The sequence below is a fragment of the Leguminivora glycinivorella genome, chromosome 5, assembly GCF_023078275.1.
Source record: "Leguminivora glycinivorella isolate SPB_JAAS2020 chromosome 5, LegGlyc_1.1, whole genome shotgun sequence".
NCBI classification, from domain to species: domain Eukaryota; kingdom Metazoa; phylum Arthropoda; class Insecta; order Lepidoptera; family Tortricidae; genus Leguminivora; species Leguminivora glycinivorella.
This window is the reverse complement of record NC_062975.1, coordinates 9445054-9501437: the sequence shown is the minus strand read 5'-3', so window position 1 is coordinate 9501437 and position 56384 is coordinate 9445054. Positions and strand designations below refer to the sequence as shown.

The following is a 56384-nucleotide window of genomic DNA, read 5'->3' as shown; positions in this document are numbered from 1 at the left end:
CGAAACATTATTCATTTTATTCGTTCCGCAATAAAAAGATCCCATCGTGAGAAGCCGCAGCGATGACCACACGCGAGCGTTCACAATGGGATTGTTATTAAGGATGATTAGTTGCAGGATTACGGGTAATTGCACAAAAAACCGCGGGTCATGTGTAATCCGACCGAGGAACTGGTTGTACAACGTTTTTCATGAAACTGCGAGGTCGATCGTGCGTGAAAAGCCTTTTATGGATGTCGCTATTTTTACGTGTAGGACATTGCACATACTTACACTTGAAAACTAATGCATAATTCTATTTATTTTGAAATGAGAGTGGGATAACTTGGACTCCTTTTTGAAAGACTGGCTAGTTGTAATGTAACTCGAGACTGAAAAGAACCAAAGATGAAGGGGACGAAATGACGGAAGGTTTTTTCCCAGCAGTACAAAAACAATATAAAAGTAGACTCATAATAAGTAACAGTATTAAAGGCGAGAGGATCGTCCTCTAGTGCCATCTTTGTTGGTCATTCCATCTGAAATATCGGTGAGCCTATAATAGAGATGGATTATCCCAAGCTCGGTGTACGTGAGCGCTGGGGTAAATCCGCGCAAGAACCGACGGGTGACGAGCTCATGAAATTTTTCCAAACTTCGTAAGCAGTAGTTTACTTACGTACCAGAATAATATAAGCAGGTATGTACTTAATACAAAAAGTAAGATTCAATTTATCATATAACACGATTGTGAATTGAATCGAGTAAATAATAATTCTAGCGATACACAACCAATGTAATTACCTAGACAATGAGACTAATTGAGTTGTATAATTATAATTTGTCTTGTTTTTCTTTTTCAGTACTCGTTGAAATCAAACCAATCAACTAACTTACCACTCAACTAAGTATACCACATCGATATACTACCTAATATGTGCGACCGATACCTCAGCAATGACAGGGTCAGTCGGTAAGGAATGCATAATGTTTAAAGCAGTGATAATTTACCCACATTACTAAGTAGTCGGATAAAATACAGTGAAATAGTCGTGCGAGACGACTAAAAAAAACTAATTAGTCCGTCAGTTAGATTATCAAAGAATTTTAGACAAGTATTTTTTTCTTTTTTCTCGTAAACGAAAAATGACGACGGTACAGTGAGTTGAAGTTTCGCGTGACGTCACGCCTAGGTACAATTTTTACTTAGAAGTGACGTCTAGGGATTGCAATCCGGTCCGGCGGATCCGGTAATCCGGCCGGATCCGGTGCTTTTTTCATGCCACCGGATCCGGTGAAATTTGCCGGATCCGGTAATGTAACACGATATGTTAAAATAGTGCAAAAAAAAATAATTTTACGGCAACATTTGAACGTCGCTCAACAGGTGATTGCAATCCGGTCTGATTTCCAATCAAAAAATATTTTAGTACTTATGTTCTTTGCATTAGAAGGCCGTTTGGAAGTCAAATAATGTGCTCAAGCAACGCGTTACACTTTCCGTTTTGGAATCCGTAGTTGAATCTGTGGGATTGTTTGTTGGGATGCATAATGTGGAGTGGTGGAGAGTGACAAATAACCATGGTCTGAGGTCGATCCTTCGCGTTTTCTGGCCAGACACTATCCAAAATCGAGACCTATGGAGTATATAGCAGCTAACCGCGACACAAAAAGGAACATGGATGGCACACTATTCAAAGAGGGGAACGAAATAACGCAACCATTGCTTTCGGCTGAAAACCGCAAAATGCAAGTCGTGGCTCCGAGCGCCCTGGAAACTCATGGAAACGGTCCGTTGAGGATGGACTACGAGCGACCGGGTCGAGCTGGAGCGAGACCACGAGGGTAGCTGAAGATAGGAAAGCGTGGCGCGAGCTCGTGATGGCCCTTTGCACCTCTGTGGTGACGTAGGACTTCAAGATCAACAACATGTTTTCAGCATAATATGAGAAGTATGAGAGCATATTGCTACGAGAATAATAAAATTCAAAGCTTAAAAATGAACATTTTTAAAAGGTAACCAGTAAGATTGTTGATTCAGCAATAGCAAATAATACTTACTAAGGTCAATTACTCTTGCTGGCTTTAATTTAGTTACTGTAGTTTTTCTTAACCGATACTGGATATTTTTATGCAGACTGAGAAAAGGTTAACGCTGACTTTTAATAGTTATGCTTACTTAATATGATTGTGATATTTTTTTTTGTTCTTCTTTTCATGTGAGTAAAGTTAACTGTAAAATAACACAATACAGGTTTTTTTTTAATACTGATCTCATAACACATGTACGTTTGTAGGTATGTTATAATGTCCGCTCTTTATCGTATCTTAAAAGCTCTATAGGTACCTATTACTGTAAAACGTTACACTAATAATAATTTTGTTATCCTATCAAAGTTTCAAAAGAACGAAATAATTTGATTTGCGACTGATTATTATAATAAAATTTACTTGTTAACTGGTAAACAAGTTCATTTCTAAGCCTTTAAACTGTTGGTTTATTAATCGTGATGCAAAATACCATCGTACTTGTCATATTATGGTGAAAACATGCAAAAAAGGCACTATTTGGGTACTTTTAGTCCTCAAGGCCAATCCGGCCGGATCCGCCGGATTGGGGTCGAAATCCGGCCGGATCCGGCCGGATTGGGAATCAGACCGGATTGCAATCCCTAGTTCAGTATTTTTGGACGATCTAACTGACGGACTAAACAGAATGCCATTTTTTTATGTAGTCGTCATCCCTATTCCACTCTTGGCAATTAAGGAGTAGAAAGAAAACGAAATACTGCAGAGACAAGTTGCCAGCCCATCGCCCATGCCACAATGAAAAGCATATCTGTGGAATATGCTTTTCATTTTGGCATGGGCGAAATAAACTTCTACACACCCACTCCAGGAAAGCCACATGGCAAAATATTAATTAAATAATTGTAGTAAAATATTTAGATACTAACTTCATGTGCATTCCAAATCTAAATTTATCTTTTAATTTGTGGGAAAATCAAACGTCTTTTATATCGGTTTTAACGAGCTTATTTAATTGTGATTAAAAAAAAATATAATTTACACTTATAGGCCAGCCATGCCGTTCAATTTTCCACATTTCTATCCATAGTAAGCTGATGGCGAACCTATTTTGTTACAGAAAATGTAGGCCAATTAAGAAAATGACAGCACAGCTTTTAATTACTCGTATTTAATATATATACTTAATAAAGTCGTATCATTCGACTGTCGCAGTAATTCTTAGAACCCCACTAAGTTAATTCTTCAAGGCCCTCGTCAAAATTTTCAGTATCTGATATTAAATTTCACCATTGCACAAAATTTCAAGGATTTGTTCATCACTTAATGGACGCCCTATAGAATATAAATATTGAATTACAAACCGAAATTTGTAATAAACCGCGAAAATATTTGATTATTTGTTCGAAATTCATTTTACGCCCAAAGGCCGAATACACATAAACGTGCAGATATTTATGGCAAACGGATTACGGGCTACGACCGAACCTACAAATTCGTGCACTTCTTTTTTACGATCTTATTAATAACACGAAATCACTTAATTTTAGTCTTAATTCATAATTAATAAAACCACTAGCTCTTTAACAGTAAAAATCATGCATTAAATAAAAGGTTTGTCACCAAAAATATACGAAATTATGAACTTACGTGGGTCACTACTCTCACCAAAATACCGCGCCATCTTCAAACATGTCCTGCGACCGACTGACCCGGCCAACCTAAGGTATTTACTATTATTACGTGTTGCTAGTGTCTGCAGATTCGATCGGTATAGGTTTGAGCCCGAAAATACAATTTACTTTCTGTCAAGATTTTTTTTTAATAATTTGCAGGATTATATCAAACCGGTCGGAAAGGGCTAACAATCCCTCTTGCATTCCTGGTTAAAAAAACATTGTCAATTTTATACTTAAAAATAATAATTTGTGACATTTTCGGTGTAAAGGTACCACATTGTCGCTTAAGCACAAGGACGCTCTAACAGGTAATTTGTATGTATAAAAATACGAGCAAACGCCACTTAGTATCGTATAAGGCTACATTATAATTATCTAATATTCTTTGATTAATTAGTAATTCGATTAGTTCAGATATGCCTTTGCAGGGAAATCCTAAATCTTCTAAGAAAAAGCTGTGAAAAGGCTAATGAGATATAAGATATTAAATTATTATTATGAATAATTGACATGAATATCTGCAAAGTTTAAATATAAGAGGATCCCATACATTAAAATGCGAACCTAAGCCTAAGAACGCGCATACACTACACCACACATAGATGGCGTCTTGTAGCTTTCGATTATACTTGTAGATGGCGTTACGTGTCACTTTTGACATAGATTTATGGCTCGAAAGTGACACTTAACGCCAATCTACAAATAATGTAAGTAGTGTATGCGCGTTCTTAGGCGGTCGCATTTTAATGTTTGGGATAGTTTGATCTTCTTATATTTAATCTATGATGTCTGCTAAATAATCATTTCAGTGTAAGTACGAGTATATCATATTATTCGTTTAAAAGTGAAAAATTGTGACATATATATTTTTGAGCTAGTTCTTTTCAGTACAGTTACACAACTATGCATTATACTTGTAGAGTGAAATGAATTGTATACAATTATACTAATTAATATAATTATACTTATTACTGCACGCTTAATACACGTGGTATTTAAACGACTTCTAGGATAAAAGAGTTACGGGCAAGGCTAGGAAAAACTTGTACCTACATATTATGTTAATTGTATCATAATTTTCTATAATGTGTTTTCTATGTGTGTGTTTTTCTATAATAACGCTAAGTTGCTCTACAAAATTTATGAAACGATTATAAGATGATTTTTACCTAATATGTATAAACACACATTTTTTTTTTCTTCTTGCGACCCTTTAATTGCTAAGAGGTTGCACTAAAACTTGAGCAAATTCAGGTGCTCTGCCAACCCCTTATGAAAAAATAGGCGTATATGTATACGTATGTAATAATTTGATTTAATGCCACTACATAGTAGATACATTAGAAACCATGTACACAGAAAAACATTGGACCCAATATGTTTACCCCTACTCAGCGTAGGTAATGCCGCAGCAATCCGTGGCAAATCTAAAATGAGTAGGCACACATCTTTATTATAATGAAACTTATTCTCGACTAGGTCACTAATTAAGTAATTACTAAACGGCGTGTTGTTAGCTCACTCATTGTTTTGGTTGTTTGATATTTAGAAACAAGAAACATTTATGCTGCAACGAACCTAATTACGAGGTAAAATGGCTTGATGTAGACTTATTAGCGGTAATTTCAGCGGAGAGTTACTGTTCTCGTCTCTGTTGCGACGTGCTTTTGTGTACACGTGCGGTGGTTGTATACCTACTAAGAAAATAATTATACTAGCCCCGATGCAGTGGAGTTCGTCTACTAATACAGAATGATTTTGTTCTTTCTAATAACTTTTACACATGTAGGTATATCACGATCCAGTTGTGAGAATATTAAATGTGCTATAATATAGTTTATTTAGATTGTAAAATAAATTTGCATGTGACTTATATTGTGAAAAAGAAGAACTTTAAAAAATGTCGTCTTAATCACGTTCTCCTCTCCCATAGCAGTTCTGCATGCATAGGCTTGAAGATTTGTTTTTAGTTTAATAGCAGAACTTAGTTACTTTCCTTGAGCCCTCTTACATCTGTCATGTATTTTAATACCAATCCATAAAAGATATAATAAAAAACATAATTTTCTTCTTTTCAGTATTAATGATATTTATTGTATTTAGATTTAGTTATTGTATAATACTACCATAAAAAAATAAACTATTTTGAACTAAGACATAATTTTTGTACAAACCGGAGAACCTCAAAAAATGGTCTAACTAGACAAAAAAATATGCATCGGGGCTAGTAGGGATAGAAAAGTGCCTTATGTTTTCATACCAGCTTTTTTTTTAAATCTGCTCGATTCGTTTGTGACACATTACTTACTTTTTGTGGCGCTATAACTCTTTGTGGGTCTTGAAAACCTATTCTAACTTGCCTACTATGAGGACGTAAATTACAAAGGATGTCTTTGCATATTATGGTGCATTTCGCTCATACCCCGTAGCTATATTGGCGCGGAAACTAACTAATTTAATGACATTTTTCGTATATTGTTCTGATGTAAGTTTGTCTGTCGCTCTAAGATTGAACTGAACTGTAAGTTTCCTCTACAGTACTTTTTCCACTTGTTCTGCTCCGTTACATCCGTCTAATCAGCTTCGATCTACAGGGCGTCTGAGAGCAGTCCCCCGTTGCATGGCACTTTCAAGAAAGAACCCTCGAGTCATCGGCCCTACTTACTACGAGCACTTACCTGCCGATCTGAGAAATGAGTCATGTGACGAAGCATTTAAGCGCAAATTGAGAAACCTTTTGTTAGATAACCCCCTATACTCTGTAAATGAGTACATGGATTTGAATTTTTAATGACTGATGACATTATGATATTTTTCTCTGTTTTATAATATTTTCTTGCTTTGTGATAATTTTTTGATATTGTAACTTAATTTTATTAATTTTATTTAGCTTGGCATGTGTATTTTCTTTCTTTGTAAATGACGATCCTTATTGGGAGACATAATTATTTTTATTTAGAATTTATTATGTATTTTTTGACGATCATGATGAGAATATAAACATAATTTTGACATGTAGCAAATTTATAGTGTAATTTTTATCATGAAATAAAGAAATCTAATCTAATCTAATTTTAGTAATTTGACACACGGTCTATCCAACATATTTTTGGCTCGCATCAGGAACTCTTTTTTTTCTTTTTCTTTTTTTCAATTTATTTAGGTAGGCAAACAAACAGTCACTACAAAACAGGCAACTCTTGTGTTCGGGTTTAGTTTTAGTATCCCGTGAATAGGATATTACTTATTTGTAAATGGCCCGTCCAACGCACAAGTACGTCACACATTTGTGACATATTAGGTATTCTAATATTGTAATAAAAATAACAATACAAATCCTTTGTGTACATTTCCAACTCACATATCCAGTTTTTTACATTTGACAGAAACTAGATATGATCACAGCCAGGCCTTCCGTATTTATACAGAGTTACACTTCTAATAAATATTTATTTCCTAACAAAAAGTCAGCGACCCAGTACTGGCACTATTATCATTGTATACTAAATACGAGTATGTATGTCTATTATAGCCGATTACCTCCTGCAATTATACTATTAGCTGGATTTCATTCTAGGTTAATAACTCATGACTGTACTGGCTACTTTTCAGAAGAAAAATTGTTGTTAAATTGTACGAAATATTTTTGATATGATCTACGAAAAACTTTTGAAAAACACTCTCCAATTATTGTATAATTATTTTAAGAGTAGTATCTCCGCTTTCCTAATATCGAAATTAAATGAAGTTATATTATTTGGGTGAATCAACTTTTTCTTGCCTGTTATTGCCATGGTTACGGTCCCCTGAGTCACGGCTGGTTTTATACAAAAAAAATGCTACTGAAATTATGCAAGCATGCATGTAGTCCATGTTTGTAGGTGGCAAATTAAGGAAAGGGCTTGATAACATCAGAAAAATGCATGTTTGCATAATTAGTTTAAGTAGCATAATTTTGCATAAAACCAGCGTGACTCAGGGCACCGTAACCATGGCAATAACGGGCAAGAAAAAGTTGATTCACCCATTTACACGTCTAAAAGAGTAACCATTCTGTCAGATCATCTTCTTATCCGTGGAGTAATGTTACTAGGAAATGCTTCGACAGCAGCCTTCTCGAGATGAAACTTGGTGTAATGAGCGTGTCCATCTCGTGGTACAAGACAGGAGAGATGTTTTCATAACTACATACAGTTTTAATGAGTTACGTAAACATTTTCCTGGTCTTGTCAGATTCATTTAACATTCTAAGTACGCGTAGTTCATGTTGACAATGTTTAATGTCATTTGCAAGAATGCTAGAGCCGTAAAAACAAATCAGAAAGTTGACAACTATTTTTCATCATACTCGCACAATAAGTATGAGACACAAGAGCACAAGACTTAGAACTTTTCAAGTACCAAAATCAATTTTCTTTATCGTTTTTCATATTTATTGTTGCATGTGTGATAATAATATTATTCTTAACTTGGGGTGTAAGAGCATTGTTAACTCGAGTCTTTAAATCGCTCGGGCAAGCCGTCGCGATTTAACTTACCTACTCTCGTTTGCAATATTTAACTACCGCCCATGTTGTATTGTATTGTATTTTTTTGCATGGAACCTAAGTCTTATTCATAAAAATAGTACATAAGGCCACTTTTAATTTACACGCAGTACCCAAGTGTTCATGGACGGAATTACATCCTACACAAAAACTACGACTGCTAAATTACTAAGTTTCTAACACAGTTCCTCTGACAGTGCCGTGTATTGAGTATTTATCTTAAAGATTATTTATCGCTTCGTTTTGAAATAGTAGCCGTAGTTCACTTAAAAGCAGAGACTATTCGTGAAAAGTTGGCTATGACAGACGGACAGAAAAAATTGCTTACGGGGTCATTGAGGTCATTCTCTTACAATGTCTGCGGTTAAATTTCCACAACTCTTTTTATGCGTATTGTATAAAAATAATAATAAGTAGTAGGATTCGCGACAATAGGCGGCAGACATATGTTTTTGTAAATTACCTTTTATTACATATTTTCGAGTGACATACAAAGTCTCTAATTTAAGTAATTTCAGAAATTTTCGCACCACGCACGCGACGCTGCAACTCGTTGAGATCAAGATGCTTGTCCGACTTGTGCCGCACATTATAAATGACATGCTTTGTTACGTTTGATGCCACGCTATTACGTACTTTACTTACCTTAAATATTTACTCATCTGGTTATACACCATGTTGTAAAACATCTGTTTTGACCCGAAAGTGTTATATATAACTAGCTTTTACCCTTTTTTTTTTGACGGAGTGGGAATGCTGTTACGCACGATGTGTGGGACTCGCCGTTTCTTTCCCCTCCCCTGTCGAGAGGGGGGAAACTTGGCCCTACCCACTAAACCCACTCCGGCGTTCCATCCTCTTTGCCGTTCGTGAGGGCGCGCTGGGATCGATGTTGTCACTCACCACGGCGCCCTCCGGCATTGCCCGGCCAAGGCACCCGCATAAAGAGGGGGATCAGAGACGCTTGATCCCCCTCGCTGGCATTCAATCAGGGGGTAAAACCCCTTACGGCTCGAGGCGAGCGTACGCTCTTCGCCTTCGACCCTGCCGCCTGCGTGGTAGCGGAAGAGCGTCTGCGGCTGCTTCTCGCTCCCTCTCTGCTTCTTCCTTCTGCGATATGATCACTTCGCAGAAGGAAACCACCAGAAGGAATTCCAGTTTTTCTCGCTACCCAGCATAGCTTCTACTACGCTGCGCAGCGAGAGGTCCGCCATCCCCGTCGCCGCCCTGAGGGTGGCTCTTTCAACAGCCCAGCGACCGCACTCTTCCAAAGTGTGCTGGGCCGTGTCGTCCGCTGCGCCGCATTCGTGGCAGTGAGGCCCCGGCTCTCTCCGTATTCTGTGCAGGTAATGTCCGAAACAGCCGTGTCCGGACACCACCTGCGTCATCCTGTATGTTAGGGCCCCCCTCCTGCGGCTGAGCCACTCGTCCATCACTGGGAGAATAGCACCTATGGTTCGGGTTCCATAGGCGCTATTCTCCAAGGCATCCCTCCATCTTTCTTTCAGGCGCTCCGCGGCAGCCCGCTCCCTTCTCTCGGCTTCCTCAGCGTCCGGGACCTCTCTTCGCTCCCTGGCTTCCACTTTAAGCCACGGCTTCGCTAACGTTAGAAAGAGACAAAAAATAGCCTATGTCACTTTCCATCCCTTCAACTACCTCCACTTAAAAAATCACGTCAATTCGTCGTTCCATTTTGCCGTGAAAGACGGACAAACAAACAGACACACACACTTTCCCATTTATAATATTAATATGGATTATTGTTCACATCAACATTGGCCACATAGTATCATGACAGATCGTACCTGCGATTTACTGAGAAACTGAGAAAAAGAGGCATGTGCGCCGTCTAAGATGTGTGGATTTTCACTGGTTTTTCTATATAAGATTTAATTTTAAAATAAGGTTTAGAAAAATAACTTTGTAATAAAATTTCTATATTTTTTTATTTATTGTACATATTTACAAGCGTTATAGTTACAGCTAGAAAAAAAACCATCAAAAACAATAAAATCGAACAAATACATAAGTAGGCAGGGTTACAACTTTCAAAGACGTTTTACACTATAGGTAAATCTAAGTAGGTATTGAATTATGTATACTTACATGCAATGAGAGAATGTCCGAAACCGTAATACAAAGAAAATTTGCTGAATATTTACGATACAATGAATCAATCGTATAGGTAGTTTTAAAAATGGGTATAGATAGACTTAGGACATAATTATGTACAGAGCATTGATTATAAAATCTGATAAAAAACTTTCCACTTAGTGTTTCTTTTACATTTTTGAGGTTTAATCTTTAAATATCTGACAATGAGCATCTTAACGCAATGAATGCTTCTACAAAATTATAAAAGATTTCAGACAAAGATACTCGTTTGTGTATCTTATAAAAACGTTTTTTTTTATTGTAGACTAATCGGCGATTGACCCTAGTCACACCTTATGGAAAGTGAAAACAGAGTCTAAGATGGAGCTCACCGATTCAGTAATAGCCTATTCACTCCTAAAAATGTCTAAAAAAATACAAAGAAAAACAATCACGAAAAAAGTCCATAAGTTCCGTCCACGAAGCGTAAGCGACACATACAAAGCGTGATATACGCCTGGGCGTAGCGCGCAATACGCCGGGCTACATCGTACGCCTGTACGTGGATTGTTCTATGAGCTGGGCTAGCACTATCTCGCATTATGTTTTCTTACTCGTTCTATAATAAAATATGATAATGAGTTGCAAATGTAAATGATAACTAACTGATATTGTTCAAATATTTCGTATTAATGTATTATTTGAACGATCAAATGAATCTAGTAGCAACAGTCACCGAAGACACTACATACAAAATAAATTACTCTAAGGAGTGTTCTTGTAAAATTACTTAAATAGAGGTATATCTATTCATACAAAATTGATTAAATTTTGTACACTAAATCAATTAATAACACTAAACAAAATAATCAAGGCATCGATTAAAATATTCTTAAAGATGTCATACGGCTGAAAAATTGAGGGTAAAATATTGTATATTACCTAATGAGAGATGAGAGAAAATGTAGCTTACGCTACGCTGATGATTCGCTTCGTGGACAGTACTCTCTGAACTACAAAATACCTTTGATGTACAGAGCTGCAATAGTGTATGGCGAATATATCAATGAATTCATTCAAAATTTTTCCATGTAATTTTGCAGCTCACTGTACCTACATCTTGTTGGTGCTTGTACCTCGTAAACAATTGGAAATCATTACGTATAAAATCAATAGAAATAATATCCTGAAAGCATCCAACATAAAAGCTACAACATTAATTTGAACCCAAGTCAGGCTACAATTTTATATAATTTGTCAACCTCAGGGTAAAAATTGAAGCACATTGTTATAAAATGCATCCATAATTCCGTACCTATACATTTTCATTGAATCAGTATTCCTATTGATACTGTACCCATTTTCAAAACTTCACAACTGAATAAATTTATACTGTTATGTTAAGATTTTTTAACAAAAGAATTTAAAGTAATGACAGTCAAATGAATACAAAAATTATATTATTCAACGTTGAAATAGTCGAGACAATTATGTCATCCGTCCTCCATACAGTACAAAGCGAATAAAGGCAGACGAATTTGTTACGCAGTTGAGCACACGAGAGGGACTTTTTGTAGCTTATGGAGCTCAAAGAGTCATTATCGTAATATAATTTCAGTCCATACATAATATATTTATTAATGACAGCGAGACTCGGGTTAACGGACCGGAGCAAATGTGAATGGAACTGTACTGGTTATATAACGGCTGGCTTTGAAAATTATAGCAATTAACATGTAAAAATACCATCTTTCATAAAGACAACTCTCAGATATTCATTCAAAGAGGTTAAATTAACCATTCAGTATTTTGTAAAAATTCAAACGACACCAAAAATGTGTATAAAATTTTCTACAACACTAACTTTAGTACATATTCAGTACTGACCATTTCGATACTCGTATGAATTATGAAATATCTCAATTAAACGATTCACTTCTTCGTATAATTACTCTTTACCAACTGTTAGCTATACCTTGTTGGTATATCAAATTGAACCCACGATAGTTCTCCTTGTCAATGAGATATTTATTGGCAACGACCATAACGCGTTAGCGTTATAAAAATACTTTATCTTCTGGCACTTTTATCTTACACTACGATACAATCTAATGACATCACAGTATTAAGTTCTCCACTTTGCGATACTGATTTCAGTGAAAAAATGTACTATGTGCTTAATAATTTAAATACGAAGCATTTTAGAGAATATAAAAAAAACATCTAGCACATAATTTACTATTATGCTTATAAGTTAGTTCCGAAAATAAACTTAAAATGGGCTGGGAAATCAAAATCGCAAAGTTTTCCTGATATTCTTTCAAATCAATAGAACTGCGATGATACTGTTAAAACTTATGCTAGGATTAGTTTATTACTGATGTCGAGACACGTGCACTGGGAACTGGTAGACGTAGGGAACTGCCGCCTGTTTCAACATAAGAAATAAAAAGTTCTTAGTAATCATGAAAACACATAACTTATTAAAAAAATAGGTTTAGAATGACTCATGCTAAGTACACTAGTCCTATTTTGACCTAAGGTCTCTCATTTTGACCCTTCGTTTTAAGTAGAAAGCATCACGGGATCACTGATCACCAGTCTGATCATTCAGATTGAGATTCAGACTGATCGCCGTTCATAAAAGAAATGAAGCTTCAGATGCATCTATCTGGACTCTGACCATTTTCCAAAAGTTACATACCTCATTCGTGTTTCTTGTATTCCTCTTAGTTAGATCCTTCTCGAACTGCCATTGTAGATCGTTAGACGAGTCTCTTCTATCGTTCACATTATTAGCATCTATCGCGTTTATTTTAGCGTCTTCTTGCTTGACTTGTTTCGGCTGGTCATCAGAATTGTACGTAGGAAGGAAGTATCTTAGGCCGAAGCCAGGTAGGCTTTGTGAGCTTAAGACTTGAGAAGGCGTGAAGTAGTCCTGAGGTTGGATCGGCTGGGCTTGTATGGGTTGGCGTACTGGTATGTAGGCACTGACGAATCGTTGCGCGTTGTTGAGCGGCTGCGGAGAGTAGACTACCTGAGTGTACCTCGGCTGTGGTACGAAGAGCTGAGGTCGCCTGTTGAATAGAAAAATAGTGTGTTGGTTAAGCCCAATTAAATGCCCTGCTTGTGGTTTTATTAGGCGAGACCTAAACGTACCTACGCCTTTTATAAAGCATATAATATAAAAAAAATATGAGGAGTATTTGGGTTATGTCAAAAACCGCAGACGAATTCAGGCGGCACGACTGCTCATTTGCTGATTATTATAAATATATAGGAATTCTAAAAATAAACTCGTATTGTTTTTTTTTGTAATTATAATTCTTATACAGGGTGTTTGGAAACCGGATGCAAAATAACACTTTAAGTTCTCGCGCTTTGTACACATATTTAAAGTAGGAAGATTAATTAACATTATTTTTACCTTTTTTCCCAACGTTTCGGCCAGGTTGCACTGGCCGTGGTCCGGAAGACTGACGTCCCAGCAAACGTTGGGAAAAAAGGTAAAAATAATGTTTAATCGCGTTCACCTACTTGTGACTTTTACCGGATGCAAAGCCGAAAGTAGGAGATAGTCTAGGCCATGTAGAACATTTTTAGCCATACTTGTCTTAGACAAATGTTATTAGTTTTTTTTAATTTAAATTTTAAGATTTGTCGGAGAGAACTGCAAAACTTCAGACTAAATCGATAATTAGTACTTTTTTTACTGCAGGTAGATTTTTTTTGTTTTATTTCGTATTGTGCAATGTCTATCAAACACTAGAAAAGTGATTTCAAACATCTTTGTCTAAAGAAAACAAGTTGACAGCGATTTAAAATTTTAGTTACATGAAAATGTAAATGATTTAAGTGATTTCAAAGTACGATAAAAAAAAATTAAAAATAACATTTGTCTAAGACAAGTATGGCTAAAAATGTTCTACATGACCTAGACTATCTCCTACTTTCGGATTTGCATCCGGTTACCAAAGACCCTGTAGATATATGGAATAAATGAATTGAATCGAATTATTATTCAGATTCGCGTAATTTTCTTGCTAACTTCAGTAAATACTATCCGACATACGAAATTATCCAACTTAATCTATTTAAAAATACATAACCCTAAATAACATTACATTAAATAGTTACTTAAAAACGAGTTGCGTTTAATTTAATTCTCAGTTAATAACAACGTGCAATATTTGGGTGTCTTGAACTTTGCTATTTGCGTAACTATAAAATTTGCATATTTAACGAAAACGTGGGAAACTACAAATAAATTAATTCTTAACAGTGATGGCACAACCTTGCAACAATAAAGAATAAATCACTATTGCCTTGCTATTTAAATTAGATTTATCTTTCTCGGGCTTTAAGTTATCTTATAATAATCTAATCTGCTTCATCAATCTGAATCTGACGAAAATCCTAGCGCTTGAAAAATATTGCACAAACCACAAACCACAGAACCATAATCTTATTCTGTGGTACAAACATAAAATGTTAGTTTGCTGCTCTTTGGGCGCGGCCACACAAGTAGAGGTATAAAGTTATCAAAGAGAGGCAATAACAAATATTTGCCGGTTCCATCGGGATATCGATGTGTGACAGCAGCTTTAGATTATTTCGAAATATGTTTTTCAAATGTCACAGACCTGATGCCTTAAAAAGGGCCATACTTTTTTACTTCTATTGTCTTTCTGTACAGTAAAGTGTTATGCTATTACTCAACATATATAGAAAATTGACAAGTAGGTAAATATAAATAGCGGTGACCCCATAACAGTAATGACAATTGACTTCAGAATATCAATTAACATGAATATCATTGGCAACTATTTAACATAAACTTGTCCTTGTATTTTATGGGCAAATGTGCTTTTAGGGAAAAAAATATGGTTCCCGGGTCATAACTATTGAGCATTGGGGTCGTTAGCCTCGTAGACCATTACATTGTCTTTAAGAACTGAGGTCATATCTATCATACAGGAATGATGATCAGATGTATATTTAATTTTGAGGTCGTGTCTGTCGTTGAGCATTAGTGTCAAGCGTGTTAGATTGTTTCCTCCTGACAACTGCTGAGAGTCAGATGATTATATATTTACATATTTTATATTCGTCTATTAGATAGAAAATGTAAATTAATCAAATATAACGTGTTACATATTTCTCTACATAGGACTAAAGGTAATTATAGGTTTAAATAATATTGGATCACTCGCAATCGTCTCTCATGTAGAAGTCATTAGTCTTACTAGTAATATACCAATCAAACCATTGAGCATTAGCGTCGGGTGTGTCGTTGGACTGTCCGTTCCAGTCCCACACCGGCTCCGGGGTGCGAAGCGGCTGTGCGGATTGCATCCAGTTACCCTCCATCATCGCCGATCATGGTTCACTGTAGGCTGTTAAACTCACCACACGATTGGGATGACCTGGGTTTGGCCATCACGACCAATCGCATATATAAACCATTAATAAACATTGAGCATTGTTCACTTATGGAAGCGGTCCGTCGAAAATGTTCTACGAGCGGTTGGTTTGAGCTGGAGCGAGGCCACGAGGGTCGCTGCAGATAGGAAGGCGTGGCGCAAGCTTGTGAAGGCCCCGTGCACCTCCGGGATGCGCCTTAGGACTACAACAACATACCATTGAGCGTTTGGGTCAGGCGTGTCACTGGACCGTTCGTCCCAGTCCCACACCGGCGCCGGGGCGCGGGACGGCTGCGCGGGCGGCAGCGGCCGCTCCGGCGGCGGCGGCTCGATGGGCCCTCCCTTCGTGCCGAACTTCACCATGATTGCTTGTGCGCATGACGCGTACAGCACCAGGCAAGTCAGCAACTGAAAAAGATTGGCTTTATGATATGACAATTTTTGAAAAAAATATTTGGGTTCTAATTGACACGAGTTGTTATTTGTTTATTTATAGAGTGCACAAAGACGACCGTAATCGGGGACAGTCGGGCGTAGTTTAAGAAAGAGAACCCGATCTACAGAAAACTGTCAACATAATTAGACATTTCTGTCACATGGAAAGTCATTCCTTTCAATGTCCATTTTTAGAGAATGGACCCTTTTCGCTAAACTAGAAAAAGGAAAAGAAAAAAAATGGACAAGAGAAAAAGGTGAATGATAAATACGAATGATCATGTGGTATTTACGCAGTCTTGGAAGACACGTATATTCGTATAACAGAAATCGGTGAAGGTAGTGACGAAAGGCAAGTATTGTAATAGGGGGTTGGACATATTAAATGACTAAATGTTAAACCGTTAAATGAAATTAAACGCTCTTAAATGAACAAATGTAAAACCCGTTGGTAATATTATCTGTCTAATTTGAAACCGTTTGAAATTGAAACATCTTAAGAAACTTAAGTTCATGAATTGCCCGTAGGGCCACTGGCCGCAGTTGAAAGACATTGCTATAGGGGACATACTTGCTCTTTTATTCCGAGAAATACATGGAACCTTGATGGTACTTGTTTAATTTATGTTAACACGCAATTTCAATAAATTAGATACTGCGGATGATCCTAAATAAACAGCATCTAGCGCGAATGTGAAGATATATGTACCTAGAGTGCGTAGCAAATATAGTAGGTAGGTAACTGTCTATTACAGGGCATAGCTTCTGTTTTGATTAGAAAAAAATATTATTAAAAAATGGACAAGAAAAAGTTAGCTTTTGTTTAAGTCAAGCCGATCTAAACGACCTGTTTTTTTTTATGTAAAATTTTCTTTCATGTCCTAATTTGAACACAAAAGAGATTATGATAATTATAATTGTTGTCAATTTTTGTACATCTACATTAAAAAAGCTAATATAAATAATTACTTTCGAGTAGGTACTTAAATAATTATTTAATTGCTCCAGAAATTTTTGCAAAACAAATCTAAACAGCTATTAAACATACCTAAAGAAAAACGTGTTAGTAACATGTCTACGCATATTGGCATTCAAGTTATCTATAATCGTTTTACATAAATCAAGCGAGTCCTAGAAACACATTGATGGATAAATACACCGATTTGTCGTTTAAAGCAATCCTACAGTCCTGGCCCCGTAGCCGAATGGCATTTCTCCGACGCCAAACGAAAGCGATACGCCGCTGGCTCTGTCGCGCCAATACGCAAGCGCGATAGAGATAGATATCTACTAGCGCTTCGTTTCGTGAGCGTTTCGTGAGCGATTGTGCCATTCGGCTAGTCACCCTGGGTGCATAGCCAACGTCACAATTGCTTACGCTAGCTCCCCCTATCGCTCTTCTGTAGTAGGTAACATGACAGAGCCAGACTGCGTTACGATCACAACGTATCTTCAACGAACGTGACTTCGGCCAGGCCGGCTAGGGTAATTCCATGCGCATTTCGCAGGAGAGCAATTTTAAATTCAAATGAACTGTTTATATACAGTCTTGCATACTAGTGACTAGACAGGCCAAAGAACTGACATCGATTGTTAATACTTGTTTGTAGCATTATGTGTTTAAAGAAGCTAGATTACGAGATAAGATCGAATAAGCCTCGGTGATCTGACAGCGGGTAAATTGTTCAGACCCCATCGGATAAGAGGGAAGGATACGACCTCATGGCACCGCTGCTTAATAGAATAAAAAAGTCTTAATAATGAGTACGAATAAAGAGTACAGACCTAAAGAGAGCCTCTGAGGCATTACCAAAGTTGTGCTGGGTCTGCCTGCACCTTAAGTGCGTTTTCACATTATCTGATCCGATATCGGATATCGGACCGATAATCCATACATTACAGGCGCCATCTTGGATTTTTTCTATTGAAATCCTTCCGACATCCGATATCGGATCGGATAATGTGAAAACGGTCTAACTGTGTGCATAGCCGAATGCACGAACACTCACGAAACGCTCACGATAATATCTCTTTCGTAGCTATCTATCTCTACCGCTCTTGCGTATTAACGCGACAGAGCCAGACTATATTTCTGCAGCGTTTCGATGGCATTTCGTTTTGCAGAAATGCCATTCGGCTACGCTGCCGTCCTATCACTAAAACCCATCTAACCCACAAATGATAGTTTTGAGATATGGGCAAAAAACATAAAAACCCATATCTCTAGGAAATGTGTCGATTTAGTCCAGATTTCTTTTATTCTTAAATTAAAACTAAATTCACGCTAACATTATTTAAAATCAATTTAATTAAATATTGTTTAATTTATTAGAAATTCGCCTTTTTGTGTTTAAGTTATGCAAATAATTCCTAAAATATGTATGATTTTACTGTTAAAACACGGTTAAGTATACTTTAGCCGTTTTTTAGGATTGAATAATACATAAAACATGGCTTAATAACGGCAAAGTAAATTTACGTGTTTATAGTAATCGTAACTGAGCATTGCATAATAATCTAAAAACATAGCTTAATAACCGCAAATACACTAAACAATTTTATACTATCGTATATGCTCTAAAAAAATGCTGTAACCGTTTTTAAGCTATGCAATGACTACTAACATCGAAATAATTTGTATGCATTCCTAATCTAAAAGCCCGCTATATGACAAACCAGCGACGATTACTAGGTTTTAGCATTGTCATTCTTTTTAAAAGGAGTTTATCATTTTAGCAATGTCCCGTTTACCCGCAGTACCTGCACTAAGTTTCAAGAGCAATTCAATTTGTTAAATGAATAAAAGACAACTGTATGATATTGTAACCATTTATTTGCATGCATAAAAAACCTCGTTATAAGTTATGTTACAAATCAACATATTTAAACTTAATATAATATTCTAACATTAGTGAAAACTAACATAACATTAATATGAAACAATAAAATTCGCTTTTTACATTGCAACAAATCAATTTGCTATACCGACACGGCGAAAGGTGTCGCTCTTGGATATCCAAAGTTATTCGTATTATTACTATAATACACTATTAAAATAATGTTTTTATTACCGAGTTATATAAGGTTAAAAACGGTTGACATTGGCAGTTCTTACAAAAAGAAACACGGATTTCATTTATTATTCGCCAAGCAAGTGAAAATAGCAATCTTTATTTATTTTATACTTCAAAATTTCAAAATACATTTAGGATTGTTTGTCATAATAATTTTCTCTCTTTCCGCTTGATTCCGTTCTTCTTAAAATGTATTTTTCTTTTTTTGTGCGTTTGGTTTTCGACAGTTGTATTATTAATATTAATATTACGAGTGTAGTGCTCTATATCGACGGTGGTTCTACATCGATAAATGGTTATATGTACTTATGTGTAGGTCAGTCCTCCTTTTCTGTATGTAAAACTTCTGGATTTGAAGGGTCTGAATGAATTGGTACAGCAGAATACTTATATATCATACATCTTTTTTTTTTTCTTTAAACTAGAATCAATATAGAGATCTTTGTTAACAATTTCTGGTAAAATCAGGTGCATCATTGCTTAAAATTGTATTAACTAGGTTAAATTTAAGTCTGTTTCTCTGTTGTTTGTATTAATTGGAGCGGATAAATCAAGATAAAGCATCATTTTGGATGATACATATGTTGTCATTTTACAATTTTTACATGCTAGGTATAGAGTTCTTCTTCTTTCGAGTCATCACTTGTAGTTTCAATGCGTCTGCGACGGAATAGTCAAAAACCTTCTTTCCTTATATCAAGATGAGAAGCATTTTACGAATGATTAAAGAAGTAAACGTTGTTCGATTTTGTTACAACGAAGGATAAACCCAAATTCGATGATCTTCAGCAACGGTTTTAGCTTGGACCAGTAAAAGGGAGTTTTAAAATTGATGTATTTTCGTCAGCATTGAAAATTAAAGCAGAAACGTTCGACGTGGCTAAGTTAGGCAAAGAATTCTGAGGTATCAATCTCAAAAATTCTTGAAACAATACACAACGATAGAATGTTCCTTGGTAAAGATCGAGTTGAGCAATCCCCTTCTGTTCTACATTTATTAAACTTACTGCTGGTGTGATGACTTGTGGTCGGTTTTTCGGTATTCATTTTATTCGCAGATCTCTGTTATCGTTTGTATCCTGAAGTTCGTAACAAGCCTAAAAGAAATAACATTAATTAATTTGATTTTTGACTGCATTATTAAATCAGCTTGACGGTAATATAATGTTGCGCAAGTAATCCATACCTACATAGGTACTAAAACATTGTAAGGTAAATAAATGCTTACAAAATGTATGTGGCTATGGCAATGCCTACATAGCAATAGGATGGTACAATGTAATTTCTTGACTTTTTTGTTTACGCTTTATTTGTACACAATAGTTTTAACTGGGCTCTTGATCGAATAACTTATGAGTTAGGTATTTACTTGTCGCGGCAAACGTGTGATAATACGTTAGCAAAACGCAAGTTGTGCTTGAAAAAACCTTAAAAAAAAGATATTTAACACTTACCTGGTCTTCGGTTTCTTAACATTTTAAGGAGAAAATGTTCATTCACCGGTCACTACAGCCTTCGCACAACCTTCTGCGCGCGAGCCGCTCGGCCGACTGTCGGACTGGCGCAATAACTTTGGAAGGTATACTTTTACAACTAGCGGGGTTTTAGCGTAGCTTTGCTGGTTTGTCCTGTTTCAGTGTGGCATTATGAATATTTTTTAGTAATAAATTCACCGTAAAGCGCAGTAACTAGGTTTTAGTGATGTATTTGTAACCGAAATTACAATGAAAGTCTTTAAATACACGGTTAAAGGACTTTAGCCGTGTTTAAGCGTAGTATTTTATTTAAAAAAGTGAATGTTATAAAATGTAATAACGCAATTAAACGGCTTTAATGGGAATTTATGAAGCTTATGTCAAGTAACGTTGTTATAGTTATGTATCGTGTGATAAAACTATGAAGATAAACAACTGCTAAGCGCTTTAATATAAGTTATAGAAGTCAAATGTGGGTTTGCGGTTTTATACTATTGAAAAGGGTTATAAAATAGTGCACTTAGCGAGGTATGTCGACTCTGTATCTCGGTAACTAAAAATGATAAAAATATGATTCCAAGACCAGTCGATGGGGAATTCTTTCCTATTTAAGAATATTTATCCAAATGAAAACTGGTAATATGCAGCTTAGAGGGGTTCTAGTGATAGGACGGCAGTACGGGGCCTGTTATCCCTCATTTCTTCAACTAACTGCTTAATGTGGTCCCAGGGGGCCGATTTTTGAGTCTCACTGTCACTAAAATACCGGTTGAAAACGGTGAATTGCCTACTATTTTCAGTGACAATTTTCTGAATTCGAACGCCGTGAGATTCAAAAATCGGCCCCCTGGTCGTATTCCTTATCTTATTTTATTTTTCACTTTAAAATAAATCCATATCACATCTAATATTCAACATCTTGCGTACACAAAGTTGCAAGTGCATAAGTTATCTCAATTTGACTCGTTGGCTCATTGCTTATTCGCTTCCATAGGCGGTTACCAATAGCTTCTATATTGCCAATAAAATTAATAATCCATATAAAGCTAACACTGTTTAAAATTACAAGATAATTTACTGTGCTTATTTTCCTAAACAGTCCATGCTTCCATAATTTTATGTAAAATTTAAAATATCTTTCTTTAGTAAGTTTTGAACGTTTTTATTTTTTGACTAAGTTGTTTAAGATTATTTAAATTCCTTATTTATTGTATTATTATTTTTGTATTTTTGACATGTGTTGTTTATGACATTAAAGGTTTTGAATTGAATTGAATTGAATTGAAAACAACAAACTACGTAAATATTTACGGTTGTAATAATAGACATATAATTTGCTCGTTTATTATATTGCAAAGAGATTTGTCTACTTTTAATATTTAAATATTATTTTATGGAGGAGCAGGCAAACAAGCAGACAGGTCGCCTGATGGTAAGCGATCACTGCCGCCCATGGACACCCGAAACACCAGAAGTGTCATTCACGTTGGCACTCAAACTCATCAAACCAAATCGAATATGACTAATATTTCAGTATATGACTAAAATGATCCACATAACGTAATTGTAATTACTTTTTATTAGATTAATAATATAATATTTTTTTGTAACTTGCTATATGTACAGCTATATAGGTACCTAAATAGATTACAATTATATTGTAAAGCATTCTAGCGTGTTACAAAAACATCCGCTAACCGAAGTGTAGGTCATTTCAGACTAATTTGTTCCAAACAAGATCATCCATCTAAGCCTTGACTACTTTACTAGTGTCTTCAGTTACTTTTCCCACGTGAATATCCAATCTAATTCTGCAACGAAGCATTGCTGCAAATATACATTATTTCAGCAAACTAACTTTATATCGCTGAATTACGTAGCACTGTCATTTCATTCGCCATTGTTTTGCCTTTTGTAACCTTCCATGATTTGCATCATTCAATTTGATGTAAAAGATAGTTCTGGTCGAGCCTTTTATGATTTAACAAGATATGGAAAACATGTTAATGGGTTTTAGATTAATTCCACGATACATACCTGTAACCTCGCCGAGAATCTCATGTTATTTTCTTCTCAGGTGGTCTACCTTTTCATCCGACTCGATACTGAAACAAATAACACTAAATAAAAAAACTGTTGTAGGTTGCCCAAGGTGAGGTTCATTACCAATAAAGTTTATTAAAATGCCAAATATTATTACCAACAAGTATTGCCAAAAGCCACATTTAGAATAATTTACATACTAAAAATATTAAGCCAGCAAATGGCTGCATTAATAGCAGTTAAATTTCGAAAGCCTTTGTCTAGTTTCTGAAAGTTTAATGTGCACAAATAAACACGCCATACCAAGTTTCGTCATAATTAAAATACCTACAGGGTATAAGCAAAAATTGCATTTTAATGAAGTTTGATAGTGTTTGTAAATGTGTCTTATGAAATAGAAGAAAGGTGAACAGGCCGAGCTAATCGTTCACACACAACAATGGCTAACTTAAATGGAGCTTGGCATTTAACTACTGACGCTACCGCGGTTGCTTGGGTTGTTATCGCGTGAGGTGATATAGATTTGAATAGGAGGTTGAGATGAGCTGTTCATAGACCAAACAAAAAATGTTTGGGCTATGGACTTTTTTGTTTACACTATGAACATTATAATGGTGAGAAAGGTAATGGCAGCTTATTCTAACTAGACTATCACTTGTGTAAAAACTAAGTGGTTGGATAAGATCCATGTAATTCCATTGTTTATGTAAAGAAATTGAAATATCAAGTGTAATAAGCAACTTTTTTATAAAATACCTTTAATAAAATACCAAGCGTACAATATTATTTCTTCTTATTGTGACTTGATAAAATATATAGTAATTGATTGATCAATATTTGTAAAAACAAAACTCTTTTTTTTAGTTAACCGAAAAAGTATTTTATACAACAGAAATTTTAACATTCTTGTCATGTCTTCGCCATCAGGCATAATCAAAAAAGTCTCTTATTAAGTCTCATTAAAAAGGCTTCATTCTTGCGGTTTATTTATGTTGATACAATAATTGGATCGTTTAATAGTGCTTCAGCGCGATCATTACAACGCCAAAGGAAATATTTACGTTTCACAGATTAAAAATACTAAACATTAAATTACTCTTGTATTACTTGATATGGATATAGCCAGATATTAAACATCGTCCCGCAAAGGTTAATGGCTATCTCATCGCATTGTATAAATTGTTGCGATCGCCTCGTGACCTGCAATTATACTGTCATATCATGCGAGAGCTTTTTTAAAGTTTTGACTGAACTGCAATCATATTATGCCTGGTATGTAATACTGAGATTAAATAAATATAATTAACAATATATATTTTTATACTGTACAGTTGTCCATTATGTACATACATTTATAGGTACGTATGAAAACCTATTTAACTTAAAGTTTTAGTAAAATGTAAAATATTTACCAGTTTTTTTTTTAATACGTTATAGGTTGATCAGAAATAACACCCATTTAGGCATTTATACGGCAAGATATTTTAGTTAACATCAAATTCAGACGACTGACCAAATACCGAGTTGTAATGAAACTCGTATCGAGATCTCGTATCATTATAACCACAAAATTAAAATTAAAAAAAACCCCGACATAGTGGATCGATTTTAATGAAACATGGCTAAGAATACTCCCGACTAACTCAGCTTTCAAACAAAAAAACTAAATCTTAATCTGTTCATCCGTTCGAGAGCTACGATGCCACAGACAGACACACACACAGACAGACAAACAGACAGACAGACACGTCAAACTTATAATACCCCTTCGTTTTGGCGTCGGGGGTTAAAAAAGTATAGTTTATACCTACAATGTTCTACATAGTCCACATCCAGATCAAATAAGCCTTTTCTGAAGTCTTATTTAGTTTAAAATCGGATATCATTACCAATATTATCCATTTGCCTCGATTAACGACGCAATTCTATGTCAAACGTCACTCATAAGTAGTCATTCATTCGTAGTCGTAATAAATTAGATGGCAGTTACTGGACGGGCCGCGGTTGCCAAGTTGGGCGTTTTATTTCCCTAAGCGTGTGAGGGAATTTGTCATAAAGCGTAACTGCATTCCGGCGGCGCGGGTGCAGGCTCTCCGCAATAAATTAGGAACGCACCCGCCTCCTTGTACGGGACGGCTGTGACTTGTGAAATGCTTTTTCGCTACTCAATTTAAGTCGAGTCTGTAATTACCAGACATTCGATGCTTCTTTTACAATGTGCAGAGAAATGCGTGAGTGACAGCGCTCTTACGGGCAACCACCGTGACCGCTGTGGATTGAATAACCGTTTTTTTTTATTAAGCGGGAATTTCATGCTTTTAGATGTCCATTATCATTATTTAATTGTGAGCGTAATCACTGGAAATCCATGCATATCTAATTCAAATATACTTTACTGTATGCATATTAGCGATTTCTTTTAGCAATGCCTGTGTATGTAATTTGCATTTTAAATAGCCATAATATAAAATCTAAGAGTTTCAAGGAATACATGCATAAACAATGACATTATTAAAAGCTATACAATGTTTAACGAGCCTAGAGTATTGTGCGTTCGAGCAGCCAACATGTAATTGGCTCTCCTTGGCTCAGTGCCTTGACAATGTGTCAAATAACAAAGAGGCAACATTAGTCAGGACAAGTAATGCAAATTTATCACACCCACTTATCCAATGGATCGCGAATCGCGATGTAATTGTTGCAGTGAACTTGGTTGGCATGACATTAACATGCTAAATGAGGTAGACAAATTAAAAACAAATCGGCCAATGGAAAAGTCTGTCTGTCTCGAACGACAATGAACGAATTTTATGAATATTTAAAAAAGTTTGTTTTGTAACATAAGGACTCAATATTTAGAATTTGTTTATGATGGCCCATGGTCATATATCTCATCAATAAATTAGCTCATGGCAAAATGATTTGCATAAAAGTGATTTATGACATTTGAAGACCTATCTACGATATGCCGATGATACCATTAAAATTATTCCCAGAATATTTTATTGTCTTAGTAAAAATGGGTACATAAATTGAAAAAACGCTGAGATTGTGTCCTAAATATGCCACCGCGTTTTCACCATTCCTCCGTCCTTGGCCAGGATCCAAATACTTCAAATGAAATACTAATCGTACCCGTTCGACTGCTCAATGTAGGTAATGAGAATCGACAATCATTTGATAATTTGACTTAGCATACAAATTAGCCATTATTTCCAGGCTGTTTTAGTACAAATTAGGCACGTAATTATACAGTAATTTTCCTGAGTGTGAAATCTGGACCTTGTCAGTTGGCAGTGGTAGGTAGTGGGTGATTAAGTGGGTGACTACTTAATTACTGCGCAAAATTGTTTTACGCGATTGAGCTCTTTTTGTTCTGTTTTTAAACGTTTCATGTTTGTTACTCCTTAGTGAAGGAAAATTCGTTTCTTCGGTAAGGTTATCACGTGGCATATCAGGGAAATGTGTCTAAATATACCTACGTGTCCCCCCGTAAGAAAGCTAAAAATACGTTTATTGCACATATGTAAACACAAAATAGTACATTACGATACAAGTGCGTAAAAAATGAAGTCCGAAACGAGGTGCGATAAATTAAAACACGACCGAAGGGAGTGTTTTAAATCGACACGAGTTACGAATTTCCTTTTCGCACGTGTATCGTACGACGTTTTTCAGTACAGATGAGCCTCCGAAGTTTCGACCTGGCATATAATGAACTACTTCTCGCACTAGTGCGTAAAAAAAACACCATTTGTACTGAAAAAAATATTGTAGGATCAATTTACCTACATCCATGTGCATAGCATTTTTTTTTTACTTTTCCAGAGGTCACTTGGTTACGCCTGTACCGCGGGATTCGCAGGAGACCAATATTGCAATTGTATGTCAGGAAAGTTAATAGAAAACACAGTAACTATAAATCATGAAAATACAGTGTGAACAATTATTAAACATTGATTCTATTGCCCAAGATATTACAGTTTATAGAAGTTATTATAAAGTATGGTTATAATTAAATAAGTGTTGAATTAAGTGGGTAATTGTGATATTAAAAGCTTCAGAAAAACTCAGGCAGTTATATATACTCTAACGTCCAATACTGTGCCAATTTCCTTAACATACAAGGTATTATATGACGCGAACCGTATGGTTACGTGTCCGTTGCGTGTGAGGAAGGGCCGCACTGGACCTGCCCTTCCTCTGCTCTAAAATATAGGTTTTACTTTCCAATCACAATCACTAATGTGCATGTGTGATATTCATGCGTGAAGTGATTTCACTGCTTATACTTTAGTATTTACTCTCACTTGAGAGAAAGATCAACAGGAAGGTTAGCAACATGCACATTGCACATGCACTCCAAAGTAACTGAAGACATTTTTGCATTTTTTCTAAAATATCAGTACTTTTCTTGAAGGGATTCAAGACAAAATATAATTTCCGATAATAAGGCATATCCAAGATTAATCTAATAAACATATTCGATCGTGTTCATGAAACAAGAAAAAACAATATGAAATCAATGACATAATAACTCCGTATAGACAGATAAAGTCTAAGGAAAAAACGTACCTCAGTACCATACAGAAAAAGGTACGGTGGCCTAGATGGCATTACACCTTTGGGGTACGCTCAGCTAGATGGCGCTAATATTAATATTGCTATAAATAGCTTATATAAATTGTCAAAACTGAGGTTCAAAAGTTTTAAGCCTGTGTCAAGAGATGGCAGTCTATGCACTGTGATTACACATTTTACTTCGACAGTAACTCTGTATATCGATCCTCTTTGTTAGTACTTATAGTAATTTATGGTGAATCTATTTCGCTTTTATAGATCTGTTCAGATAAGCTCTTTTTTGGTCATCAACTGGGTTTTTGCTCTGTTCATTGAAAGTCCTACCTCAAGGCTTGCCGTGCTAAGATCTTGCAGCATTTGTTGCAGATGTGACGACGTATGGGAGAAGAGGACTATGTCGTCAGCAAAGCGCAGGTTTGTCAGCCTCTTGCCGTCGACTTCTATGCCCATAGTCTCCCATGAGACAGCCAGCTTCTGAAATATCTCTTGGAGACAACTGGTGAACAATTTCGGAGATAGCGGATCGCCCTGTTTGACGCCTTTCTCTATGCTAAATACGGGACCGGGTGCGTGCAATTTAATGCTGGCGGTGCTATTACTGTAGATAGTTCCAACGAGTTCAATATATGCCGGGTGTATACCTTGATTCTGCATGGCGGAGAATATGGAGGAGTGTTTCACGCTGTCGAAAGCTTTGCTGTAGTCAACAAAAGCAAGGTATAGGGGGACATTGAACTCGTTGGACTTTTCTATTATTTGATTAAAGGTGTGTAGATGGTCAGTGGTTGAGAAGCTAGGTCGAAATCCGGCTTGTTCGGGTGGCTGATGTTTGTCCAGCAATGGAGCAATTCTATTTTCAATTATTTTAATAAATAATTTATACAAATGGGATGTTAGGCTAATTGGACGATAGTTATTTATATCGCATTTATCTCCTTTTTTGTGCAGAAGTACTATATCAGAATGACAAAACTTGGAAGGGACCTTGCCAGTGTAAAGAACGGAGTTAAATAATTTAGGGTTCGGACTGGAGTTACAGTTTTTGGGCAATAAAAGTGATGAATCGGAAGAGTATAAAGATTTATAAAAAGTTGTGGCAATTTCAGTGATTTGGTCCCTGCTAGTACATTTTTTTCCATTTGCATCTCGAAGGCTTGTGATCCAAGGTCTTTCCTTGTTTATGCCTTGTTTTGCCGTTCGGAGACATGAATGGGTCCTTAAAGCTACTTCGACTAGTTTAGTGTTAAAATTTCGTATATCTTGTCTTATACTTCTTTTCATGGTTTATTGTTTATTGTTATCAATTTGTATTGTTAGTAGGTAAATGATATGTCCGCTGTCATACTGACATTTATGATTAAAGAGATCTATGTATTTATATGAATAAGGCCCACTTGCACCAACAACTTAACTCAGGGTTAGTGGGCTGTCATCTGTCAAATTCCATATAAAATGGTGGGTTATTATTATTATTTATTTATTTGATTATTACACCTATTCAAAGGTAACAATAGTATAAATATACAGTGCTCCACAAAACTATGGTATAAGTTCAACAGAACCGTGGAGTCAAGAAATCAATTAATACTTCTAAAGGTAAAGTCAGTTAAAGATTCCCTGATGAGGAATAACCCTCCATTTTCGTTGGTGCAAGAGGCCCTAAAAAATTAACAAATTATTACTGTAGTGAGACGTAATAGTTTTAAAAAGACTGCACGACCGGCGCCTACACACAATTATGGTTGCCACTTCTCTTCTATTAAGCATATCGCTAGGTTCTCCGTTCGTATACTTATTAGTAATGAGTGTGGTTAGCACGCATTCATTAAATGACATCATAAATTTCATGGGACAAGGTTAGTTTGTCCACTCTGAGCTCTGAAGATTGATGTGAGGTGACAAAGTTAGCACCTGAGGTATTACGTGGATCATATTTCAGACAACAAACTAGCTGATCTAGCCATCATAGATAACACAATTATACTTAGTTAGCGTCTTAAGTAATTAACCGGAGAGACAGCAGAAGTTTACGCTTTAACTCGATTTGCTTTTTATATGTCCGGATATTCTTATGTTGCAATTTTGAACCGATTCGAGTAAAATTGTGTGACAAGATTCTATGATTATTTTCTCGATCTAGGTTTTGGATTTTTTAAATAATTGAAAGCCAATATATAGCGCTTATGGCGCTTAAGACCATCGTGATCGTGATACGTTTGTTATAATGCCATAAAGAAGTAAGTGTTTTTACTTTGGTGTTTTACAGATCATAGAACTACTAGTAAATTTACTTTTTAAATCACAGTAAGAATCAAGTTGTATTTCTATAAAATATAATTGGACATGCAGTTAGGACTCGTACGGATCACTCATGGATTAGGTAACATACCTAATATGGTTCTTGACAAATGAAGATTGTATACGTTTACGTACTAAGATTCTACTTATTGGTGTATGACTATTTAGTTATTTCTCAAGACTTAGGTATCATTATGTACGTATATGGTTTTAAACTAATAAAGATGTTACAAAAAGGAGAATCATAGTAAGTCCCAATACTCTTCATGAATATATTCACTCGGTCTAAATATAATGGGCATTTAGTTTTTACCTCAGTTGAGTTACACATCCGCTTACGAGATATGCGTATCAGATGTACGTTTCAATAAATTCATTAACTCGGTAAAAACACCCAGTACATATCCATGGGTATCTGTTATTGTTTTAATAACAAGCCATTGTTAAAGTTGTAATTAATACCTAATGTGAAAAACAAGGAAATAATAAAGTATGTTAATGGTACGTACTGACATCTTTGATGCTAATCACAGGATACGTGGCTTAGCAAGGGCAAGGTAGATTATTTAGAGGTGGAAAAGAACATTAGCATTATTAAAGGTTAAAATCCGTAGATATATCGGTACCTTCAGAGTCACTGAATTGCGAGTTGAACTAACGCCCCGAAGGTTTTGAACCATCACTTGATTTGCTGGTATGCATTTTCTATAAGGAAACCGAGTTCCAAAATACTTCTTCACACTCGGAGAAAAACAAATACCTATGCACATCATAGTTTATTACGATTCAAGTGCGGAAAAAAACAAATAGCGATAAATTAAGAAACTCCCGAAGAAAGTGTTTTAACTAGACACAAGTTATGATCCGATAAAGTTTCAACCTGTCATAAAATTTACTAACTTTCCGAAACTAGTGCGGGAAACGCGATATGTACTGAACAAAAGGTATCGCTACAAACAATTATTAGATATGAACAGATTACAATCACTTGTACGTTAATTAGCGGAAGAATCCTAAACGCTTCAAAAACAACTTAATCAAACGACAAATCGCAATTATGTTTATAGCAATTATGGTATAAATGCTTGGCAACCTTCTCAATCTTGTTTACTTATGTATAGTCATCTAACAATAGAGGGAAGACATCGATTATTCACACATTATACTGGCACTAGTTTCCCGTTGCTTTCCGAGCTCTTGGCGATCGTTCAATGGCTAGAAGAAACCACTACAGTGGTTACTTAAACTGAAATATGTAGATGCCATATTTGACAAGAAAAAATTTACAATTTGTCTAATTAATGAAGGTAAAGACCAGCGCTGGAAGTCGCCAGCAACATGCTGAGATGAGACCATGCATTTCGTGGCACTTTTTTCTGTTAGCCTTTGTGTGTATGGTTACTTGTTTGTGTGTCGTTAATTTTTGTGTATATTATATTGTTATCGTCGTTGTTAAGTGCTTACGAATAAAAAAAAATCTATTCTATTCTATTCTATTCTAAAGCGCGACTTTACTAATGAAGAGCTGACTTCCTATCAGGATTGCTACACAGTGAGGAAATGTCTCCAATATCCTTGGTTCGCCTACACGTTTTTTTATATAAAAGCTAGCTATGAAGTTGTATGCTTAGTAGTCTTCGATTCTAGATAATAGTTCATGTAAATAAAATACAAAGTATGTCCCTCAAACGAACTGGATGATTTAGAGTTATTCCACTCGTAAAGAATGGAAGCCCTTATGTTTTATTATTATTATTATAAGCCTATTGTGTCCCACTGCTGGGCAAAGGCCTCCCCCTTCTTTCTCCATTCTTCTCGATCTTGAGCTAAAACTGGCCAGTCTGTCAAAAAGGAGTCCAAGTTATCCCGCCATCGCCGGCGAGGTCTGCCGGATCCTCTGTTCACTCCCATTCCATGGCTATCTTGGCCCACAAGTCATTCGGCATACGGCAGACATGTCCAGCCCAGTCCCACTTTAACTTGGCCGCTTTTCGAGCTACATCAATTATCCGAGTTTTTGAGCGCAGCGTGGTGTTTCGGATTCGATCCCTTAGTTTCACACCTAATATGCTTATGTTTACGTAAGTAATATTATTGGAACAGCACATATTGTATGCATTAGAGTTCACGGCCACGGTTGCATAATACTTATGATTACGACTGCGCGAGCGCGTAAATGACATGTGCTAATTCTCATGTGGATTCTGTACAAATACTTTTTGTATACCTATATTCTTTAGTTTTGCACTTAATGTGAACTTGACACGTTTGTAATGTATCTGATTAGGTAAGTATTAGTGGCTTTAGTAGCAAGTCGATATTGACCTACTTATCTTATACAATGGGACGAAATTTAACACGCATACGAAGATCAAATGACAGCACTGATCGATAAAAAGAAAAAATGTTTAGCTTGTCTACGAGTACACGTTCTTTAAAAAAATATTGAATTATCGATTGAAGGCGTGCTATCTAAGATTTATACTAAAATTAGATTTTTTGCGAAGGTATGTTTAAATATTTCATTATTACATCGTTGATAGCATATAGGTACGGCAAAATGGAACTTGGTAAAAAGTTTTAGTGGTTCTGGGACTCTTATACTCGTATATATACATTTTTTTCAGTTTTTTTTGTATCACTTGGATTGATTAAATAAAGTTGGAAGTATAGTCTTCGATCATTGACTCATGACTGCGCACAAAAAGCAAAGAAAAAAACTGCAATAGCGGTTCGATAGCAACCAGGTTCCGACGAAGATGAACTCCACAAGACTTAAATAATGTCTATTGTAGTTTGTGACTTCATTATATCACTTACACAATACCTCTCCGTACCCAATAGAAGTAATAGAGGTTAAAGAGTAGGTTACGTGTTCCGTACGCGTGGTCACGCAATGTTTATTATTTAACTCTGCCTTCAGTCATGACCGGCCCGATATTACCCTGTCAACACTTCACCATTTCTCTAAACTAAGAGCCAAGAACGATTTATTACTGGACTGACAAAGCCCATACAAAAAAGCGTACCCCTGAAATATATGGGCCTTTTAGGCTTAAAACTAGATGCCGCTGTTTCGCAGCCTAAAGTGGCCAAAATCATATTTTCCCCAAATATTTTTGCTTGTTTTTATTTTTATAAGAACAAATGACATATTTCTTTATTTAAAAATCATGATATGACAATCAATTTTTAAATACATTTGTAGGCATCATCAGTGTAGTTATGATAGTATTGAATAGGTGGCGCTAAAAAATCGAGGTACGATTCTTAGTATGAAAGTAAATCACTATAGTATAAAACAAAATGTCCCTATGTATGCTTAAATCTTTAAAACTACGCAACGGATAGAGTGATTGTAGAGGAAGGTTTACATGTAGGTATAGTACCCGTGTGAAGCCGGGGCGGGTCGCTAGTCCTATATAAATGATCTTTAGTAAGTGCTATAAGCAGTGATTTTGACAGCACATTCCCACAGAAAATGTCCAATTACATGCAGGCGACGCAGGAGTCATAGAAAATTCTACCTAGACTGATAAAATTTCTGGTACCGTATTGAACTTTTTACATATTTGTAATATTGCAAGTGTGATGAAAAACATAAGAATATTGCAAATCGTCTTCAAATCTCACCGGCAATCCGTCGTGATTTATTTTAACTTACCCTCGTGTAAAATTTCACTTTCGCCCCAAGTTGCACATGCAAAATGTAGTATTAAACGTCTAATTCCTACAAAACTATGACGTTTATGAACCCTTGCGCGGGGTTATCAAAATCATTGCCAACTTAGCTTGGTCTTATTCTAGAGTAGATAGAACATCTACCATGAGATTGTTGCTTTAGAATACTTTACTCGATATCGTAAACGGCACGATCGTAAATAGTATGGAGATCATGGAAAAGTATATCAAACAGCTTCTTACTAAACTTATACTCAGTTTTTGTAGGATTTTTTGGTGTTTACGAGTATATAAAGTAACGTATTCTAAAACGACAAGATCTCATTGGTAGATATTTAGGACCACTTAGATCGTACACACATTGGGCAATGGCACAGCTATTGCCGTCTTCATGTCGAAATATAAGAGGAAGAGTAAGAAAATAATTTACGTGTAACCGCAACTCATCCGCGCCATTACAATTTTATAAAACCGACGGTGTGCGTGACATCAAGACATAGTGTTTCGAAAAAGTTTTTAGTATAAGTGTTTATTTGTAAGTTATTGTTGTGATTTTGAGAATAAAATCAAATGTTTCGAAAAATATAGTACAAGAAAATTTACATCTTTAGGACATCTGCTGATGTAGCTATTATTTATTTATTTAAACTTTATTGCAATAATGACGGACTTAATGCCTATCCTGTCCATAAAAACACACTTGGTAAATTGTGAATATTTATATATTTCAAAACTTCATTGCAATTATGCTTGATATCAGAAGCTCATATATTACAAATAATATATTATTCAAAACCAATAAACTTATACTACTTAACTACAAATAAAAAATTAGGCTCAAATAATTCAATATGCATATAATGCATTATACTTTTTACTGGCACACTTAGTTACAGTGTGTATTATAACAAGAAACTGAAAACTTTATTATACCTATTTACCAATCCCACCATACACAACATAGATTTCATTTATTCCATATTCCAGCTTTCGGATGTTGAATTTTTGTAAGTTGAAGTCAACAAAAACATAAAAAAATACCTCGTTACGTGATATTTAATTGCAACAACAACACAAAAATTATGGGCCTGAGACATATTTCCAATCGGGCAAGTAACTAACAACTTCCTATACAAATAGAGGAACTTGTTTCTTTTATCTAAATATAGTTCTATCATACTATATTTATACACGAGTAATCACTTAATCAAAAAGCAAATATATCACTCCATTTAACAATAGCCGTGGCTTACTATTCTTGCATAAACAACCCGTTAGGAGATGCTAATGCCCGAGAGGCCATTAATTCTACGATACCAGTTCCGCGGGTTGCCTCGAGATACTCGTGATGTCATGAACTGCAACAAGGTCAGCTATTTGACACATCGCTGTTGCTTCTGTTAAGTAGTTGAGATAATGGATTTTATGAGATTATACGTGTTTATATGTAAAAACTTGGTATTTATACTTTTTATTATTACTTTCCTATTACTAGCCGCCGCCTCTAATGGATGCGTGGCTGTCGACATGTGTCATATACATTTATGTCATATCATATTGAAAATGTAAAAAATAGTTTTATTAAAGTAGTGAATAATAAACTAACAGATGGACAAATAGACGTTAAGTGTTATTTCTAATCGTTTTCTTTCAGGTTTGTAGTAACATTTCCTTTAGTTTTGTTTTTTTTTAAGTAACACAGCTCATCACAGATGAAAACAAACTGTTTCAGATATCGCGTCATTTGACTTAGACTCATATAAAATAAATACGAGTACTTACGTATTTTGCATTTTTACGTTTACGAATTTTATATTTAAATAAAAAAAAACATAATTAGATAATTACTTTTATGACTTCGCTTATATTCCGAATTTGAAACAAAATAATAGTTAATTCTGGTCACTAAACACAATAATAATATAATTGTAGGAAACTGAACTCGGACCAGAAAATAAGGATTAACAAACTGAGCAGGAATATATCAAGTGGGGTGTCCCAGCTTGCCGTGCAGTACCAGGCGGTTAAGCAGCAAGTGTTGGTCAACAGTGCCTATCTAAAAGCTGTATCTGAACAAAATAACATCGTAGAACAAATCAAAGAGCTCCAAAATAGCTTACAAGTTGCCCCCAAAATAGAACCGACTGTATCCTTCGCCGACAAAGTGAGAACAGGTAACAACTCATCTATAGTACCTACCAAGACCAACTCTATAGTAATTTACCCTAAGGAGAAGGACAAATCAAGTGAAGATACCAAAAAACTTGTACAGGACCTGATAAAACCAGAAGCTCTCAAGCTACATGTTCGTGGAATGAGAAAAACGAAAAACGGAGGCGTTATTATAAATACCGATCGCAAGGACGACCTAGAAAAACTAAGAGCATCCCAGCAGCTTCAAAAATCAGGACTGAAATTAGAAGAAACTACCAAAAGAAGACCTAAAATCATCTTGTTGGGCGTGCCTTCAAATATAACAGAGAACGAAGTTTTCGACTGCATTTATGAACAAAATATTGTAGATCAACAGCCAAATATTTCTAAGGACACATTTATGAGCTCTATAAACCTAAGTCATAAGTCTGGCAAGAAGGACCAAGCCACATGCAATTATATATTAGAGTGCTCTGCCGACATAAGACGGATACTCATTCAGCAACAGCGCGTTTTTATCAATTGGACTTCCTGCCCAGCACGAGATTATACTATGTTAACGAGATGCTACAAATGTCGGCAATATTGTCATTCTGCTAAATACTGCAGAGAAGCTGAATCCACATGCAGCCACTGCGGATTATCGGGACACACCAACAAAGAATGCCCCAAGATACTAGAACTACCAAAATGCGCTACATGTATGCGATTCAAAAAACCAGCTGACCACCAAACTGGAGATGATTCGTGCCCAGGAAAGAAAAGTGCCCTTATAAGGTATTTAAATACCATAGATTATGACGGCACCTGCTAAAACCCTACCCTGTTATTTATACTATGTCTAAAGAGAAACGTTTTATTATCACTTACTAGCTTTTACCCGCGGCTGCGCCCGCGTAATAAAAGTATTCATTAAGATTTTCATTTGGATCCGTAGGGACCGTAGGTTTCTCTGTAGGTATATTTATCTGCGATTATTTCGATTGCACATAATACTTTTGCTTGCAATGATTGTAGAAATATTACACATCGACCACAGCGTAGGTAATTCTATATACGCTGGGGAAACCTTTATAAACATCACACATAGCCCGTATTTCGACACTATGATCGGTGGGTAAAAAGTACTTTTTTCTATTATCCCTTACAATTTTTTACATTTTGCTTATACTTATCGCAAACGTAATCTTCAAGCAAGCAAACAACGATCGTCTTAGAGCACATTGATTGTAAGAGACCGCCGACCGATTATCCGTATCCCTCTAACGATACCCATATTATCCGTATCCGTATCGCTATCGCTAACGCTATCGCTATCGCTATCGCTATCGCTATCGCTATCGCTATCGCTATCCCTATCGCTATCCCTATCGCTATCCCTATCGCTATCCCTATCGCTTTCCCTATCGCTATCGCTATCCCTATCCCTATCCCTATCCCTTATCAAGATGTTTAATGATATAACACTTTAAGTTCTCGCGCTTTGTACACATATTTAAAGTCACATACAGGTCGAACGCGATTAATTAACATTATTTTTACCTTTTTTTCCAACGTTTCGGCCAGGTTGCACTGGCCGTGGTCGCGGAAGACTGACGTCCCAGCAAAATGTCACCGGAGATGTAAACAACACAAAACTACCCGATATTAATTTATATAAATGTTCGGGGTAGACAAATAAATATAATCTACCCGCTTTTAGTTAATGTTTATTTCCCACCATGTTTATTTTAAAGGTAAAAATAATGTTAATTAATCGCGTTCGACCTGTATGTGACTTTAAATATATGTTTAATGATTTCTTATCAAGTGCTAAAATATAAAGTTTCATGGTTTTATCATTTAAAATTAAGAAATCCCATACAAACTTTCAACCTCTTTTTCAACCCCTTCATACCTTTTTTTCGTAATAAAAAGTAGCCTATGTTCTGTCTCAGGGTCTAAAGATTGTCTGTTCCAAATTTCATCAAAATCGGTTGCGTGGTTTAAGCGGGAAAGCGTAACAGACAGACAGACAGAGTTACTTTCGCATTTATAATATTATAGTATAGTATAAGTATATATAGTATATATATATATATAGTATATAGTATATAGTATATAGTATATATAGTATATATATAGTATGGAAGTATGGATGGATTTAAGTTAATGTAAACCTACTTACTTACAATTTATAACCTTTATTGTTTTGCTCAATAAGCACCTAACTACATTATACTGACCTACTAACACGAAATGCCTAAGATACAAGTATTAAGTTACTTAGTTTAGGTATTGGCTAATTATGCAGTTTAAATGATTCATTAAGTGTATGTAATTTTATTTGCGCCTAGCGCGTGCTGCGAAAGGTTAATTATTTTGTTGTAAACGATCATTTTGCAGTTTTTATCACGTAATTCTAAAGCTGATCTATCAAATAAATACAACATTATTCCACAATTTCCACATTAATTACATATTATACAGTACTTATAGATAATGGATATTACAGGTAAAATACAATCTCACAGACATCTTACGAGTACCAATAGCCATTAATACTGCATGTACCAAAACGCAATCCATTCTAACCAATTATGAATCGAACGTACTTAAAGACCACGTAGCCTGCATTATTGCTGCTCAAAAAAATTTCGTATGTGACATTCGCGCAAAAAAACATAAACCTCTACGGGCTAAGCCGGCGGCATATACACGCGTGATTCACTATGACGCGCGAATTATACAAATCAATCTTGAACACACAATAGGCTAGTTTCCTACTAGTCAAAGACATATGTAACTCCGTATAGACGGATAAAGTCTAAGAAAAAAACGTACCTCAAAGCCCGCTCGGCTAGATGGCGCTAATATAAATATTTGAAATTTTAACATATATCAAGCTAACAATATGGGCCAAATTGTCAAAACTGAGGTTAAAAAGTTTTAAGCTTGTGTCAAGAGATGGCAGTCTATGCACTGTGATTACAGATTTTACTTTGACAGTAACTCTCTATAATACTCGATCCTCTTTGCTACTAGTCAAATCAGCTTCTTTTTATGAACTGTCAAAACGATTTGCTAATATGGAATTACACTGATTTAATATATGGAATTACTATGAAATACTAAGGATTGACGTCACTGTCAATTCATTTACTTTATTAATATATCTTTCTTTTTGGCTTATTAAATAGAAATTATGTTTTTATAGAGGTATAACTACTGTCCATATTTTTCTTATAATTATGTGGAGCTTTATTTCGTGCACTGCATAAAATATTTTATTTTAAGTATAGGAAACTAGCCAATACAACACAAACACGCGTCTTCCTGCCGGCGTATTATGATTCCAATTTTATCATTTATCCACGTGGATAAAGCATCCGTCACGCTTTGGCAAGTATGTCAGTGTGAGAGTGACAGTTGTCTTATCCACGTGGACAAGTGATAAAATTCGAAGCATGAAACATGAGGAGCCCGAATCATTTTGGCCGCTCGTTTCTGAGGTCGAAAGAAGGGTTCGAATGTTCATAAAGATTTGAGCATTGAGTGTTGAATGTTAAATGAGCATAAGTAAATTTCGCCAACAAAAATATATTTATTTAATTTTGTATTTTTTTTAGTTTTTAGAATACATTTTCGCCTTAAATGTAAATGTTATCCGTAAAACTGGCACCTAAAATAAATTCCGACATTTTTTTGTATTGAACCGAATGATAAAAAATCTGAAACTAGACGAAATCCAGTAAAGTTTATAGTCATTTTAGACTTGAAATGTGATAGGAATACACTGTTAAAACTATTCGGTTTCCTTTTGTTACACTGGGTAGGTTATATCGGCAATTCACTACGCGTCCATCCTTCATTTTACCGCAACATTTTACGTAACACATTGACTTATTTTGCAAGCACGATCTCAGTTTTGGTTCCACGCCGCAGCTTTGTCCCCAAAGACGATGGAACAAATGCCCCTGTCGCAAGATCCTGCCAAAGAGCACACGACACCAAGAAAAGTGTAACCTTACGTAAAACTGTAGTGTTTGTAACATCGCTATTAGAATCCTTTCTATCTACGCAATATTGTGTCATAATTTAGTTATCATTCTGAATTTGAGTGGTCAAAATTGTTGTATTGCAATATGCCGGAAGGCAATCTCAAGACGAGCTCGCTGAAACCGCGGGGTGTTCTTAATTTACCACTTATTCGTACTGACTCACGCTTAAACTTAAATAAATTATACAGTGTCTACTTTATATGTAAAATTTTCAGGTGATTTTGAATATTAACTTAATATATGATACCTAAAATAGTGGGGATACATTTAAGGGCATGTTTGGAAACGCATTTCGATTTCTGATTAGGAAAATGTAGCAACAAAATTGACGGTAAAAATTATGCGGCAGGTCTTTCAAGTCGGCCATACCACTACACAAAGGCCAAACACTTTCGAGCAAAAAGTATAGGAGTATTATAAATGGTGTCTTTTTTCAACTAAGTATAGGTACCTACCTACACTAAATCAAAAACTTGTTAGCAATTTTATAAAAACTCCTACTGTCAAATGTTTTTACCATACCATATCAAATGTTTTTTTAATAGATATTACCTATTTGCCTTTATCATTAACATCTTACAGTTTCCGATTATAATATGTAGTTGTACCTGCCATTTGATCTTTACGAACGTGTAAACACCTACGTGATACCGATATTTAGCAATCAAGAGTTTGACGCAGTTAACTACATTAAACCTCGACTCTCAACTCGTGGTAGGGACCCAGTTATTTTTGCGTATTATTTTTCATTTTAGAGTTAACAAGTCACCATTTTAATGATATGCTCTTTAGATTAGTAAGTACCTATGCTTTCTAAATTTAAGCAATTTTGCGTGTCGTCTGCCAATTAGCATATAATGGGTACCTATACGGGTCTGTGCAACGCAGGAATCAGAACAAACTCGTTACATGGGCCGGGTTAAGTAATCTTACGCTACTTCTTAGACTTCGCACAAAACATTGCACGACATCGACATGAAGACGACTCCGTGAGCCCAATTCTAATATGCATTTTGATACTGAAATGATGTAAGTTTTCAAGCGCAATCGCAAAGTTTTGAAAAAAACCCCGACATAGTGGACCGATTTTCATGAAACATGGCTAAGAACACTCTCGACTAACTCAGCTTTCAAATAAAAAAAACTAAATCGAAATCGGTTCAGCCGTTCGGGAGCTACGATGCCACAGACAGACAGACCTTCATACAAACAGACGGACAGACACGTCAAACTAATAACACCCCGTCGTTTTTTGCGTCGGGGGTTAAAAAAAAGGTTTTTGTATGAAATTTTATGTCATGTCATGTATGTAAATAATTAAGTCAAAACAGTTTTTAAAATGATCAAGATTTAACGAATCGCTTTGAGTTACAATTGGTACCACCCTTGGGCAACACTTGGATCGTCTGGCGGGGCCATTTACCATACCTCTAGTGGCCTGTTTTACCACAGTGACAATTGTCGCCCGACAGCGACACTTTGCCGTTCATTGCCTGTTCAACAAAGAAATATTAACACTGCAATATTTAATGTTACTTATCAATCCAGAAACAGAAATGTCAGTGTCAAGTGTCAATGTCACTGTGATGAAATAGGCCACTGGGCAGATAATAAACTAAAAGCCTAGCTTTGAGTTGTTGACATGCATGTTTATAATTCAATTGTGTAATGTAATGTTTCAATTGGAAACCATAATTTATATAAATGAATAATTCATATCCTTATTCATTCATATCGCACTAACATGATGTTTGCATGAAACACCGGTCACGAATATCCTCAAGCCAACTAGGTAAATTAAATATTTTATTGCATACGAAAATTATTTCAATAGAACTCATTTAAATACTGAATGATTCATTTCTCGTGGAATTGTTTCTTAAAATTACTTGATATTGATAATCTTCTAACAGTTTAAATACTGTTACATTTGTCATGATTAGGTACTTTGTTGAAAAAATTGTCGCACATTTTTAAATCACATTTAAAAAATGTGAGACATTTTTTCCGGTGAGTTACAATCTCTCGTGAGGAATCTCGTTTCTCAGTAGAAAAAGTATATAAATGCCAAAATTAAAAAAAAGTAAAACAGGCAACAAAATAAAAATATGGCCATTTATGCTATTAAAAAGGTAATTAATGTAAATTATGGATAAATACTCACTCGGTCAACCATTATTTTCTAATATTGCTAATAGGATGTACCTATGTACTTCGCATTACGTGCACCGCGACACAGTACAGATTACTTAAAATATTAATTTACAAAAAAATAGTTACAAATATTACAAATATCACGCAATCAAGAAAACAAGGAAATTAGTCAAATGGAGAAAGGATTGGGTAGGGCTGCGCCCACAGAATTAGATTTAGAAGTAACAAGTTCATCTATTTGTAAGGCGGCCGAGCGTGTCCGATTTTTATTAACCGCCTTCCAAATCTCAAAGGAAGGGGTTATCAAGTCGTCTGTGTTTTTTTTTTTTTTTTAATGTTTGTTCCTCGATATCTCCGTCGTTACTAGACCGATTTTGAAAAAATTTTTTTTGATTGAATGTATATGCATACAGATTGGTCCCATTTTTCTCAGAACCCAGTTCTGATGATGGGATCCTGGAGAAATCGAGGGAACTCCTCAAATCTGAAAGGCATACATATGGTGATTTTTGTGTTTTTAAAGGAACAGCATGCATTTACGTACGGAACAGTGACATTTGGTGCAGTGGAACTCCTGATGATGGTCAGAATGGAACTCCTCAAATCTGAACGGCACACTTATAGTGACTTTGGTATTTTTATAAGAACAGCATGCACTTACGTCCAGAACAGTGATATTTGGTGCAGTGGAATTGCTGATGATGGTCAGAACGGAACTCCTCAAATCTGAACGGCACACTTATAGTGACTTTGGTATTTTTATAAGAACAGCATGCACTTACGTCCAGAACAGTGACATTTGGTGCAGTGGAACTGCTGATGAAGAGTGAGCCGCCCCTGGTTAGAGTTCCGTTCTGATAATCATTCTCATCTGTAAGTACTTCAGAATCATCCAGATTTCAAAATTGGTTCAGAAATGACGGAGATATCGAATAACAAACATTAAAAAATATACAGACGAATTGATAACATAATCCAACATTTGAAAGTATTTATCACCAGAACCCCAAAGGAAGGCGGTTTTTTTTCTTAAAAATTATGTACTGAAGTTGTTACTTGCCTGTGATTTTAAATATGTCTCAGGCCCTTGAGTGTTCATAATTTTTGTGTTGTTGAAATTAAATGTCACGTAACGAGGCATTTTTAATGTTTTTCTTGACTTCAACTTACAAAAATTGACGCCCGAAAGCTGCAAGCTGCGATTAAAGACGGACAACTCAGTGGATTTTACTGAGTTCATTTGACACGCTAAGTAGATACTTTTGCTTGATCTATGGTATATAATGACATCTGTGGCCGCGCCATCGTTTGCGTCACACTCGTCACAGTACAGATTATCACTCATCTGTTTTCCATTCAATTTGATCAACCACTAAAACTTAAAATGTATATACTACCTATATTACTTATTCGCGTATTCAATTTAAGTGTCAAATAAATAAATGTTGCTTTAATGCAAATGCCTGCACTAGTCGTCCTTTTCGGTATTGACCATTAGTGTCATAATTAAGCTGAAGGAGAAAAAGCATCAGACGTAGTTTGGTATTTAAAGATCACTCATTTGTCAACAATCTAAAACATACTCGTAAATAACTGGTTAAGTAACGAAGCGTCCGAAGGTCGACCCTGTATTATACGAATATCCAATGGCATTTTGTAATGTTATCAATATTATTAGAGAAATATGAATATCGTTAGAAATTCTATCATGTATAAGGTTTCGAAATGGTAAAGACATTTTGTTGGGTCGATTGCTGGGAAGAGTCGAGCGTGTCGTAATGAATTGGGCGTTGGTACGCAGTCTGTGTTTAGAATTAGATGAAGCAACCCGGTCCAGCTACAATCCAGCTAAAAGCTACAGTCCACTGTTGTAGGTACATACATGTATTTTACAGTGGTAATTCTAATATTAATTGTTTTCCAATGTTGCGTGCGTGCGTGCGTGCGTGCGTGCGTGCGTGCGTGCGTGCGTGCGTGCGTGCGTGCGTGCGTGCGTGCGTGCGTGCGTGCGTGCGTGCGTGCGTGCGTGCGTGCGTGCGTGCGTGCGTGTGTGTGTGTGTGTGTGTTTTCCACTTTTCAATTTATTCTAGTCTACCTTTCGTGGCAAAACTCATTGATCCCTATTATCCCGAGGTCGGTGAGAACAAGCTACTACTCACGGTCCATGGTCCTTGTTAAAAAAAAGAGAAAGATCGTCACTACTTTTAAAAAAACTTGTATCTTCGTCGTCAATGAAAAGAAAATTGTAGTAAGTATGTATGGAATGCATATAGACTTACTGCGTTTTACCTTTGAGGAACAGCGTGAGATACGAGATTTTTAGGGTTCCGTAGTCAACTAGGAACCCTTATAGTTTCGCCATGTCTGTCTGTCCGTCCGTCCGTCCGTCCGTCCGTCCGTCCGTCCGTCCGTCCGTCCGTCCGTCCGGGGATAATCTCAGTATCTCAGTAACCGTAAGCAATAGAAAGCTGAAATTTGGTACCAATATGTATATCAATCACGCCAACATTGTGCAAAAATAAAAAATGGAAAAAAAATGTTTTATTAGGGTACCCCCCCTACATGTAAAGTGGGGGCTGATTTTTTTTTTCATTCCAACCCCAACGTGTGATATATTGTTGGATAGGTATTTAAAAATGAATAAGGGTTTACTAAGATCGTTTTTTGATAATATTAATATTTTCGGAAATAATCGCTCCTAAAGGAAAAAAATGTGCGTCCCCCCCTCTAACTTTTGAACCATATGTTTAAAAAATATGAAAAAAATCACAAAAGTAGAACTTTATAAAAACTTTCTAGGAAAATTATTTTGAACTTGATAGGTTCAGTAGTTTTTCAGAAAAATACGGAAAACTACGGAACCCTACACTGAGCGTGGCCCGACACGCTCTTGACCGGTTTTTAAAAGTAGTGACGAGATAGCTTAAGGTGCAGGAACGTTGTAGAGTAAGTAGGTTTAGTATAATTACATCAAGTAATATGAAAAGTCCATACTTCTGCAATATTATAAACAACAGGTTATATTATAGGGACAGGGACAGGGACGATAAGACGATAATATAATATCTACTTATTTACAAAAAAAACTTATACAAATCCTTATAGCAAAGTTTGCTCCTAAAAGCCGTAATAAACCATGTTGAATCTACGATCACATTTAATATGGCACACGGATTAGTTGCGATTCGCCTGAACCGATTTATTTTTTGCTTTTAACCATAATTTCGAAAACCGATTCATGACATTTACTATTTTATTCAATTTGCCTAAAATGGCAATCGTGGCTACATGATTGATTAGCAACTGACAGCGTGGAGCAGCTATCGATGACAAGCCAGGGTGCGTAGACAAATGACCAGTCGCTAACGAACCGTCGCGAGCGTTACCCAACTGTCTATTTCGCTCCCAAACGACAGACGGATAAAGAAAGTTGCGTATCTTTGGCTACGGAACGTAAGCGATTGGCTACTTACCTATGGGCACAGATTAAATATCGAACGAACGCGGCCCTTTATTGGTAAATACGATGCAACCCGATTAAATAATGAAGGTATTTCTACACCTTAATAGTTCGCGTCAAATTTCTGTCACCGACTAACCTAATAGGCGTGAAGGGTCTTACGGAACAATAAACACAATGCCGTGTTATTTTGAATATCTTCTGACATACATTTCAATCTGTGAAGAATGAGAATAATAGGGAGTATAAAGTATAGGTTACGTTTCATTCAGCATTCCTACAACAATTTAATTTGTAAGTTGTTTCATGAATCTATAAAGAAATGTTTAAAACCTGTATCTTGTCTTGTATTGTAATAGTACACAAGTACAGAAAAAAGGAAGTTCGAAAAGACCGAAGGGAGTGTTTTAAATCGACATGAGTTACGAATTTCCTTTTCGCGCGTGTATCGTACGACATTTTTCAGTACTGGCCCCGTAGCCGAATGGCATTTCTCCGACGCCAAACGAAAACGAAACAGTTTCTCCGACGCCAAACGAAAACGAAACGTAGTCCGGCTCTGTCGCGCCAATAGGCAAGAGCGATAGGGATAGATATCTACTAGCGCTTCGTTTCGTGAGCGTTTCGTGAGCGTTTGTGTTTGAGCGAAATAGAACAAATGAACCACTTCTCGCACTATAGTGCGTAAAAAAGCACGATCTGTACTGAAGGATACTTTTTTAACCCCCGAGGTGTTAGAAATTTGACGTCTTTGTCTGTCTGTCTGTATGTCTGTCTGTCTGTTTGTCTGTCTGTGTGTGTGTCTGTCTGTGGCATCGTAGCTCGCGAACGGCTGAACCGATTTCGATTAAGTTCTTTTTGTTTGAAAGCTGAGTTAGTCGGGAGTGTTCTTAGCCATGTTTCATGAACATCGGTCCACTATGTCGCGGTCGGGGGTTTGTTCAAAATTTTAATTTTGTGGTTAGGTTATAATCAAATTATTAACATACTTTCTAGAACATCTGCAAATAGGAATGACATTTTCTACAAGTGAACCAAGTTGTAACAGGATAAACGAGTGCACTCGGCTACTCATAATGGCCAAAGTGAAATGCAACCAACGCCTTGTTTGGAGCTAGGAAGCCTGCCTCGGAGACAGATGTCAAGAGATACGGGCACAAAGACCGAATAGGAACTGTGGATGATCTTTCCGAATTTGGAATGGAACGTGCTTACAGGTGAGCATGAAAATATGGGAAAATTGAAGAATGTTTCAGAGGAAATGAAAGGAGACTTTCATTTCAGACAAAAAATATACTTATTCTCATGAATATGAGTCTTGTACGAATTTTTGACATGTGGTATTTCTGTTTATCAGTAAACAAGATAAATCTACGCAACTATCGGAAAAAAAAAAACAAATTATTTTAACAAACAATTTGATTTGTGTTTTTTTAAGTAGTCACACTACAATAATTATATAACTTAAAATTAGAAATAAGATGTCATATATTTAAAAAACCGGCCAAGAGCGTGTCGGGCCACGCTCAGTGTAGGGTTCCGTAGTTTTCCGTATTTTTCTCAAAAACTACTGAACCTATCAAGTTCAAAACAATTTTCCTAGAAAGTATTTATAAAGTTCTACTTTTATGATTTTTTTCATATTTTTTAAACATATGGTTTAAAAGTTAGAGGACGCACTTTTTTTTCCTTTAGGAGCGATTATTTCCGAAAATATTAATATTATCAAAAAACAATCTTATCAAACCCTTATTCATTTTTCAATACCTATCCAACAATATATCACACGTTGAGGTTGGAATAAAAAAAAATATCAGCCCCCACTTTACATGTAGGGGGGGTACCCTAATAAAACATTTTTTTCGATTTTTTATTTTTGCACTTTGTTGGCGTGATTGATATACATATTAGTACCAAATTTCAGCTTTCTAGTGCTAACGGTTACTGAGATTATCCGCGGACGGACGGACGGACGGACGGACGGACGGACGGACGGACAGACAGACATGGCGAAACTATAAGGGTTCCTAGTTGACTACGGAACCCTAAAAAATGTGACGATGGCCTAGGGGTTCATGGATTTAGCCCGGATTGCTAAAGACGTGTATATTAGTTAATATCTAATAAGAGTAATTTGAAGATAATACTTTTTTTTATTGAAAAGCTCTAACATTGTATTGATAGTTTATAATTATCGTCCTTAAATTTTTTGCTATCATCTTTCTCCAAATATACCATATAAGTATCCAAAATATACCAAAAAAAGATAAAACATATTCATCCACATACTCGTAGGAAAATAACGATTACTCTTACATCCCCAATATGAATATTCAATCAAAAACTCTTCGACAAGTTAATAACATTATGCATTATAACACTTTAAGTTCTCGCGCTTTGTACACATATTTAAAGTCACACACAGGTCGAACGCGATTAATTAACATTATTTTTACCTTTTTTCCCAACGTTTCGGCCAGGTTGCACTGGCCGTGGTCGCGGAAGACTGACGTCCCAGCAAAGTGTCACCGGAGATGTAAACAACACAAAACTACCCGATATTAATTTATATAAATGTTCGGGGTAGACAAATAAATATAATCTACCCGCTTTTAGTTATTGTTTATTTCCCACCGCACGACACACAGCACTCACAACATCCGCGCACTGGTCCGAAGACAAACCCAAAGTTCTTTCCACCGAGCGACACTATTATCCCCGGATTGTGAGGGAGGCGATCGAAATTAAAAAATATCCTAAAAACTTTAACAGGGAAGACGGGTATAGATTATCGCCAACATGGGGACCAGTGATTCAAATGTTCAAACCAAAAGATCTATCTTCGGACCAGTGCGCGGATGTTGTGAGTGCTGTGTGTCGTGCGGTGGGAAATAAACAATAACTAAAAGCGGGTAGATTATATTTATTTGTCTACCCCGAACATTTATATAAATTAATATCGGGTAGTTTTGTGTTGTTTACATCTCCGGTGACACTTTGCTGGGACGTCAGTCTTCCGCGACCACGGCCAGTGCAACCTGGCCGAAACGTTGGGAAAAAAGGTAAAAATAATGTTAATTAATCGCGTTCGACCTGTGTGTGACTTTAAATAACATTATGCATTGATAGCAACTCTGTAAGTAGGTCTTGCGACGCTATCGGCTAGCCATCTACACATAACAAGTATGACTGGAATACTAATGAAGTTATCCATGTAACCTGAGTATTTTCAATGTAGGAAGTCAGTGCATTTATTGCAACCTAAAAAAATGTATTTCTACTGAACAAAATGTCAAGTTGAGGTTAAAACTTTTTGATTTGATTTAGACCCGAATCGACCACTAGTCACGCACAAAAAGTTGTAATTTGTCATCCACATTAATAACAATAATAACACATTTCAGAAGCTGTCTCTATACGTGGGACCCTCCAATTAGCGTAAGTTGTTAACAATAATTAACTCATTGTCAGTTTTGTGACAATAATTAAACATGAGATTTCAATAAAAATATTGTTTTTGTGTTAATTAGGTACATAAACTTTAAGCTATAATCTACATGTGAAAAAAGTAAATTTTTAGACAGATTTTATACTTAATTGTCGTCACAAAACTGACAGCGAGTTCATTTTTGTTAACAATATACCTGTTTGCCACCGACATGGTATAAAAAAAAAACTTACGCTAATTGGGGGGACCCAAATTCTGAAAATGCCCAGAAACACATGAAAACACTGATTGTACTCCCCTAACGTTGATAATTTTGTTCGGCTTCTTCTAAAATTATGAAGATTTTACATTTCCTACTTTTCTTATAATTTTAATATTAACTGCAATGTACACCGTCATTATTGTATGTATATTATCATGCTTTAAACATAACAAGATTCGCATTACATTGTAAGACACAATTCAAGAAAAATCTTTAAAAAGGTGGTAGAAAACAAAACACATGCCATTATTAGTCACTGAACAAATGTTTGTTCAGTTTGAGGAATATAATCTACAGTTTATTTCTCCTATTACGTGAGACACCTGGTATATCAGTAAACCAATCACTTATCTAAAAATGTGTAAATATTTTCAAGGGCACCTTGTTGTAAGTAAATTACTTGGATGATTTATTATACCTACAATACCTACATACAAGGAATAAATACCAAGAAAGAATGCCTAGTTAACATACTACCACTTTAGATCTTAATAATTGGCATAAAATGTAGATTTAACACAGTTGCTAAAAATTTTATGCCCTTAAAAATCAAAAAGTACAATGGTAGGTGTATCCAGCGCACAGTTATGAATGCATTCCGCTTTTTAGGTCTAGTAATAAAAAAAAAGTTCGAATCTAAAATAACTTTAACCATAATAAACAATTTATTTGCACATAAAATACTACTTTACGATGAACATTCTCTACACTCCGATTATTTTCTGTACGATATGTAAATACTTGAATAGCAATAGGGAATCTCAATGACCTAATATATTTTCAATGTCGTATAGGCACCAGTTTTAATTTATTTTAATTATAATATCTAAAAAAAAATACTTATTTCATTTGTACATAATATTAGTTGCCCTCGTTGCATGCTAAGTTCAGCATTCGTTTTAAAATCATTATACAATATGTCATCTGTAATGAAGGCACTAGGCGTGAACAAGTCTCTACTTAAACCTTGGACATATTCTCTAACTACTGGTATTTGCAATGTTTCAATAATTTATGGAAGTGTACAAATTATTTGATGACTAGTCTTTGCCCGCGGCTTCGCTCGCGTTAGAAAGAGACAAAAAGTAGCCTATGTCACTGTCCATCCCTTCAACTATATCCACTTAAAAAATCACGTCAATCGCTCCGTTTTGCCGTGAAAGACGGACAGACACACAACCTTTCCCATTTATAATATTAGTACCTACCTATGGATTATACCTGTATATAACTTACTATTGCCAATATGTAAAATGCAATTTGAACTTAAAGTCATAATATGCATTATGCATGCGTGAATGAGAATATCGAAATATGCTTTCAAATGCCTCTTCTCTCATTTCACACTATTTTAATATTATGTTGTTTTTTCCGTTAGAGTAACTGAGACACAGCATAACGTCGTTGAGATTGCCAATTCCGTTATGTGCATTTTTTCGATTTTTCGTTTTTTGCAGATTTGCCTTTAAAATTGTATTCCACGTCTAATGCAAAAACCAGCATACGCAAATTCTCCTTGGATCATGTTTTAACTAAACACATTTGTGATTTTAGCCCCAAAAATAAATACACATGTGCTTCCAAGCACATATAGGTTTTGGTAACCAAGTAAAAAAAACGAAATTGATAATTACTACTGCACATGTGTGGATTCAGTATGGATTGTTGCTTAGTGTGCTTATGAGTTTCGGTCATATATCTTGATTTTTCAATTTTTTTTTTCTGGTATTCAAAGCTAAATATTTTAACCGTAAAGTATAACTTATTGTGTTTAATATTGTAAAGTACCTTTTTGTCGTCGATTATTCGGCAAGTTTTTCACATTTTCTAACACAGTAAGAGGGTAGCAATTATACTCCATTCTAACGTACTTGATAGAATATGAATTATGATAACTTCATATCTGACATATTTTAACACAGACACACACTCAGTAGTAATCGTTTATTGGTGTAGTTGGGCATCATCTACTGTGTAGTATATCCTGCGTAAGAGTAGCACCAACCCTGGTAAGAAAAACGAGGGTGTTGTAAAAGGCGACTAAGTTCACAAACGAAGCAGCTAATAGCTATAGGGGAGATAAGCCACTAGTCTTCGAGAAGGAAAACTACAAGCTCAAGCCCGGGATGGAATCCCCGTTAGGCGCGAGTAAGGTCCAAGCTGAAATATGTGGTAAACTCCTCGGCCTCCGACGGCCAGTTTCCAAGAGGGTGGTGCAGGTGCGGGGAATCACAGCGATTTCCTTGACTCCTCAGTCCCTGGTGGTGTGTCTGCCGAGGTGTGCGATAGGGCTGCGTTTTGGCTCCTACCGTGTACTGTATGTGTCTTTGCTGCTTTGGTATTCATCTGCATACAAGAGCCGATATAAAGTTTAAAGTTGTGGAACACATCACTCCTCAAATCACAGAAGAAACGCATAAACTTTTAATTGACAGCCTTAATGCCAATACTTTATGCCGATGACGCAGCCTTTGTTGCTACCTCTGTGAGCTTCAGCTAATGATGGGTCCAATCTCTAAGGCAGAAATTCCACTCGATGGCACGCTATTGGAGACAACCTTACGACAATAACCGACAATCTTTCGCTCTAGGCAGAGGTTGATATTTGTATCGGTAAGGCAGCTACCACTTTTGGAAAGCTTAGTGCTCGAGTATGGCAAAACAGACTCCTGACTACTAAGACCAAGGTGTTAGTCTTTCAGGCTTGTGTATAGACCATACTCTTGTACGAAGCCGAGACGTATGCCAAAGTCAAACGCCGTGGCATCTCCTTCTATAAGCGATGCCTGCGTAAGATGTTGGGCATATCATCACAGGTCGTCAAACCAGAGAGTTCTAGAAATCGCTGCCCAGTCTGACCATGCTTCTCAAACAGAGGCAACTGCGTTGATGGGTATATGCATAGGATGGAACCTCATGGAACCCTCTCGTTTACCACGCCGTGTTCTTCTGGGCATAGTAGCGAATGCCAAAAAATATGTTGGGAGGTCATTGCTTCGCTTCAAAGACTGTGCCAAGAGGTACTATCAGCTGCAAAAGTGCACGGAGAAGTTAGGAATGAATTCATTGATAAATTCACCATGCACTTTTGCAACTGATAGGACATGGCTGCCTTTAAGATCGGCTACCAAAACTAGGACACGCTTGCTAAGAAACGGAGGGAGTGGCGCAAGTGCATTGAAGATGGTCGCAAGTTCGTCCATGGACCTGGTTTGCGGCACTTGCAGACAAAAGGGAAACAAGGTAACGTAGCAAACCGTCTCAATTGGTTGCAAGCTTCCCTTGTCAGCTATGTGACAAAGTATGTCGCTATCGCATAGGTTGTCGCTATAATTACGTTGAATTTAGTCAGAACGAGTTTTAAGTTCTTTTTTTTAATTTCGTTTTCTTTCAACCCCTTTTTGCCAAGAGTGGCACTGAAACTTGAGTAGTTCATGTGCTCTGCCTACCCCTTTATGGGATACGGGCGTGATTGTATGTATGTATGTACGTAAATATATATTATTAGTAATTGACAAGGAAGGTCTTTAGTTTTGTCAGATACTGACATTTTCCTTTGGATAATATCATTTATTTCTGATACAAGTGATTGTTATATCATGTTGTTTTGTTTTTATTACCCTAAACGCACATAACTTACTCTGATAAACCTCAAATGAACAGTATTTATGATTCCTATGTGCATGACTTACACATATGTATTTAGTAAGCTCAAAACCAATACCCATATGTGCACAAAATTAAGAAAAACGAGTATATCTTAATTTGTGATTTATTATTTCCCATGTTTTTTCACACAACATATTTCTTGCTATTTTTGACACATTTTGGATACAAATTGAAATGATGTTTGTATCTACTTCTCTAGTAAATCGATTTTTTGTCTCTCCTGAAAAGTAGCTAAAATGCACATAGCGGAATTGGCAATCTCACCGACGATAAACTATATGAGCAATTCCCGTTAAGTTTGTACATTTTGATCACATCTCCGATTTTGATAAAAATTGGTAGGCTGATAGAGTCCATGATGCTGAGCAAGATCTACTAGGTTTCCCAAAATGTCCTATGTAGTTTGTATGAAACCTTCCTTTTTTTTGTTACCAGATTTCTATACATTTTCGGTAACAACAAGGAAAATTTCATACAATCAACCTAGGACATTTTGGGAAACCTAGTGGATCTTGCTCAGCATCATGGACTCTATCAGCCTACCAATTTTTATCCAAATCGGAGACGTGATCCAAATGTACAAATTTAACGGGAATTGCTGATATACGGTTCCCTAACCATTTCATCTAAAACGAACGTACGTAACTACGTACGCGTCTTAAAAATCAAGTCTTATTTACTTCTTTTTTTTCATCTCTATATACCTATATAAAACATATTTATTAAAAAAAAGTATTTCCCTAATGGTGAAAAAAAAACTGAAGCGCCATTTCCCTTCCCACAATCATCCATACGCGAACGTTATAAATAATCAATACTTGCTTATAATTACTCTATATTTACAATTTTAAAATTACACTAACATTGAGTGACTTATTGATAAATTAAGCCAGTCAAATTAAAACCACCTAAGTGCATTATTTATAAACAATATTAATCATCCTTGAAGATCATTTATAGCACGACATGACTAATTGAGTTATTTTTAAATCGCCCAAAGTTATGAAGTATAAAGCGCAATGCGTAGAAGCCTTCGGGCTAAATCAGATTAATTATACCATCTAATCATTGCCATAAAGTTGAAGTATTCACATTACGTCGAAAGTTGCCAGATAAATACGTTCTTACCTGAATAATGTATTTCTGCTGCGGAAAATTAAGGCGATTATAATCATTTGCATGTACTTAGAGATTACAGGAGAAAGTATAATACTTACACTTAAGAGTATTACAAAAAAATACTTTACCGAGCCTATTAACAGTTTATACTATTATAGTCAGAAGTGCTCAGAGACAGGGGTTAAAATTGACCGCGAGATTTCATCTCACAGTTGCTACTCGCATAGGCCACTCATGTTACGCAATTATGTAAATATTTTTATTGTAGTTATATATTTTCATAACATTAATATAGACGTTACCAACATTGTTAGTTTTGGCAGATGTAATTGTAAGTATCTTAACCCAGAATTGAATTACTTTATTTGTTTAGATTAGATATTTTTTATTACTTTATTAATATGTGAAAATATGTAAGTAATTTGAAACACTAGATCCCTTTGTAATAATACAGTACTTTCTTACTACTCATTACTAAATTATTTAATTACGAGTAAAAAGAGATTTTTTATCTAAATTGATATTATGAGATTGCGACGTCATTGTCATCTGGCGTACTTATTTTTATTTCATTTCCGTTTAATTTATTAAATTGATATCTGCTTTGTACGTTTTTCTAACAATTATCATGGTGCTTTATTTTACATGCGGTTTAAAATTAAATAAATAACAAGAATCATCTTTATCAATACATCCGTAAATTTATTGTTCTTTGCTAACTATTATACCTCAAATTTTCTTATTGCATAGCAGCCTATAAATACCAAGCATTGCATTGAACATCTGAAATAGGTATATTTAATGCGCAAAAAAACTGTGCATCAGTAAAAAGTTTTTTTTTTCTGCTACGAGTATAACACAGATCTTCAGCAAAGCTATATACACCAAGCATTGCGTTCCTGAACATCATACATTACTAAAAGGGGTGTATATTGAATACACGCACTGTAGCTGAAAATAAAAGGGTGTATAATTAACACGCACCCTAGGATCACCAGCTCGTATCACGGTTCACAAGTGCACTGAACGTTCACAGAGAGCGCGGATGTGTCTTCCTCGCGACGCGCGAGCATCAACTGGCGTGCGCCGGCGCTTCTCGCCCGGCTGATAACAGATACGGATAAGATGAAGATTCGGAGACTTGGACGAAAGCTGCGAGGGCCTTGATAACGTGTATGGGATGGCAGATTTATGAGAATGTAGAATTTTGCAATGTAATGATATGCGAGACAGGTGTGAGCTTTCGGAATTTTAAGGTAGTGGTGCAAGCTTCAGCATTTTCTCAGAAGCACGGTAACGTTCATATAAATTTCTGGAGACTAACACGAGAAGTAACTGATAGTTTTTTAGTAATAGGAAGCTTTTTATGCTTGTTATGCACTGTTATTAAAAATTACTATGTACTTTTAACTATAATATTATCACATGTATACTTTTAGTAGTTACAGGGTTACAGTAGGTATATTGTATAATTTCCTTACCTGTAGGTAAAGTATTGGCATAATTTCACTACTGGCTATTTTTTTCTACTGTCGGGATTAGTGGATACACATACCAGAAACCTTGGTAAAAACCATTGTCAGGACTTCCAGTCGTGGTTCATAACAGCTTTGAATGAAATAAATAGCACTTTCTTCTCACACTGTTTACTGTACAAAACTGATTACTTACACATCATATGTATGTGATGTTGAAGGAATAGACGTGAAAGGAAAACCGAAGAAAACGATTGACAAAACTGTATGAGAGATGATAATATGAAATGAAAGCCAGTGAATGCTTAGATAAAGGAATGCAGTATCTGTAGAAGTCCATACAAAACAGATCTCAAAAACACCGGATTTACCACCAAAAATGTTCACGCGTCGCCACTGCTATACATATAAATTATAAAGGTACATAATATATGGAAGAGGAATTAAGGGCCACCGAACGTTGATGCAACCTACTTATATTACTAATTCACAGTAGTTTCATGTTCTTTTAAACAGAAGATCACCATATTAGTATAAGGCATTTAAACTGGTTTTAACATATATATGTATGCATTTTAATATTGTTTTTGTTTGCAAATGTTTACGGATACCTACAGGTTGCGTTGAGACTAAGAATTCTTAACACACGTGAGTTGTAAACAAATTACAAAATACTTACACTATTATATTACTTAATTGAGGAACGAAATTTAATTTTATGGCAAATGCTCAAAATTACTGTTGAGTCTGTTGAGTCTAGTCTAGGGCCACAGTATAATAAAAAGTACTACTATCGTACAGTATGGCCACTCCCGCTCCCCGCTGAAAGTGCCGCCTACTCCTTCTCGGTTACCTCACAGTTACCGCCTGTCAAAAACGCGAACAGTCGACCTGTCATATTTCACTCATACAAGCATAGTACGCGTTCACCTACACGAGCTTAGACTTTGTGCTAGGAACGCGCCTCTTTCATATATTTGATCGCCAGTGTCCGAGGTGTGCTAGGGCTTTAAAGGGTTGCTTCCTCCATCTAAGGGGCTAAAAATCTAAATCTTAAAAGGGGGCCCTGAAGGATAGCTTAAGTATATGATATATACTAGCTTTTCCCGCGGCTTCGCTATGCTTAGAAAGAGACAAAAAGTAGCCTATGTCACTCACCATCCCTTCAAGTCCTTCAACTATCTCCACTTAAAAAATCACGTCAATACGTTGCTGCGTTTTACCGTGAAAGACGGACAAACAAACAGACACACACACTTTCCCATT

General features: G+C 35.9%; 1 protein-coding gene across 1 annotated transcript; it reads right to left on the bottom strand.

Annotated features, from left to right (window-relative positions):
- Positions 1–10153: 10153 nt before the first annotated feature.
- On the bottom strand, positions 10154–54765 carry LOC125226363. The gene is made up of 5 exons (XM_048130327.1): positions 54628–54765; positions 22772–22839; positions 15968–16158; positions 13032–13404; positions 10154–12755 (listed from the first exon to the last, which is right to left on the bottom strand). The coding sequence occupies exons 2-5, from the start codon at positions 22793–22795 to the stop codon at positions 12702–12704; spliced, it is 642 nt and encodes a 213-aa protein (XP_047986284.1). The 5' UTR covers positions 22796–22839; positions 54628–54765; the 3' UTR covers positions 10154–12701.
- Between the last annotated feature and the right edge of the window lie 1619 nt (positions 54766–56384).

What these genes read in the sequence shown, in the direction of transcription:
- LOC125226363 (XM_048130327.1), bottom strand. Translation starts at nt 22,795, where the DNA reads ATGAGATTCTCGGCGAGGTTACAG. An exon ending in GATTCTCGGCGAGGTTACAG is followed by an intron (nt 16,159 to 22,771) that starts GTATGTATCGTG and finishes AATCTTTTTCAG; the next exon opens with TTGCTGACTTGCCTGGTGCT. An exon ending in ATACAAGAAACACGAATGAG is followed by an intron (nt 12,756 to 13,031) that starts GTATGTAACTTT and finishes ATGTTGAAACAG; the next exon opens with GCGGCAGTTCCCTACGTCTA.